Here is a 57,528-nt window from a genome sequence, read left to right on the forward strand (position 1 = left end):
TTAAAGTACATTCAATCTCTATACATTCGTGGGTGGGGAATAGGAATGCAGTAAAGGGCATGTCAGCTAGCTTGAGGGATATCCATTCGTGTAAAGGCTTTCTACATCGTGATATTAAGTAGTGTGTGGGCAATGGCTGCAATATCTCCTTTTGGCATCATAAATGGTTGGGGGACTACCCATTGAAACTAAGTTTTCCTTTGATTTATCATTTGATGACTAATCAAGAAGCCACTATTGCCGAGTTTTTTGTTCGCAGGGGTAGTAATGTTGAGTAGAATATTATTCTGCCTTATAATAGGGTTTCTGATTTGGTTTTCTCTCAATTTGCTGATCTTCACAGACTATTGAAAGATGTTTATATCCAGCATAATGCTTCTGATGAGGTAGTTTGGCAGATTGACAAAAATGAGATTTATTTAGTTAAATCTATGTATCATTTACTCTACCGTGATAGGGTGCGATGGTCTATGCCTGAAATAACTATCTTGTGGAAATGACCCATACCTATCAAAGTGCAAGGTTTTATTTGGTTGGCAGTTCAAAACAGAATTCTCATCGTTGAAAGCTGTACTGATAATGCCACTGGGGTGCGGACTGTGAATTTTGCAAAGATCTTTGCCCTTCTTTTTAGCCTTTGTTCTCTTGTGGAGAGGAATTTGGGGACTTCTTACATTATTGAAGGGAAATTTCTCAATTTTGTGAAAATGGTGCAAAGGAGAACAAAAACTTTCTTCAGAGTTCAAATCTTTTTTATTTCAGATTTTGGATCTTGTCTCTTCTTTTGTTCATGTGTATAGAGAGGCTAATGTCCTAGTTGATTCCCTGGCCAAAAGAAGTTCTACCCTATGTGAAGCCGTTATTTTGGATTATGTAATCTCGTTTTAGATTAATCTTTGAACTTAAAAAAAAATAAAAAAAATAAAAAATAAAAATAAATAAATAAATAAATAAATGGTTACAGTGTGATAACTCCTCCACTGTAAAGTTCAGCGTGATAACTCCTCCACTGTAAAGTTCAAATTAAACATGATTGGTGTGATATCTCCTCCACTCCTTGGTCGAGAGAGAGAGAGGGACATGGCTGCCTCTCAGAGCCCATCATCTCTCCTTTGCCCTACCACTTTTGATGGCGTCCTCGCTTCCTCTAAAACCCTAGTACGTTTTCCATTCATGAAAAACCCTAGAACTAGGGCCCTCTTTCTCTCCCCTCTCTCTGCATCTTCAAATGATTCTTCAGCTAGGCTGGAAGATGGTGCAGAGGTTCCAGACGTTGTAAAGCTCGCTCTTGAGAGAGCCAAGGCCTACAAAAAGTCCAAAGGAGGAAACCGTAATCCTAAATCCATCCCCAACTCGGTACTCAACGAGAAGCTTGATTCGAAACCAGTTGATTCCCTGGCCAAAAAAATTGAAAATGCGAGCTTAGAAGGTGATGCGCAAGTCCCAGATGCTGTTAAAATGGCGTTACAGAGAGCTGTTGAGTACCGGAAGGGAAAAAGGGAGAGAGGAAAAGGAGTTGAAGGCCCATCGAGTGTTTCAAAATCTGAGGCGGCAATGCCAGGTACTCAACACTTAAGGATTTTGTTTTTGTCCTCTGAATCCATGGATTTTTAGTTCATGTTCAGAACTTGAAGTGAGTTATGCACCATAATTTTAGGGTCTCAGGGACAAAGTTCCCTAGGTGGATTGAAGGAGAGAGATGAAGTAGAAGAGAAATCAGCTCTCAAGGATGATGCTGAATTCATGAGTGTTAAGAGGGGAATCCCCGAACAGGAAGGAACAATTTCTCGCATTGATTTTATGGGGCTCGATTTTTCAGATAAGAAGAACTACAGGGGCTTACCTCCCGGTTTGGTCCCAGTATCCGAACCATTTCCTGAAGGTGAGATCCCTGACGTGGAGATCATAGTTGGTGACACGTCAAAATTTGGAATGAAAACTGAAACAGTCGAGGAAGACAATAGTTCAGATTTGTACAAGCCAAAGGTTTCAACATGGGGAGTGTTTCCAAGGCCAAGTGACATATCAAAAACTGTGAGAAAGATATGATTTTGTGGTGATTTTTTCTATACATAGTTTACATTTTCTTGAAAATTATAACCTAGCTTAGATTTGGTATTTATAAAAGGATGGGAACCTGGGTTTAATGGTTGCTTGTTTTGGGTAAATGGTTTAATGGTTGCTTTGTTTGTTTGAAAATGTATGATATCATTTTTCTTACTCTGATTGATTGATTGATTGCTTTAGGTAAGTCCAATTTAACTAACAGAAAAATTACCGGAAGATTAGAAATTGAGATGAATAGGATACTCTTGAGAGTAAGAAACCTCAAAGAGGAGGAATTTGGAGAACACGTTCTTCTCTTTGAAATAAATGTCACCGCTTTCTTCCTTGATCACTGATTCAGCTAGTTCGATAAAATCCACTAGAAGTTGCGTGATGGGATGATTCTGAATTTCTAGCTAATAAAGCATTTAGTAATTTATCGCAAAATTTTATGATAATCTCCTCTTTGACTGGGAAAGATGGTTGGGTTTGGCAAATTCCCATCTTGGGTGCTTCTGTTCAGTTGCATGTAATCAAGAACCTCGAAAAGGACTAAATTAGGGAGAATCTGTTCCCATTGTGAACGGAAAAGAGTAGGCCTGCGCTTTTACAACCAAAGAAACTTTAATGTGTGATGGACTAAAAAAGAGCATTTTATAATTGATACTATGTGTGCTACCATGCACTGTACACTATAGTGTCATTTTCTTTCAGTGGTTTTCTTCATTTTTGGCTACAGTTCTGGTTGAGTTTATTATGCATCCCAAAACAAACAAATATTTTTTTTTGGGATTTAAAGGAAAAAAAAGAAAAATAGAACACATGAAGGAGTGTTGATGGTTCATACTTTTTAATAGTATTTGTGTGCAATACATCTACTTCTAATATGCACTAACGTCCTTTGCCAGGGTCATGAATCTTCCCTAAATAAATCTTAGGATATACTTCTACGATGCATTGATGTCCTTTCATGGGTTCATGAATCTTCCTAAATAAATCTTAAGCATCAAGCAACATTTACATCCCTATGTCTTAGGAACTCCTTGTTTGTTCCCGACCTACCTTGAAGGAGAAAACTTAGTAAGTGTTCATACTTCCGTACTTGTAACATAGTACATTTGTTGTCTTAACTTGTATTGACAATCTAGAAATGATGTTGGGAACACGTTATTGTCACTGCTTGTATCTCTCTTTAGGATGGATAACATTTTCCCCAACCAATTTTCCTCCTGTCGTTTCTATTGGCAATCTGTGCCTATGGCAATAAAGAAGAAGCAGCCCCTTCCACATATAAATGTAAAATGTTGGACATTGATGACTGCTGTCTCATCACCAAGGAGCAAGAAGCCGGATAGCAAATGTCCTTTTTGCCGTAATCAGTTAATTATTCTCCCAGTTCTAGCCTTTAGAGTACTTGGACATTTTGACAAATTAATGTGTCTTATTCAGTTGCATTGTTTTTCCTTTTTATTGCTTCAAACATCTAATAAGGTATTTAGCCAACTTACTGCTATATGCTTTATGGGCACCTTGTCAATGCCTGTGTCACACATTATTCTCATATTCTCAAGCAGAGTTAGAAGTCTCCAATTAAGACATGATTTGTTCAGAAAATCTGTGATTTTTTGAAATCCATTAAGAACTCTGAGTTTATCTAAAGATCCCCAAATAATTGTGTTTTTTTAATGGAACCAATAGAAATCCGTATTTTATCTTTTCTCAAAAGAACTTCTAAAAAGACTTTTTCCAATAACTTTATTGAAACTTCCAATCTCTTCATTGATTTTATATCTTTGAATTTTTGTTTTCAGAAAAGAATGTTGGAAGTGAGATTAAATTAAGAATCTTGATTGAGCAAAAAGTCCATAAAAAATTTTCACCAACAAATTCTCTTAAAAATTTACATATATAAAAACACGAGGAATGTATTCCTAGAAAAAAGAATCTCTTAAGACAACTATCTACTCAAAATAATAGGTAGAGTTATAGGAAGATTAACCCAATGAAATCTTTTTCTCTAAAGTCTAAACCAAGAGTATCATTACAAAGAGCAAGAGAGAGATTCAGTCATGACCAAAGATTTGGGCTGCTGGAAATTCGATATAAGGCTCGGATATTTGGGTCTGTTACATATGTTGTTCAGTACAAGTAAGCATTTTGTCGCGTTCTTTTTGTATACAGTTGGTTTAATTAAGTTCACCTTACTGAATTTTTGGACAATTTGGATGGACCACTGTTTCACATTTTGGGCTCTCTTGTTTTTGTTAGCTGCAATCCTATATTGAGAGTCTCTGTTTTTTCTTTTTAGTGCTTATAACGGCAATCCTATTACAGTTCTTGTTATTTGTTAATGTAAGTATTGTGTTTAGCATGGTTGGTGTTATTGCATCGTACCCTCACAATTAATCTATCATATGATTTGTGAATCGACAGCAGAGCAAACATTGCTGTTGTATTTAATGGAAATTTAAACAAAAAATTTGTCAAATATTACCATAAATGATTTCAGGTAAGGTCATAAAGTTATTATTCAATGACTCTAATGAATCCCTACAAATAACTGCAACTCATAATTTTATCTTATGTCATCTTTGCATATCTAATTTTTCACTCTGTTTGTTTAAGCCAAATCTGAAATATTCATGATTCTTTAACTTACCTTTGTTGATCCATATTTTTGACCTGATTTTTTATTTCTGACTTTTCGGAATAAAATCGATTTATTACTGAAATTTTGATTTACTGATAGATTATTACTTCTTGACTTGCTAACTATGTTCTCAAGGTTACTGAGATATTTACATTATTTGTTAGCCTGTATATTTTGTCTCTCTAGTTTAGTCCCTATGTTAAGCTATATATCCATGTTGTCTCTCCTGTTGTAGTTTGGTGGAGGCAGAGTAATCCGCCCTGGAGAGGTGCTTGAAACAAAAGAAGACAAGGCTGAGAAGCAAGCTCGAACTAGACAATTACTTGCTGCCTACAAGAATAAGATGGGTTTGAATGTCGATCCGAAGACAAAAGCTGAATGTGAAAAGGTACTTTGAGGGATTGCATGTTTGTTAGTCCTTCCGTACGAGTGAGCAGATGCACTGTGCCTGTGTGTGTGCTCCCGTGTATGCACGTGCACACGCATGCGTGTGTGCATGTGTGTGTGATCGTACTTATGTGCTTGATGGTGTAGTATCATCAATTTCTTGATCAAGTGTTTGTGATAGCTCATAACTCACAATGGATGTTATATATGGTATATATACAAATCATATATCCACCATTCAACAAATAGTTTCTTTTAACTTCATTATATATTTTCATGCATGAGATCTCTGTGGAATTCATGGTTACTTTATTTTAATTTTAGGTTTCTCTTTTTGCCTACTGTTGATGGTGATTTTCTGCTTCTCCAAATTGTTCTCATTCACCTTTATTTCTAGTGTCTTATTCAGAAAGGTTTTTGTCTAGCAATGGTCTAACTATATGCAAAAGAAAATCTGCATTCTGTGGCCATTGAGGGTTCCTTGTATTGGATTTAGTTTTAGAAATTTAGATTGGTATGTGACCATTTCCGTTGTGTATAGGGGTTCAGCTACAATCTTCCACCCTTCACACTAAAGGCACTCTTGATTATACGGGTCTCATGCTAGGATTCATCCATCTATTGAATACCCTGCCATGTATTCCTTTGATTGAGAGTGCGTTGATGATATTAAGCTGCTCCCTTTCTTCCATGGCAGGCTTTAAAGGATGGTGATTGCTTGATGGAACTTGGAAAACTTAAAGATGCACTATCATACTATGAGAAAGTAATGAAGAATCTAGTGTTTCAGGTGATCGTTTCATTTTGACACATGACATCAGCTTACCTTGATTAAAATAAGATTTTTTTTTTTTTTTTTTTAATTTCCCATAATTCTCCTATTTTCTGTTTCCAATAATTATGCCATCGAGTCTATGAATACAAATGCAATGTCAACCATCACTACCTTTAAATGTTTGCAAGTGTCTGCGATTAAATAGAGCATTTAACCAAACGTATTTCGTTTGGGGGTTTGTTGGATTTTGGATTCACCAACATGAACATGCACATGGGTTAATGTTAGAATATGTGTATGAATGCGCATGAATTTTTTTTTTTTTTGAGGATCTCCCACCCTTGCCCCCACATTCTTTGCCTGTGCTTCTGTCGGTGGGCCTTTTGCGTCTCCCCCTGCTGCCCCCGTTTCTGCCGGATCAACGGAAACTAGGTCAGCTATTGGATTGAAAGGAACAAGTGAGGATGCTAGAAGGTATACTAGGCGAGGTGTTGGCTCTAGGTCATCAATAGGTTCTGGTCCTGTCTTTGCCGCTCCTTCGACCTGCGTAGTATTCCATGGGCTTTCGAACTGCAATTATAGGATTTGGCTAAAGTGTAGGTGGTTTAGATTCAACTTCCAATGCTATTGTTCGCTAAGCAACCACCGTGGTTAACTTTATAAGTTTCTATATATAAAGTAAAGTATTACATCAGAGAACAAAAGACAGTGTCGGACAAGTTTTTTTTTGAAGAAGGTTAACTTTATATTGATAGAATAAAATGTTACAGCAAAAACCAGAAGTCAGCATCCCGCAAATTGGGTGCTCAGTAAACAAAAGTAATTTCAGAGAGAAGAAAGAGGGAGAAGAGGTAGAGGAGAAGTGAGACATAGAGAAGGGAATATATAGGGTGGCTTCATAATAGAGCCTGAAACAAATATAAGTATGAAATACAAAATCTTCAAAGTGCTGGACAGTCTTCTTAGTGAGCTTCGAGTCTTCCATCCTTACTGGCCTAGTTGCAAGAGACGAGTAGAGGCCATTGGTGAGCAGGGTCAGGAGAAGAGAGAAGAGATGTAGAATCGAGATGGTGAAAGATAGATATGAGAGAGAGTTAGAGGTAAAGGGAGAGCAGCAGAGAGAGAAAAAGAAGGTGAGACAAAAGAAGGGTTTAAAATCCTTTTTTTTTTAATGAAATAGGATGAAAAGGGGGACAAGGAATGAGAAAAGGGGAAAGAGAGTATAAAATAGGAGTGAGGCTTCATTATGGAGCTTGATCCATAGAGAAACGAAAATATGCATGCTGAATTTGGAGCTGTATTTTGAGTGAGCTTCAGTTCTCCCGTCCTTACTGGCCTTGAATGAAGAGGTAGAAGAGAGAGATGGGAGTTGGGGTAGGTTTAGAGTGGTTTGAAGAGAACGAGGATTGACTAAAGTGAGTTGGGCTCAGGCAAGAATAGAGAGGCATTGTGCCAGAGGGATGAGAAAGAGTTAGAAGAAAAGGGGGAGACGAAACAGAGGGTTTAGGGAGAGTGGCAGAGTTAAGAGAAAGAGACGGAGTTAGAGATAAAGGGGTGCAGCGAAGAGAATAGGTAAGAGACTATATCCTACAACGTAAACTTTCTAGGATATTCCCCCCCTTTTTCTTCTTTTTCCTTTGTATTTTCTTTTTTCTTTTTTTTTTCTTCTTTTTTTTTTTTCCATTTTTTCGTAAGAGGAGGGAAAGATAATAGATTAGAGAGAAGGGGTCTCAGAATAGGGGGTGCACCTGTGGCATTATGTGCTCCTTCCTTGGCTAATCTATTTGCCTCACTGTTGGCCTCACAAAGAATGTGCTTAAAAGTGACTTGAGGAGTGGAGCTGCATAAGGTGATTTGCTAAAGAATGTGGAAGATTCTCCAAGGCGGTTGTTGTTGGTGGCCTGCCTAATGGATTGAGTTGCTAGAGTCCTTTCTACAATTAGACCTTGGTATTGCGTCCAAAATTGAGGTACGAGCTTGAGGCCTTCCAAGAGGGCCTTTGCTTCAGTGAAAGTGGAATTCGAGATTCCATTGAAATATGTGAAAGATAAGGACATACTTGACGAATTTAGTGGGGTACCTCTTATTCCAAAAGGTCTCGGGTTACCAAGAGGAGAGCCATCAATATTTAGCTTGAGAAACCTAGTTCGTGGGGGAGACCACACTGCTCTAAGTCGAGAGGGTGGGATTGAGAGGTTTAGAAGTGATTTCTAAAGAGAGATCAAGGTTGTTATAGAGTCAAAAATCGGGTTTTGACATTTCGATATTCGTTTGAAGGTTCTAGAGTTCCTTTGTATCGAAACGCTTTAGAGGAGAGCAGCAATAGATAACTGCCAGAGCTTCCTAGTGTTTCAAAAAGCACTAGGTGGCTGTGGGGGTCCAGACTGCCCAGTGCCTAGACAGGCGCCCAGAACCTTGGCACCCCAGTAGAAAAAAAATGTTAGAATTTTGATATTCTAACCATAAATGAGGAGAATTTTGTTATTCTAACCACAAATATTAGAATTTTGATATTCTATCCATAATCCGTATTTGATATTTCCATGAATGAGAAGAATTTTGATAGTCCATAATCCATATTTTCATACAATGCTAAAGCCATACAAGCATATACTGATACACACAAAAGTTAGATAGTAGAAACTATAAACTAAAAATAAGAAAAAGAAAATATATAGAAATTCAAAAAATATACAGTCTGACATAATAGTCAGCACTCAGTAGTGAATACCGAGAGTCGAGCATCTTCAACTCTTAATTCTTCAGTCATCACTATCATCATCATCATCAGAAGGAGTAGGGTAAGCCTCATCATATGCATCAAATTTGAGGCCATCATCATCAGAGTCATCTCCTCCCTCTTCAACATAACGCTTGTCCTCCTCTGTTTCTTCTGAATCTGCCTCGTTCTTCTCTTCTTCTACCTCACTCTTACTCTGTGCAGATGGGGCCCTAGGAGTCTTGGCTGCTCTACCCTTTTCTATCTTTTTGTGCTTCCCTTAACTCAAATATTGTATAATCTCCTCCCTGGTAACCTCAAGAACATTTTTATACGGGACAAGATGCCCCTTAATGCCGGCAAGGTGTTTTTTGAACCGATAAATACCCCCATTAGTATTTGTTCCACAATAATTATAATTAATACGATTTTTGTCATTCGGGTTCAAGTTATGACCATACTTCCAACCCGGATCGCCACTTCTAGAAGAACATGGAGAAGATATTTTCATAGAACAAGACTCATTTTCATCCTTTTTTGGTTCTATTAAATTCAGAAATTGTCAAATAGCTTCAGGAACTTTTTACAAGAAGCAACATTACTTTTAATATCGGCAAGGTATTTCTTGAATCGGTTAATACCCCCATTGGTATCTTTTTCACAAAAATTATACCTATACAATTTTTATCGTTTGTTTTCGGGTTATGACCATACTTCCAACCCGGATCATTTCTTCTAGCAGATCCAAAAATGGACCTATTCAAATGACAAGGATTTTGTTCCTATTTCTGTTTTACAGAACTTATATATTGGTTACTCTCCCCTCTGATAGCCTTAGGAACATTTTTACAAGGGGCAACATTCCCCTTAATATCGACAAGATGTTTCTTAACTCGGTTTATGCCCCCTTTTTATATCTTTTCCATAATAATTGCATCTTATGCAATTTTTGTCGTTCGGATTTGGGTTATAACCATATTTTCGACCCAGATCTCCACCATGACTACATCCTGAAGAAGACATCTCAAAATAAAACAAGCAATCTAAACAATAAAAGTTTTGCACTTACTTTGATTGCTTGAACTCTAAACTTCCACTTTTGAGATGTTTCCTGGTGCTAAAATATTCAAAAACCTCTAATAGGATTAAAAAAACTCCAAAACTAAATCTAATAATGATGGGTGATGTTTGGATCTATTTCCCGTAACTTTGAGAAACACTTTGATCCAATGAAAATCACAAAATCTAGTTTTTTTGAGCTTTATCTCTCTCTAAAATAGGTTCTTGTGGGTTTAGGTTTCAAATGAACCTAAAACCAACCTTTAAAAGCTTTTTATTTTTTCGAAAAAACCCTTAAAAAAGTTCATTTCTGCCCCTGGGGGGGGCGCAGGCCCTAGGCAGCCGCCCAGGCCTTTTGGACCACCTAGGCGTTGGGCGGTCTGCTTTTTGAATCATTGGAGCTTCCTCCCATGTTTAGAAAAGGGTGGAGAAAGGAAAGCTGAGAAAAAGTTATCTAGAGAGGGGGGTTCACCCATTGCAATTCGAAGAGCTTAAGGATTGAAGACCACAGGAGGGAGGATACCTCACAGCGAATGAAAAGATGGGGAATGGTTTCTTCTTGGTGGAGGCAAAAGATGCAACAGTTATGTAAGGAAAGCCCCCTCTGCTGTAACTGGTCCAAGGTTAGATTTCTACCTTGAAGAAGCACCCAGATGATGGCTTGAATTTTATAAGGAATTGAGAAAAACCAAATTTTATTTAGAAGAGGGGCAGAGGCAAGATTAGGGAGCATAGAGGAGTATAAAGAGGAAACAATGAATGAGCTGGAGGGGTTTGGATACCAAATTATAGAGTCTTGATGGAGAAGTGAGCTAAAGAGAGGGGTAAGGATATGAAGGAGGGACCGTAAAGGTTGGTATTCTTAATATGTTAGATTTCTCCTAAAAATGGGTGTTCAAATCAAAGAAGATCCCCTAAACTCTCTGTACTCCGCAATCACCGCCTCTTAGTTAAGAGCCAGGAGAAAGAGAGAGGGGAAGACTTGCTTGAGAGGGGACTCACGTAACCAAAGATCGAGCCAAAATCTAATTCTTTGGCCATTGTCCAATCTATGCCTAACACAGTTGAGGAAGGCAGATTTGTTGGATGATATGCATTTCCAGGCTCTAGACGATTTGGGGGGAGATTCAGGACACCAATCGTCATTTCCATGTCCATTTTTGGCTTGGATGATGTGTTTCCAAAGGAGAGGGAGGGGGGAGGTAGAACACCACCACCATTTGCTTAGCAATGCAAGATTCATAGTTCCTAGCCTTTTAATACCTAACCCCCCAAAACGTTTGGGAGTGCAAACTTTATCCCAGGATATGAAATGAAATTTGTGGGTATCAGAGGACCCATACCACATCAGAGGACCCATACCACAAGAAATAATGCATTAACATTTCTAGAAGATTGAGAACAGAGATTGGAATTAGGAAGAGAGACAAAGAAAATGGGGATATTGGCTAGGGTGGCTTTAATAATAGTGATACATCCCCTTATGGAGAGGATCCACCTTTCTAACAGGCAAATTTCCACTTGAATTTCTCAATAAGGTTATCCCAGAGGTGTTTCCGGGGTTTGCCTAAGCAAAGAGGCAAACCAATGTAAGAGGATGGGAGAGTCTCAGTCTCACATCCCAAGTGTTGAGAAAGAGTGTCTAGATCAGAAAAGTCAACCAAGACACCCAACATCTTAGTCTTGGACATTTTGACTTTCATCTCAAATAAGAGTTCGAAAGTCCTAAGAAAGAGCCAGAGACTGCCAATTTGATTACGAAAAGCTTCGTAGAAGATTAGGGTGTCATCTACATAGAGGAGATGGGAGATGACAGGGCCTTGGGAGGAGGTCCTAATACCCCCCTATCATATTGTCTTGATAAGGATCTGCAGAAAAGCTCTCCAATGAGGGTGAAGAGAAAGGGTGAGAGGGGGTCGCCCTGCCTAAGACCCCTTGATGCAGGGAAGAAACCGACCGGAGTGCCGTTGAGAAGGATGGAGAAAGAATGGTTGGATATACAGGCTTGGATCCATTTCTAGAGTTGGAGCCGAATCCCATACTGGTTTGAACAAGGTCAAGGAGGTCCCAATCAACGAGGTTATAAGCCTTCTCCCAATCCAATTTAAAGATGAGGCCCTTCTGATCTAATAGGGATTTGGAATGGATCGTTCATGAGCCATGAGGGCCTCATCAAGGATTTGTCTGTTTGCGATGAAGGTTGACTGGGTAGGGGAAACTATAGAACTGAGGATTTCCTGAAGATGAGAGGCTAAGTCCTTAGCAAGGATTTTATAGGAAAAGTTTAAAAGACTTGTGGATCTGAAATCTCTCAGTTTGTGGGCTCCTTCAATTTTGGGGATCATAGCTTAAAAAGGTGCATTTGATGGCTGAATTGAGACGACCTCTATGGAAAAATTCTACAAATAAAGCTAGGAAGTCTAGGTCGATGATGTCTCAAAATTGCTGGATGATGGCAATGGGGAATCCATCAGGTTCGGGGCGATGATGTCCTAGAATTGCTAGAAGATGGCAATGGGGGAATCCATTTGGCTCAGGGGCCTTGTCTTTAGGAAGAGCACAGCCTTATGAATTCCATCTAATGTAAAAGGACTTTCCAGCCAAGCTCATTGACCAGGAGAAGGGACTGAAAAGAGAGGCTCCCCAAAGAGGGAGAGGGTTCTGGGGTTTTGAGAAAAGATTTTTGAAGTATCTTAAGAAGATACAATTGATATGGTTAGGTTGGTAGCAAGAGTGATTGCCAATAGAAACATGGGTGATTGCATTACTCCTATGCCTAGAGCTAGCCGTCTTATGGAAAAAGGCGGTGTTTCTTTCTCCAATGGAAAGCCATTTGATTATGAACCTCTGGTACAAGTAAGTTTCCTCTTTCTTTAAATTTTGGAAGAGATTGACTTTAGCAAAGGTCCTAACCTCGGATTCTTGGGTAGTGACAGGGCGAGATTCCTCCTAGGAGTCTATGGCGAGAATTGTTGTAGAAGGAGCATTAACTGCTCCCTAAAGTTGGTAGGGAGGGAGCGGCTACATTGCTTAATGGAAGCGTTTAGGATCTGAAATTTTTTAGACTCTGAATCCTGCCCATCCTAAAATTGAGGAGGACCAAGAGGATTTAAAGAGATGGAGGAAAGAAGGTTCTTCCCGTCATAAAAGCTCGAATCTGAAGGACCGTCATAAAAGCTCGAATCTGAAGGGCTTAGCCAGGCTTTGAATCAGGTTGGTGTTCAGGATAATGAATTTATGGTCAGAAGTTTCTTTAGGGAGAGCACAGGAGCAGGTCCCCAGAAAGATGGCCTCCCAAGACTAGGAAACTAAGAAACGATGAAGTTTGGTCATGATAGGGTTAGGGGATGTCGTTTGACCATGTAAAAGTTGCTCTTGAGAGAGGAATATCTATGAGGGGGATGCTGGTAATGAACTCTGAGAATGCAGACATGGAGGCTGTGAAACGAACTTCACTAGATTTTTCTTGGGAGTTTTTAACAATGTTGAAATCTCCTTCAAGGATCCAATGTAAATCACGAGGAGGAGCAATCGAAGAAAGCTCAAGCCAGAGATCCTGATGACGAATGTGACAATTGGGCCATAGATGAAACACAATTAAAAAAGGATAGACATAGAGAAATCTAAAATCTGGGAGGAAAGATCTTGGATGACTGTAGTGTTCCGAATAACTCATATGCCACCAGAGGCCCCTATAGAGTCTTTAGCTATCCAAGCACAGGGGTTCTGCCCCCAAGTTTCCCTAACCAAAGGAAGGCTAGGGCCATGCATCTTGGTTTCAAAAAGGAGGATGAGAGGGTTGTGGGAGGATACCAAAGAGTGACCGACATTACACTTTGCGTGGCTGTCGAGTTATGTTTCAACAAAGGACCTTCATTAGGGGAATTAAGGTGGCTGGAGGATTTGTAGTTGGATCTCCCTTTTTTTTGGACATAAAGAAAGGGCAAAGAGAAGGGAGGTGGGCTGGGTCGAGTTCTTGGGGGTGTTGTTGTTCACCCTCGGACGAAGGTTTGCATGTTCCCTATTACCTCTAAGGGTTTGGTTATGGGGGTCACCTGCAGTGTGCTCCAACGGCTTCCTTGAGACAATCCGTGAGCTCTGAGATGTTTCTGCCAAACATGATGCCATAGTATCAATCATCTCTGACAGGCTGAGTTCTCTCTCGATCCTGAGTAGTTCTCTTGAATCAACAAAAATGGAAGAGTGGACGTCTGAGTTGAAGTCATGAAAGGACTCAGGTGGGATTGCTCGGAGGGGGGGAGGGGGAGAGAGAGCAGGGGGGGGGGGGGGGGGGGGGGGTGGTTCATCTAGGTTTGGAGGAGGTTCTGGGGAAAAAAAGAAATTTAGGGGAGGGATGCAAGGGGGAAGACGACCTCTGGAGCTATGGGCAACATTGATAGCTAGATGCATTTATAGCAGAATTGGGACATGATTATCAAGGTTAGATTGAGTGATTCCAGTACCTGGGGGATTTGGAGTGGGACAACAAAAGAATTGGACAATATCAGAGTGGTAGGGGATGCTTCTAAAAAGACGAAAAGGGGAGGGGATGAAAGAGCACTTAGAGATGGTGAAGGGAATCCCGGGAATGAAATATAAGACGAGGGAGGGACAAGAGCTTGAGGGTGGAGGTGGCCAGTGAGATTGGGCGAGGGGATGTGGGTTCTCTGGGGTTGATAAGGGAGGGTTAAGGGTGAGGGGTTGCCAGCAGAGCCACCCAGGGTATAAGGGTCGTTGCTTTTATTGCCTTGGCATAAGTGTTGATAGGGGGCAAAAGGGGTGATTGCAAGGGATAGGGGATTGGTGAAGAGGTTGAGCCTAGCAGAAGAGAGGGGAGGCAGGAGAAGGGGAGAAGGAGAACGGGTTGGAGGGGAGGGATTGGAGTGGGTACATGGATAATGTGTTGAGAGGGGTGTGGGAGAAGAGGTCGGTTGAAGAGAAGGGGAATTGGGTGTTTAAGGGTTATCAATGTAGCAGGGGAATTGAAAGGCGCCATTGAGAGGTGGAGGGTCACAACTTGGGGAAGGAACCAGAGGGGGAGGCGAAGAGGTTTGGAGAGAGAAAGAAGAGGGGAGGGGCTCGAGGGATTAGCTGGGCCTGCCTCGAAAAAGAAAGAGGGATGAGGGGATTTAGCAGAGAGGCCACGTGTCATGGGGGAGATCAGAGGCTGGATTACTGCTGGTTATTAATGTCCCTCGAGTGCAGAGACTATGGCGGCTGAGAAGGAGAGGGAGGTACAACAACGTGGTGAAGATGGGGGCAGCAATTAGGCTAAGAAGGTTCTAGGCTGAGGCGAGAATTTATGAGGGGGATGGGTAGAGGATTATGTGGCGGCACACATGAGAATGTGTGCGCCTCGTGAACCGACGGGATGTTCTGTTCATTAATGGATGCTTTAATGAAGGGTGGAGATGGAGGGGATGGCACGTCACATGATGACGGCGACAGATCAAAAGGATTAAATGCAGGGAATTGCTGAGTACGAGGAAGGTTAGGTGTGGGTGACACGTTGGAGGGTCCCGAGTTCTGTGTCATGATGAGGCATGGAATGTTGAGGTGGATTACAGGGGAGAGGAGCAGAGCATATGGTAGACGGGAAGTTTGGTCATGAGAGCAATGAGGACCATCAGGATTGGAAGGCGCAAACTTAGGTGCAAACTTGAAAGTTTGCACCACAGTCCAACAATTGGAATCCTGGATTGAGACCCTTATGGGGTATGATAGGCTGTTACAGTGCACATGAAGAAGATCAGGAATGAGGTCCCGGTTCTCAGATGCAACCAAGATAATGAGATTTCCCACAGCAATTTCCTAAGGTTTTGAGAACTTGGTGCATTCATAGGTGAACTGGGATATCGTCTAAGAAAATCCCGAACTTACCTTTTCATTGAGCTTCATGTGATTCATCCCACCTCTTTAGGGATAAAAGTCCATCACGGAAGATGAGCTTGGACCCAAGTTTAACAGGAAGGGGTGAAATATGGTTCGGTAGAGAGATGATGTACAAACTGTTATGTAAAGGTTTGCAATTGACCTGGGGGGTGTTGAAAACTCTCTGGAGCCATTTGGCAAGGCCCTTAGTATCATTACGTTGGGGGGAGAAAGAGCCGATGAAGGAATTTCTCAGAGATAGAAGGCGATCTGAAATTTCAGAGGTTAGGGGGAGCCAGACCTGGGGGAGAGGGATAGAGTTTGGGGAAGAAGGGGAGGGGTTGGGCTGAGAAATGTGTTTAGAGAGGGCTGAAGGGGGGGGGGAAGATGCGAAACAACGCCTTGAGCGAAAGATTCCAAGGATTGTGGAGGTGGAGGAATGTTGAGGGTGGATGGAGAATGGGAGGCTGAGGTGTGGGGGGTAGAGGAGGATGACTCTGGGTATATGAACTCTCTGTATTGGCGATAGCTGCGATACAGGGGAGGGGAGTGGACACATGGGTGGTTAGGGAGGGGTAGGGGAGAAGGTGCAAGTGGCTACATTCCTGAGCCTTTTTTAGTTGTCCAGACCCTCGTTCATAGCATCCCACAAGTTTGGTGCTCAGTATACAAAATTTATAATTGATATGGGTTAGAAATACAGAGAATAGGGAGACAAAGGAGACGAGAGACAAGAAAGAAGTAGGGAATGACTCGAGAGAATCCGATCCTTATGCACAAAAATAAGTCCAAACCTTGAATAAGTTCTGTGTATGGTTCCGTCTCCAGGAAGAGCTGCGATCTTTTCATCTGAAGTAGCCTAGCTGCAAAAGGAAGAGAAGGGGGGGATAAAGCTAAGGGAGATGGGGAACTGGGTTAGATTTGGTAGGGTTGGGAGAGAGACAGAAGGGTGGTAGAGGCTAGAAGTAGGGGAGATAGTTGGAGGGTGATAGAAAAAAGGTGGAGAGGAAGAATGAGCATGAAGTTTTCATCTGTGGTGATATTAGTATGAATTTTTACCTTACCTTGACAATGTATGTCTTCTAAGTGCTGTATGCGACAATTTGATTTTTGTCTAATCTGACAAGTCCGTTATATGTAAATGCATCCGAAATGTTCTTAATGATTTCCGTACAGGGAAAGCCATATTCAATTCTCTATAGCTGTTCCCATGTCTTTCTGTCTTTTGTGGTATTTTGTTCATGAATTGTTTCTGATTCTGTTTGATTTTATAATATTTCATGCCTGAATTATTTTTCCAGTCTTGTATTTTGTAATATTTCATGCTTGAATTGTATTTCTGGTTCTGTTTCTTATGAGAGGCTTATGTTTCAGTTTTGCTTGGATGCCTGTGTACACATGTGAATGTTCATTGCATGGCCACAAGATTCTTTCTGATTATGCAAGGATGCAAATGATTTCACATTCTAAGGATTGGGAACCTAAATGGGCGATCTGCCATGGATCAGACTTTGGGCCCATAATTGCTCTTCTTGTATAAAACATTCTCATGCTATTTGTTACATTAGCAATTGCAAAAATGGCCGATACTTATCTTCTGAGATTGAGAAACTGGCATGAGAATGTTATCTATCGCTGACTTAACAAGAAGTTTATCTATTAAAGTTTGTATCTCACCATGTAGTGTTCCTTTTGATGATTTCCTCGTTAGACAATCTGTAGCTTGTTCCTCGGATACCAACAGGTTTTATTCTGTAGGTTTCATGACTTCTGTTTATCAGCTTTCTAATAGTCCATCTCGTGCTGCTTTTGTGGAATATTGTTTCTGCAGAGCGAACTCCATGGATTTGCCGCACTGCAGTGGTCGATATGTCAAGATTCATTAAGTAGGTACTGTTGCTATCTTTATCAAAATATAGTAGTTTTGTCCATGCTTCATTTTTGAGATTGAAAAGACATTACAGCAAATAAAGTGAAACTCTACTGTTTGCTGCCCTTTTATTGCATGTGGTTCACATGCCTATGTTTGTTTGGCTACACTTTAGTTTGTATGAAAGCAATAAAAGATTCACATACCTATGTGCATCTGGGATAATCTTTGTTTGGCATAGATATCTTAAGCAATTTCTATGTTGTCTGTGGATTTTTCATTGCTTTGCTTTGTATTGAAACCACTTTTCTTGACACTATTTGAAGGTAGGCTCTATTTTGATTGTTTAGAGCCTATGCTCTATACAAGCCACACCCATATAATATATATATTATTTTTTTTTTTTTGAGAAAGTTCACTATTACTGTATTACTTAATAATGGAGTATACAAACCGAGGTGACCTAGAGAATACATAGCCCCATAGGGTCCAGAAATGCTTTGCAATGGGAGAGTTATAGAGCAAAGAAGTGGGAAAAGGAAAAGGGTGGCCGCAAAAGTCTAAGGCCCCAACGAGGAGTTATAATAGGCCCCCTTCCTAGCCAATCAATCTGCATTAGAGTTGGCTTCTCTAAAAGTATGGTACCATGAGATGCTGAAGCCACGGGATAAGTGGGAAATCTCACTGAATATATTGTTTAGCTGCCACAGCCAAGAGGAGAGATGAGATTTTTCATGTGATAATGTTCTTAAAGTCTCCTTCCACCACCACGTCAGGACTCCAGGTGTAGTCAAACTTGTGAAGGCCGTCCAAGAGGGCGAGGGCCTTAGTAATAGAGGAGTCCACCATAACAATAGAGCAGAAGGATAACAACGTGCATCTGTCATTAGATCGAAAGAGACCACCAATTCTGGATGGTCAAGGGTTGCCAAGGGAGCAACCATCGAAGTTAATCTTAATGGATCCTGGTTCTGATGGCCTCCAAAACGAGGCCCATGAGATCCAAGGATAGGCTAGGCACAACAAATTCTGCCAGTTGCTATGGAAATGAGTAAAGGACAAGTTCCTTGAAGAGCCTGTGGTTAGTGGCCCAGAAGGCCACTAGATTCCTGACTTTCTCGGCCAGCACAGCGACTGTGGGATTCTCACCCCTGAAAATTTTGTGGTTCCTTTCTGTCCATAACACCTAGATAGTGGCTTAGATTGAGGCTTTCCAACATACTCTCCTTGCCTTGGGCTAAGGAGTGTGGAGAAAAGTCTGAAACAAATGGGGGATGGATCTAGGAATGTCCCAGTGCCACTCGAATAGGTGTAGTAGACAGGTCCATAAGGCTCTAGCGAAATTGAAATGGAGGAAAAGGTGGGATTGGACTCTTCAGCATCCATGCACATGGCGCATCTATTAGGGCATGGGAATTTTAGACCTCTTCTTTGAAGATGATCAACAGTCAACACTCTTTTGTGAAGCACAATCCAGCAAAACACCTGTATTCTACGTGGTAACAAGGGAAACCAGGTTTTGGAGGCGCTAGAATAAGGGTGGGGCTTGCAAGGTTGGGATTAAAGATGAAGTTCCAAAGGACACCGAGAATAATCCCAATGCTGCAGGAGCCCAAATGATCCTATCGTCTCCAGAGAGGGAGAAAAACAGGATGAAGAAGTTTAGCAATGCTCTAAAGTCATTGAGTTCATGATCATTGAAGGGTCTCCTGAAATTAGACGTTCAAGATCTTGACGACCTAAAACACCGAAATTTTCAACCACAGAGGACTGAGTATCTCGGGCTAAGAGAAAGAGGTTAGGAAACTGATCCCTAAGAGGGGTGTGGCAAATCCATGTATTAGTCCAAAACTTCACCCTATTCCCCCCCTCACGGTCGAAATCGAATGCGTTGGAGGCAGTGATTTAAAAAGTAAATCGCCCAGTGCCTGGGCAGCACCGCCTAGGCGGTCCAAAAGGCCTGGGTGAATTGCCCATTGCCCAAGTCTAGGAGGATATCCCTGGGCGCCTGCCTAGGTGCCCGGCCTAGGCGGCCGCCCAGGGGCGGAAATGCCCTCGTTGAGGGCATTATTTGGTCATTTTTTTAATACTAAAGGGACAAAATTTTGGGTTTTAGGTTCATTTGAAACTTAAAACCCATTAGAGCCTATTTTAGAGTGAGAAAAACCCCAAAAAACTAGTCTTTGGTGATTTCCATAGGATCGAAGGGTTTCTCAAAGTTATGAAAAATTGATCTAAGCGTCACCCATTGATATTAGATTTAGTTTTGGGTATTTTATAAATCTATTAGAGAGTGTTTTAGAAGATTTTGAGTCCTTAGAAACATCTTAGAGGTGAAAGTTTGAAGATCGAGCAATCAAAGTTAGTGATTTCTGTTTTTGATTTGGACTTGTGGTTATGGAGTATGGAGGAGTGTGTGCCATGTGGACTTGTGTACTATACATTTGATATGCCCTAAATCCATAATTCTTATGTGTTATACATTTATACTTATACTGATAGACTATAGAGACATTGTTCTTTCTACTGAGCCGCTCAGGCTCTGGGCGCCCGCCTAGGCCTAGGCGCTGGGCGACCTGGACCCCGCCGGCCGCCTAGCACTTTTTGAAACAATGGTTGGAGGAAAGTGGCATCGAAGGACAGACCTCCAAAAGCTAGAGATAAGCCCACTGGTTCTGCATTCAGGAGTCCGATGGTCATTGCTGTAGCAATATTTGTGCTTGATGATCTCCCTTCAAAGGTGGCATGGTTGGGTCACACCACTTGCCCAAAAGGGCATTATTGTGGGCTCTAAAGTTGCGAGCACCCAAGCCCTAAAGTTGCGAGCACCCAAGCCCCCCTGAGATTTAGGTAAACACAGTTTGGGCCATGATATGATATGAAACTTGTGTCCTTGTTTTCCAGACCAGAAAAACTCTCTCATCATTCACTGCAATCTCATGGCCACAGAGGCACGGATATGGAATAAAGAGATCTAAAACATGAGTGTTGGCTAGGGTGGCCTTAATTAGTGTGAGTCTTCCCACCTTGGATAGGAACCTGCCTTTCCAGCAGCAAATCTCTGATCGAATTTGTCGATTATGTGACTCCATTGCGAGAGTCGGGGAATGGCAAGGCAAAGGCGAAGTCCAAGGTAAGTTCTCAATAGAGCAGCCCATCTATCGGCGAGTAATTGGACTATAGATGGGTATGTGCAGACTCCCATTATTTTTCGATTTGGCTAGGTTGACATTAAAGCCAGTAGTCATTTCAAAACACTTAAGAAATAGCATAAGTGTATCAACATGTTGCACCGAGGAGTCGCAGAAGACGAGGGTGTCGTCCGTGTATTGCAAGTGGGAGATGTAAGGGCCTTGATTACTAGATTGGAATCCTCTCAAGAGGCCTGCTTGGTAGAGCCTCGAGATTGAGGTGTTGAAGACCTCAGCCATGATAGCGAACAAGAAATGCGGCAAAGGATCGCCTTGGCGGAGACCTCTACTAGTTGAGAAGAAGCTTTTAGGTGTCTCATTTATGGGCACTGAGAAGATAGGGTTAGAGATGCACCTTGTGATCCAATTTTTCCACTTTAGCCCAAAGGCCATCCTTTTAAGAGTTTCCTCAAGAACTGACCAATCTACGTGGTTGTAAGCTTTCTCCCAATCTAATTTTATGACAAGTCTTAGGGTCTTGGATGTGGTGTGAAAGTGGATGCACTCATGGGTGATTAGAGCCTCGTCCAGGATCTAGCGACCCTTGACAAAAGCTTCTTGGGTGGGGAAATGACTAAGCTTAAGACTGCCCTAAGGCTAGAGGCAAGGATTTTGGAGATAAGTTTATAGGACCGTAGATCTAGGATTCTAGGAGGCTCTTGGATTTTGAAGGACGCTTGCGATTCACTGTGGTCCAGTCCGTGCGGAGCCCTGTAGAACGCATGTGGTCCAGGCATAGATGCACCGTGGTCATCAACAAGGCAGGGTGATGGAGGAGATGCAGATGACCAAGACACCGAGACTCTGAAAAGAGGCTGTCAACTTCAAGCCAAAGGAGTTGGGGAATGAGGGCTTCAACCAAAAGCCAAACAGTGCCAAGAGGCAGAGAAGCGGCAGAATTCCAATGAGCCGAGATAAACTTTCTGCAAGCCTCTCCAATCTTCTGAAATGTGTTAATATTCCATGCCTGGAGAGGAATGTGGGACGCCAATAGCCAGACCTTCTGTGGTTTTGAAGCACCCATGTCATTCCAGCAAGAGAGAGAAAGGGCCACTCCATGGAAACAAGTGTTGTGGCTTCCTAGAGCTTTGAGCAAGGGTTCCTCTGAGGGGAAGGAGAATAGGAGATCCTCCGAGGACAGTTTCTGGCAGGAAAGTTCTGCGACGTCCTAAGTTTTTGCAGCCCACCTCTGAATCTCTTTAACATCATTTTGTTGGGGCTGGAAGGCAGCATGTCTACTGCCCATTGGGATAGAGAAAGGTGCAGAGAGAGGAGTAGGAGAAGAGGACTGAAGATTGGGGGCAACTGGGGAAGAGGAATGGGTCAGAGTACCAGACGCTAGATGCAGGGCCTTCTATGGTTGAAAATGGTGATGGGGGGCCTTTTTTGGTTGGAGGAGTTGACTGTAAGTTTTATAGATTGTGGGATAGGAAGAGGAGGAGTTCTTAGAAGGGAAGGAGTTGGAAGAGGGGAGGTGGTGAGGGGGAGGAGGGTGTTAAGGGTGGAGAGGAGGATTAGGCAGACGTGAAGGAGAGGTAAGAGCCACTTTTTTAAAATGTGTTCCAAATATAAAGCTCAAAGATCCCTCTTAACTCTGTTCTTTCCTTGTAATTGCATTTTTTTTTGTTTGTTTTTTGAAATAGTTTTTTTAATCTTTTGTTGTATTTGGCAATTTCATTAGTCCTTTGAGTGAATTATTTTTGTCATGGTATTAGTGTTTATTGGTATATAATCAGTGTTTTAAAAAATGGATCAGTGGGTGGATCGCTTACCCACCAATCCAGATCTAGACCAGCCAGACCAGTGATCCGGCCCAAAAGAATAAAAGAGAAAAATATAGTATGTACTATGTACTATTTATAGCTCTGATCATCGAGCAAGGATTCGGTGGTTATGGCGTGTTGCTGCTTTCCTAAGCAGTGGAGGTTTGATTTGTCCTACTTCTTAAGATTCTTTTTGGCTTTTGCTAACATTAAAATAAAAAAAAATGGTTAATAAAAAAAAAAATCTTGAGCATATAAAAAAAAAAAAATCTTGAGCTTATAAAAAAAAAAAAAAGGAAGCTTGAAGTACACAAATTTTTTAGAAGTGGAGTTCTATTAAACACTCAACCAAAGGTTAATAGCCTGTCAGCGCTAACCAACTAAGCCATTCAGCTTGGTTAATAAGATACTGCCTATTATTTGTTATATATTTAAGAACCTGCTGGTTCAGACAAGGAAACAGTGCGGTGCCTACTAATTCTTGATCAGGATCAGGTGATTCACGATTCGGATCACAATTTTTTTGGATGCTGGGTGTGATCATTTTTCAGTTGTAATCATTTGGCATGTTGGATCTAGTTAGCTTTATTTCATTTTATTGAGGATTCACCTCACTACTATTTAATTTTTTTGTGGTCCTCGAAATTGTTCATGTATGAATACCCAGAGAAATTATTTACATCAAGTTGCACCAAAGGCGCAGACTGAAGTTGACGTAAAGTCATGTTTGGGCAGGGGACAAAAGATAAAAGATCAAGGATCTAGTCCCACATGGAGGCCAGCTCTACTATTCCATAGATGTGCCACCGAATCTGCAACCCACTTGCCACCCTTGGTGCATGCTGTAAAATCCTGTACAATTACATGAAGCCCTCGTTTCCCCTGAATATTTTTGTTCCATGTGTGTTTCCTCTGTAAAGTGTCAGTTATTGTTATTTGTAATTGGGCGTTTGCCCCAAGGGTTATGAAGTTTTATATTTTGTGACCCGTAATGTGGGGCTCCTTTCGCGCTGGCTAAACCTGGGCATCAGCCAGCACAGGAGTTTCATTTGGAGTCTATTATGTGAAACCACAAACTCTGACCTCCATGATGGTTGTCTGTCAATATTTGCAGCCGAATTTGCGAATACCGCTACTATAGTATTACAGGAAGAAGAGGCCTACTACGTGTATGTATTTTGGCTTCTACATAAAATGTGGGCATGGAATCAGTGATTGATAGGCTTAACTTTCATTAGTTTGCTTGTGTACATCATTGTTTAGTAATAAAGTTTCCAATTATGATAAGATATTGAGGTTATTACTTGCATTATTTTAGTTACTGTTGCTTGTGTTGATTGCTTGCTTCCATCATTGTTTTATGGGTGTGGTTTCTATAAAGTTGCAGCCTTAAACAATCCAATTAAGGCGCACATCCAAAATTAAATTTATTATAACGTTTATTTTTGGCATAAAAAATTCTTAGAATTATCTGAAAATATAGTTTCGTATCTAATTATAAAATTTTAAACTCCAAAATGGTTAAAATTAAGTAGATCTACAAACATATGAAAATCTTGAAAATGGACGGTCTAGATAATGTGTTACAAGACGCAGTGCTTTTGAGACTCAAAATCTTTTCTTCTTCATATTCAATCATCTCGATGTCGAGATGATCAATTAGAAGGTTTTTCAACATTAAAACAACTTTTTCCGATGGATTTTTAAGGTGCATATGTAATTCTACATTTTAAGGTTGCAACCTTATATAAACTTTTTCCTTGTTTTATTAGTCTGATACAAGTTAAGAATGCAGTGTTTTCGCTTCAACATCAATTAAAATTGCATGGTAGAAAATGAGGAGTTGTCAATATGGATTTGAATTTTAGACCACCTTTTTTCTCGTATGTATCCCATGTTACAAAACTTGATCCATGAATGTTGCAGGTCGAAGGAGGCCCAAATAATGTATGAGAAGCTTCAGAACCACCCTAATGTGCAAGTGAGCAAGAAAGCAAGACAATTCATTTTTGGGTTCGAGGTAACAGGCATAACTCCTTTAGCATGTTCTAAGGGTTTCCTTTCTGCTGTTGCTTCTGAGCTCTGTTGAAAAAGTGGCTATACTGGTTTGCCTCTTTGGGTGATTACAGGCAATGGAAATGATGAAAATTAGTAGCTCCCCAATTTCTCCCAAGGCAACTGGTTACCAGAATTATTTTGAAGCATTTGTTGAAGATACGCCCACTTACTCAATTGCCGAAGAAGAAGATGGTGCATTGATACAGGCCATTATCCCCTACATTTGGCTTCTTTTTTCTCCAATAATCCTCCTTGCTGTAGCTATTGCTGCTAGAAAAGTTATCTAATTTACAGATCCATAACAAAAACCTGTGCGACATAAATGCCATCCCTATTATACGGTTACATCAAATGAATTAGTCCATGTCCTCTCTTGTAAGGTTTATCAATTCATTAATTTGTTCTTCCCCCGAGGGAACTTATCCGTGATTGATGAATCTGTGGCATAGGAGTCTGTCTTTTTTTATAGCATATTGAGTACAACTTGTAAAATATTCCAAATATCATGACTTTCTCATTTGAAGTTGATGAGATGGGTCATTTGGAGTCTGCATCATCAATGAGATGGGAGAAGCAGCACCTTGAATGCAACAATTCATTTGTAGCCATAACCATCGATGTTTCTGTCATGCTTGATGCTTAATCACCCAAAAGGCGAAAGAAAAATTAATTGGGCTCTCCATTCCTTCTAGGGTAAAGGGATCTTCCCCATTGAGCTACCAGAAAAAAGAAATATTTTTTTTCTATTTTCTCAAAGACAATTAATTTTGCCTTGAAGCACAAATATGGGTGAGCCATGTTACGTATTGTATTCTGGACAAAAATGTTTGCTCGTTCTCCTATAATAAATATACAAATGACCTGCGGGCCCTTGAAAAAGATGGATTATGAATGGAATGATATGCTTCACGATTTGGGGATTTTAAAATATATATATATAAATTAATTTTGCCTTGAAGCACGAATATGGGTGAGCCATGTTACGTATTGTATTCTGGACAAAAATGTTTGCTCGTTCTCCTATAATAAATATACAAATGACCTGCGGGCCCTTGGAAAAGATGGATTATGAATGGAATGATATGCTTCACGATTTGGGGATTTTAAAAAATATATATATATATAAATAAATGATTGTATAGGATCTTCATCTACTCATGTGTATAGGATCCCAAAGGATCACTATTAAATTTGGTACGGATCTATAACTCCTACACCTATATGATAATTTTTTAAAGATCCATGTTAACTTTAATAGTGATCTTTCGGGGTCTTACACATATGGGTGGGGGAAGGTCCTATAGGATCATTATTAATAGATATATATATAAAATCTTGGGTGAGCCCACTAGTTCACAGGAAAAAATGAGCCCAACGACCAAGATTGAATCTGGGCCGATCTGATGATCACAGATGTTCGGTAGTTTTTGAATTTTAACTTTTTTTTTTTACAAATCCAAATCACTGAAACTTTTAGGCCTATTTTTTTCTCATCAAGCTGCAATTAATAAAAACATAAAAAAAATAATTCGTGAAAAAATTTACCAAAATACCCTCGAAACCATTCGGGGGTATTTTTATCAATTTATTTGATGTAAAATATTTTTTTGATATTTTTTGACGATTCACCTATTTTTGATGTACACGTGCTATAAATTTCAAGTAATTTGGATTTGTAGAAAATAAAAAAAAATTCAAACACTATCGGACATCCGTGATAGTCAGATCGGCCTAGATTCAATCTGGGTTGTTGGACTCATTTTTTCCTGTGAGATAGTGGGCTTACCCTAGCATCTTATATATATATATATATATATATATATATATATATATATATATATATATATATTTCTATGAGACACTGGGCTCACAAGAAAAAATGGGCCCAACGGCCCAAATTGAATCTGGGCTGATCTGATAATCACGGATGTTTGGTAGTGTTTGAATTTGAATTTTTTTTTCCAAATCCAAATTACTTGAAATTTTAGCCGTGTGTTCTTATCATCAAGCCGTACTTAATAATAAAAAATAAAAATAATCCGTTAAAAAATTAACCAAAATACCTCCGAAACTTTAAGGGGGTATTTTGGATAAGTTTTTGATGTAAAATAATTTTTTGATATTTTTTGAAGATTCACCTATTTTTTATGAACATACATGTATTCAAACACTATCGGACATCCGTGATCGTTGGATCAGCCTAGATTCAATCTGGACCGTTGGGCTCATTTTTACTTGTGAGCCCATTGGCTCACATGATTATTTGTCATATATATATATATATATATATATATATATATATATATATATATATATATATATATATATCTGGGTGTGGTTTGTATAGAGCCAAGGCTCTAAACAATCAAATCAGAGCCCACCTTAAAATAATGTCGAGCAATATAATTTCAATATTGGAAATGTTTGTGATAGCTTTAAAATATATTTTCATCTTCAATTATAAAATTTAGAGCTTAAAAAATAGGGTAGATCGAGCAAATCTATAAAAACTTGAAAGTCGTGAAAATTGACCGTCCAAAAATGCATTGCAAGATGCACTATTTCCAAAATTTGAAACTCATTTTTTTCTCATGTCCATGCATCTTGATATCGAGATGATCAATTTGAGAATATTTGGGCATCAAAACAACCTCTTTTAGCGAAAGTTTTGAGGTGGGTTCTAATTTGATTGTTTAGAGCTTCAATTATATATATATATATATATATATATATATATATATATATATATAACTCGAAGTCCATATGTTTTTTGAAAGAAGTTTATATAAGGTTGCAACTTTATGTAGAACTACAGATGCACCTAAAAAATCCATCAAAAAATGTTATTTTAATGTTGAAAACTCTAATTGAGCATCTTGACATCGAGATGTATGATTATGAAAGAAAAAAAGATTTTGAGTCCCAGAAATAATGCATCTTACAACACATTATCGAGTCCATCTATTTTTAAAATTTTCATATGTTTACAGATCTACTTGATTTTAACTATTTTTGAAGTTTAAAAATTTATAATTAGATATTAAAATAGATTTTGAGATAATCCTAAGAATATTTTACATCAAAATTATATGTTATGATCAAATTTGAAGGTGCACCTTAATTGGATTGTTTAAGGTTGCAACCTTATGGAAACCACACCCATGTTTTTTTTTTTTATTCTCTTCTCGTTGTTTTTCAAATACATAATGTCTCTCTCAATCCTAGAAAGATGTGATTGTCTTTGTTTCCTACATATTTTGGTTCATACATTTTGTATTTTTGGGGCACTTGCTTGGCATTCTATTTAAGGATAGGGTTCCCTTTTATTCTTGTGATACATCTACCCTTTTTTCTTTTTTTTTTTGGGTAAGTCAGTGGGGGAGAAGGCCCCCTACCCTGTTTTTATTAATAAGATAGGAAAAATTCAATCATAGCATCTTACAACCTTACAATAGTGTAATTGTGCCACATCATGAAGTAGAGGGAGGTGAAGAAAGTCTGAACGCCTTGAGTGCCAAATGGTAGCCACTGCGAAAACTGTAGCTTTTTTAGTCAGCGCATAGGCTACCATATTGTCCTCGTGAAAAACATAGGGAATGGACCATAAATAGTTCTCAAGTCTGAACTTGCAGTTAGCATCTTTGGTGTGAAGTACCCACGGAGATTTGCAATTGCCTTGTATAACTTGAACCAGCAAGGAGGAATCGCTTTCAATTTGGAGAGGGAAGCAATTCATTTGAATAGCTAAATCAACACCTACTTCTAAACCACAGAATTTTGCCGAATTATTAGAAGTCGTGCCCAAGGGAATAGAGAAGGCAGCAATGAAGAACCATCATCCCTCTTAGTGACACCTCGGCATCCTGCTCTCCCTGGATTCCGAATTGAGGACCCATCTACATTTAACTTAAAATGATGTGGATATGGAAACGGCCATGCCACTGATTTGGTTAGCTTGATCCTTTGTTGTTATCACGTTAGCCGAAAGTTCTCAATGATTATCTTCTCAGAGATATGATAGGACCAAGCCTTAGCATCTGCCAAATCATAGACATGGGAAATAATCCTCAAGATCAATTACTCTCTCGAGAGTTTTCTTCCTTGAAACATGTGATAATTATGCTCCTCCTCCTCCCAAACCATCCAGATTGTTGTGAAGAAAAGAGGGAGCCAGATGTTACTGATGCCATCAGACTTGAATCTGAATGTTAACTATTGTCTTAACAAGGTTGCAATAGAACAACCCCGAATAAAATGTTTTCCACATCTCCATGCTATCGATCTTCAAATTCCATGTGAAAAAAAACACTCAAGCAACGTATGACATATATTGTCATCATTAGAAAGACAAAAAGGCGTACAGAGGCAAGGGTGATGCCCCTCTGCTGCATGAGAAAAGAGGTAGGAAGTCGATGATAAAGGCTCAGCCAGGAGAACCACTTAGCCCTGTGATGATACCTGAAAGACTATGTCCTGAAAATTGATAGAGAGGACTTACGATGGATATAAGTACATGCTTCTTGAATTGAAAATAATCCACTTGAAGAGTGAATTCATACCAAAAAGTCTGGTTGTGGCTTAAACGGGATTGTAGCATCCTTCACTTCCTTCCAAAGTCTAGTCCACCGATTCTCTGTTCTAAGCATATGTCCCATTTAAGTAGAAAGGGCGCGCTTGCTATACAAATATTCTAAAACCTTCGGCTTAGCAATACCTCCCAGGTCATTCTGAATATGAGAACCATAATCTTTTACAAGGGATCGCTCTAATAACCATGGGCTTGTCCAAAAATCAACTGTTGTACTATCCCCAGTGATCCACTGAACGTTGTGGCGCAAGAGAGACACCCAATCTGGATGCCCTTCCATGCATAGGAACAAATAGTTTTGTCCACATCCCAGATAGAATTATTTTTGAAATACCTATGCTTAAAGAATTTAGCTATAAGAGAGGAAGGGTTAGCCAAAATTCTCCATGCCAACTTCATCATTCCTGCATTATTGAATTCCACCACATCATGAAGCCCAAGTCCCCCATCTTCTATTGGCAGACAAACATTTTTCCATTTCACAAGATGAGTCCCCATCCCGTGAGTTGTACCAGCTTATAAAAAGTTCCACTGAAGCCTCTCTAACATGTTACATGTGCGCCTGGGTAATATAAATGCTAAGATCCAAAAAATGGCAGATGAGCTACGTACTGATTTCAACAGTTGTAACCGGCCTGCATAACAAAAAGATAAGGCCTGACAAGTTCAATATCTTTCCAATGAATTTCTCCTTCAGATTCTGGCAATTATAATGCTTTAGATTGCCTTGAAATAGAGGCAAACCCAAATATCTTACTGGAAGGGTTCCCTTGCCCAACGTCAATTCCCTCAAAATTGACATGCTTGACCGTCATGGAAGCTCCAAAGAAAAAGACTTCGTTTTTATTCACATTCAATTTTTTCCCTGTAGAATTTTCAAAAATAGAAAGATTAGAATTCATTTGTCTCACTACACCTAAAGAAACCTCACAAAAAATAACTGCATCATCAACATAGAATAAATGAGAAACTCCATAGTCATATCCAAAAGGAAAAGTCACAAGATGTGATCCTTGCAGCATTGCATGATCTAATTGACTGCCCATAAAGTCCATAACTAATGGGAAAATATATGGAGATATGGGGTCACCCTGTCGTAAGCCCCTCTTGCCTCTGAAATATCCCTTAGGAGAACCATTACGAAGCACTGAGAATGAAGGGGAAGTAATACAATGTCGAATCCACGATACAAAGAGATCTAGATCTGAGAAACCTAATTGCAACCGAGCAAGCACAAAGTCCCAAGATACCCTATCGTAGGCACTACTTAAGTTAAGCTAAAGACATATCTTAGGAATGGCTGAATTTCTATGCAATAGGGAAATGAGCTCATGAGCCATCAAAATATTATCAGTGATCAATTTCCCCTTCAAGAACACAACATGTTTGGGATCAATCAGAGCTCTCTCAATATATTAGAAATGAGTTTGCTAATGATTTTGTAGAGGATATTACACAAACCAATTGGTTTGAAATCCTTCATAACACTAGGGGTATTGACTTTCAGAATAAGACATATAAATATGTACTTAATTTATTTTAGGAATTTCTTTTTTTTTGAAAGAGTCATAAAATTTGTTTTTTCTTGTTGAAAAAGTCATAAAGAGCTAAAAAAAGATCTTTTTTAATCACATCCCAGCAACTGCAAAGCCATCAGGGCCTGGAGCACTCTCACTCTTCATTCCCCAAATACAAGCTTTGACCTCCTCTATTGACACATCCCTTATAAGTTCACTACGCTGATTTTCACTAAGTGTCGAAGGAGGAAGAAAGTGATAAGCCAAATTGAGATCAATGTTATTTTCCTGAGCCAGTAATTCTTCAGAGTAGTCAATCATATGATCGTAAATTGGTTCCTCATAAGACATAGAAAACCCCATTTTGATCCTTCAAGAGGGAAAACCTGTCATATCTTCTCCTAATGATGGTAAACAAGTGAAAAAAACTGGTATTTGAGTCTCCATCCTTCAATCAAGTTTGGTGTAATTTTTGTCTCCCACATACTCTCTTCATGAGAGCGTAGTTGTTGCAAGGTATTCGTACAAGTTTTCCCTTCCATCATAAGTTCCTCATTCGAAGGATCATGACTTAAGTCATCATGTAAAAGCAATAACTTTCTTCTGGTATTAGATATTTGATTCCTCGCATGCCCAAAAGAAAATCTTTTCCAATCCTTGAGATCTGTCCTTAATCTTTTGAGTTTTGACACAAAATGGAACATAGGCATACCCACCACTCCAACTTGGCATGATTCAGAGATAATATCCAGAAAACCAGGGGATAGAGGCAAAGGCAAGAAGTATTTGAAAGGTTTCGGTCCAACTGGAATTCAGGTTGACAGTGTATGATGTAACAAACAGTGCTCTGAATTACCCATAAGGAGTAATTCTACCTTGGACTCCTGGTAGGGTAAAATCCATTCCATATTAGCTAGGGCACGGTCAATGTGTTATTTGATACATCTTCTCCTAATTTGGCTATTAGACTAGGAAAACCACCCCCTTGCTGAACCTAAGTCAATTAATGCAAAATCAGCCAAAGCTTGTGCAAATTCATTGAAATCCGGTGGTAAAGAATGATAGTGGATACAAAGACTAAGCAAATTTTCAAGCCAAAATGGACACCTTCAACAAGCCACTTGCTAAAAAAAATTGAAGCTAAGTAAATAAGTTACAATCCTTTAAATAAAAATTACAACCATTTCTAACCTTGTATAACCACTGTAAATAAACTCAAATACCAACCCCTTATGGGGCAAGTACATATAAAGCAAGACTAGTTTATGAATTACACTTTCATCGCACCAATTACATAAACTATGTCCCAAAGCTTAAATACATCATGCAACTAATAAAAAAAAAAAAAAAAGGAATAAAATCAACTACACAGAGAATAAGAATGCCAAATTAAAATAGGGAAGCCATGTTTCGAACCCCTTGTGTCGAGGCCACGCAATCGGGCCCTATAAGGACTTAATTTTGTCAATTCGGATTGTACAAAAGTGGTTCATTCTCATAAGAATGTCTAATCCAAATGGGAAGCAATTACACACCTTAAAATCACTTCTTAATATCTCAACACACTAGTATTATCAACCAAAACAGAATGCAAAAGGTCTGAATCGAATCAGATAAAGAAGAAGAGAGTTATGACCAAACTACACACGGTGGTCCCTCGGATCATCAAAACAGTTTTGTATGGAAAGATTATGAACCCCCATAGCTATAAACGTGATGAAAATTTTTTGTAAATTGAGTGGCACTCTGAGACTAAATTATGTGATAGATTTTAAGCAAAGTAATCAATGGATACTATGCATGATCATGGATTCTCATGCTTATAGGCTATAACTCATGAAGGACCACACTATGAATAAGCATGGTAAAAAAGATGATCAAATGGGGATTCTAAGAGCAATGAAACTTTTCTAAATTCAAAACTCCAGCAACTATAGATGCCAAGAATATGATCTTATGAGAAAAGAAAATTCAATGGAGTTTACCTTGATAAATGCACACTATGGACTTAAGCATAAGAAAGGAGGACCACCATTAATGAAACTCTAAAAGGTCTCTCTCTTCAATTTTCTCTCACAAAACCTTAGAAGAAGGAGGGGAGCAACAATTTTCCAAAATGCTTCTAGAGTTGAGATAGTTAGGGTTTGAGATCTCATGATGTGTTTTTATAACATGGGTGTAACCTTGAACTCAATCGACACCCTTGATGCACTAATCGATAGGCACATGAAAGGCTAATGTACTTAGCCACCCATCTCCATCCAACCACTAGGATGAAGGGATGGTATTTCATACCATTATCACTCACCCTAACCCTAAGTTATGCCACTTTACCATTTTGTTATTGACTCATGTTTTTGTTCCAATTGTATCCAATATGGCATTACAAAAATACCCTAAGTTTTTTTTAATGATGCATTAGAGTAGATAACCACAAACGCTAAAGGGCAAAGAAGTAATTGATAAAGCTCACACATGTGGAGATATTCTACTTTATCAAAGCCAATTTAAAATTTCAAACCAATTAATTTAAAGATAATGTCCCCTTCACACGTGTGTAAAGATATTTTTCAACTCAAATTTGAAAATGTATTTTCTCTTTAATATCAAATAAATAAATTAATTAAACTTCACACATGTCATGCATGACCCATGTGTGAGTTAATTAAGACATGTGATAAAAAATGGGTCTTAATATATAACATTATATAACAAAATATAACAAGACATCATAACACAACCCCTTATAGAACAAGCAACCAAATACCAATCTAGTCCCCCACCTAGGGATCAGCACCCAACTGGACGATGATCCGAGAGTGAGGTATGGGGTGCCATGTGGCAGCCCTATAGCCACTCAGATGCCACATGCCACTACTAGGTCAGAACGAAAGTGGAATTTGAGTTAAACAATTTGAAAACCCTCATTTTGTTAGCAAATAAAAATCTAAAAAATTCTCTAAAATTCACAATAAATATTTAAAGTATTTTTTTAGCAATTATTAGGTTTTTTTCATTATTATAAAATCGAACAATAGGTACAGTGAGATCTCAGGCTAATAACTATAGGTATCGGAGTACTCCATTGGGCTAGTCCTGAATGATGTTCTGTCGAGTCTCAGATTGACCCAATAGACCTATGTCCTACAGTCTAAAGCAGAGACAAATAATTGGCCATATTAAAGCCTCTGAGCCAGAACTTTCGATCATTTGACTCTCAATGGATTACATGTATACCTCTGTGGGACATAATCTAACTCAATTAGAGGGGTCCCCTCAAAGCACAAGTGCACTGGCTCTTTAAACTCGGATAATGCATTTGGAAGAGTGGCTTGCCATACTAAATGAAAATGCACATGCCATGCAATGGTCTCGTGTCAGGATACAGACTTATGTCCCATAAGTCTTGACCATTCCATATAAGACGAATACTCAATAAGTACTCAAGTTCTATTTTTCTCGTTTGAATTCTCCAAGCCCTAGTCGATTGCAGCAAAACACGAGGCTAACCTATAAAATCCTGACTAAGAGGTGACCCTCACACCTCATTGAGAAATTGTTTTCTCAACATGTGAACTCTTGATGCCTCATGCGTACTTGATGGGCCATATTTCCAACAAAGAATTCATGCCCCCCATTTTTTTAGTGTTATCCAGAATCGTGTTGAAGTCACCGAGAACTAACCAATAATCCCTGGTAGCTATACAAGTATCTCTCATTTGATCCCAAAGAGCTGCCCTCTGGTCAACCACATTAAACGCATTTACACCCAAAACTGTTAAGGTGCATCCAATACATAAACGTGTTGCCTGAACAGTAATCATCTTATCACTGACATTCAACACTTTTACAAAACAAAAAAAAGAAAATACAAGAGTTCCATAACACCATAATACATGATTTACCCTCTACTTCATTGGCTGCTACATTGTTATAGAATCCAAGTTTTCGAGCCCAACTTCTAACCAATTCACTAGAAAGTTTGGTTTCCAAAAGAAACAGGACTCCAACATTATGCTTATTAACTAACTCAACAATGTCAGAGACCCAACCACGCCCCTCAAACCTCGAACATTCCAAGAGCTAATAGACATAAAATTATTGGGTAAAAGGTTTACCTATGGAGGAAGACTTTCCTCCACCCATTGGAACCACATCCTTCAAGGACCACTGATTTTTTATTAGAGCCTTCTTTGTACCCCAAAAAATTGGCGTTTAGGGGCCTCCCCACTACGAGACCTAGTACTTGACCGCAATGCCCTGCCAGCATCAACAACACATTGAGGGGCACCTTGGCCATGATACGAGCTGGATGTGGCCTCTGAGGTCTATGCGGCAGCAAACTGGGGCGACTTCCCTTTGGCAGTAATTTCAGTATCGCTCACACCCTCTGCTTGAGACCTCACACTAACAACAACGACCTCATAATCAGTAGCAGCGACTAACTTAGGGAGTCCTGGCACTTCCTCATCAGCAGCATATCAACCTCCACCTAATGTATATCATCAATAACTTCCTTAAGGTGCACATTCATATACGTATTTATGAGATCTAGGTGCAAGGCCAGGGCAGCACCACCAGCTGTTGATTTGCCAACTAAATAGAGATCCTCTTGTACCCTTTCACCAAGTCCCTTATGTGGGAGATGTTGAGGATTGATGTCTTGTATTACGAGGAAATAGATCTGCCAAGGTGGAGTAAAAAAGATGACTCTGGAGGGCCATTGATTCGATATATTAATATATATCTGTACAAGGGTATTCGATAATTTGTATCATCTATCTGAAACTCGAAATATATTGTTGCGATTGAAGGTTCATCTAGGGTTAAGGAAAAAACACAGAATGTTATGTAATTAGAGAGGCGTGAGGAAGAGAGCTTTTGTAAACCTATTCTCCATTGCCAGTAAAAAAGTTCTCATCTCCTGTAGGTGTAGGCACGTTGCAGAACCACGTATATCATTGCGTTGTGGTTGGTTGTCTCTTTCTTTTGTGTTTATTTCTTCTTTCTAATTTTCGTAGATTGCTTTTCGTTTCTACAGGAGATCCACAGATTCAAAGGCGCAATTTCATTAATTTCCTTGATCAGCTCCTTAGAAATAGAACGGAGAGATATTTCCACGGATCCATAAATGATAGGTTGTTCAAAATCAGCAGTAATTAAAGCATTGGAGTTATCATCTTCCATAGAAACAGAAGGAGCAACATAATTCGATTCTGTATCCTTATCAAGAACACAAAGATGTAGGGGGAATGACGCACCCTACCCTCGCGATATTGGAAATACCTACCATGTCCTCCTGCTGATGTGGCAACCTAGGATTGTCCACCAATCCAACAGTAGAAACGTCCGCACATCCGCAGAAGTTCCACCTAAGCTTTGGTTTGCAGCAGTCATGGCTACTGTCTATGTTGCAGCAATGACGACCTCATCCTCCATCAAGCTTATCAAGGCTTGGAAGGAGTTTGATTGAACTGCTTTAGCCTTTTTCTTGTAAACGAGTTGCCCTTAACCACATGCCAACCCTCCTCACCTGTTGGCAACTTTATCGGACCACCATTGATATCAGTTGGAGTTTTCACATGAATCGTTGATTGGCACAGATCAACTGATTGACCCATTCTTTTATAACTTGTGCAAGCAACATGAATAAACTCATACACAATTGGTTGTTTGTATTATTTACCTTTGATTTCTAATCACACCTCCTTTGTACGAGGTTTATTAAGATCAAGGGCCACACAGATACGTGGTTTAGCATGAGTTCGAAGCCTAATAGGTTTATCCATGAAGATCAGTTTACCGGCTGATTATGTAATATGGAAAAGTAACTCAGGCTCGCAGAAACCATGGGCAAATTCAGGAGTTTTATCCAAACTGGGATCGGTTGTCTTGCTTGTCCTTGAAGGCGTAACTGTCGGGTCCCACTCATGCAAGGCCAGGCATTTTTTATTTACTAACCATGGACCCCGGTTCAAGCCATCTCCATGTCCATCTTGCTCTCGAACCTAAAGTTTAGGAAGTCAACTTCAATAGAGAAAACCTTATGGTCTTTCTCTAATTGCCACATTCTCTTTAAGATATTTTTCATGTAGAAGCATTCTAGTTTCCTTCCGAGAAAATACTCTAAGAGACAATTCTCCCATCTAGCAACACGATCTTCAACAACCTCATTAGGAACTGTTTCAATATCATCAAAGTAAGAAACCATGCTCTGAATTCCCTTCTCTCCGAATAGGAGGTTAGATGATGTCCTTTTGTTCCAACAACTATTTTCTTTTGTCACAAAACTCACAGGTAGGTCTATGATCCGCATCCCTATTGCTTTCTGAAACAATCTCCGAAAGAAGATTCTTCACAGTCACAAATTTGAGATGCATCAAATTTTCATCCTTATCATCAGATCGAGCTATGGTTGAAAGATCCATGACTGCACGTTCCTAACGCATTTGAGACTTGATACCCATACAACCAATTTCCACACCATCATAGTCCGCATAACCCAAGGATACACCATCTTCAACCTCATGATCAGCAGCACGTTCAGAACACCTCGGGTTCGAACATTACCAGACATTCGTGATCTTCAGATCGGCCCAGATTCAATCTGGGCCGTTGGGCTCATTTCTTCCTGTGAGCTAGTGGGCTCACCCAAGCTTTTTCCTATATATATATATCTTCAGATCGGCCCAGATTCAATCTGGGCCGTTGGGCTCATTTCTTCCTGTGAGCTAGTGGGCTCACCCAAGCTTTTTCCTATATATATATATATATATATATATATATATATATATATATATATATATATATATATATATATATATATATAAAATCCCGGGTAAGGGGCTTTCCAGCCATGAGGGGATGACCCCTTGGCTGGTCTCCCAGCGTATAGCAACCCCTCTCAGTGGTCAACAACCAAATCGCACCTCTCTCTCCACACCTGCAACCATTCTTTTAAGCTGCACCTCTCTCTCCAAACCTGCAACCATTCTTTTAAGCTTTAAAAGTGATGTCTAACAATGATACATCTATCCATTGACTATAGCTTTTATCTATACATATATATATATATATATAGAAGATGCTAAGGTGAGCCCACTAGCTCACAAAATAGTATAAGCCCAATGGTTAAGATGAATCTGGGTTGATTTGACGGCCAAGAGTGTTTAAATTTTAATTTTTTTTCTACAAATCTAAATCATTTAAAATTTTAGATGAATATTCTTCTCATCAAGCTGCACCTAATAAAAATATAAAAAACATAATCTGAAAAATAAAAAATGACCAAAATACCTTTAAAAATTTATGAGGGTATTTTGGTCATTATTTTTCATGTAAAATATTTTTTTAATATTTTTCAAATATTCACTTATTTTTTATCAACACATCTCTAAAATTTAAAATGATTTGAATTTGTAGAAAAAAAACTAAAATTCAAACACTATCAGGCATCCGTGATCGTTAGATGGGCCCAGATTCAATCTGGGCCTTTGGACTCATTTTTCTTGTGAGCCCATTGGCTCACATAAGACTTTTATATATATATATATGTATATATATAACACCCTGGGTTATATATATAACACTCGGGGTCAAAGGGGCTTTCCAACCAAATCGCACCTCTTTCTCCAAACCTGCAACCATTATTTTAAGCTTTAAAAGTGGCCCTTTAACTATATATATATATATATATATATATATATATATATATATATATATAGGGATATTTTAGGGTTAACAACCCTCCAAATTACATAGGTTCAAGTTAGATACCCTTGTGAAGACCAAATGCAGAAGGTCATTTTGGACTTTTTACTTCCAAACTTAAAAAAAATAGAATTTTAAAATTTAAAGCTTTTCTCTCTCTTACACGCATTCTTATTCTTTTTCTCTCCTTGCTATCCACCTTCCTATTCTTTCTCTCACCTTGCTATGCCCCTTCCTATTATTTATCTCTTTTTTTCTCTTGATCCCATATGAGAGATTTTCAGTGATGGGGGAGGGAAAGGAGAGAGATAAAGAGAGAGAGAGAGAGGATGAAGGATAACAAGGAGAGAGAAAGAATAAGAAGGTAGGTGAGAGAGAGGAGCTTTAAATTTCAAGTAAAAAGTCAAAAATATTGTTCTACATCCTTTGGTCTTCAAGTAATATAGGGCATTAAAAGTAAAAATACGGTTCACAAGGATCTCTAACTTGAACCTATATAATTTAAGGGGTTGTTAACCCTAGAAAATCTCATATATATATATATATATATATATATATATATATATATATATATATATATATATATGAATGGATTCTGTCAGCTCATAAGCTAACTGCTATAATGTCGGCCAACGGCCCAGATTGAATCTAGGCCGATCTGACGGTCACAACATCATTTTGTATTTGAATTTTTATTTTTTTATAAATCTAAATCATCTGAAATTTTAGACGTTCATTCTTCTCATGAAGGCGCACCTAATAAAAATATAAGAAAATAATTTACAAAATATAAATTGATCAAAATACCCTTAAAAATTTTTGAGGGTATTTTGATTAATTTATATTTTATGACATAATGTTTTTATATTTTTATTAGATTATCCTATTTTTAAAAAATAGACGTTCAAAATTTCAAGTGATTTGGATTTGTAGAAAAAAAATGAAAATGAAATATGAAATGAGGTCGTGACTATTGGATCAGACTCATATTCAATCTGGGTCGTTGGCTGACAGTGTAGCTGTCAGCCCGTGGGTTGATAGGATCTTTTCCATATATATATATATATATATATATATATATATATATATATATATATATATGGGTGCGGTTTCTATAACGTTGCAACCTTCAATAATCCAATTAAGGTGCACCTCCAAATTTTATCATAACATGTAATTTTATTGTAAAAAATTCTTAGGATTATCTTAAAATCTATTTTCATATCTAATTAGAAGATTTTAAACTCCAAAAATAGTTAATATCAAGGAGATCTATAAAAATATGAAAATCTTAAAAATGGATGGCCTAGATAATGTGTTGCAAGATGCACTATTTTTTAGACTGAAAGTTTTTCTTTTTTTTACATTCATACATCTCAAAGTCGAGATGATCAAATGGAGGGGGATTTTCTCAACATTAAAGCAACATTTCCAATAGATTTTGAGGTGCATATGTAATTCTACATTTTAAGGTTGTAACCTTATATAAAATTTTTCCTATATATATATATAGAGGCAAAGTCTTTCTAACGCCTATAGGCGAAAATGAACAGTGATTTCTCTTATCCTCATCACCGTTCAAAGTTCATCGCACGATCGCGATTGTTTAGTAGTGTTTTTCTATTTTTTATTTTTTATTTATAAATCGGAATGACTTGAAATTTGGAGTGTGTGTACATCATAGTGAGATGTACTTAATAAAAATATAAAAAAAATAATTCGCAAAAAACTAATTGATCAAAATACCCTCGAAACTTTTTGGGGGTATTTTGGTCAATATTTTTCATGTAAAATATTTTTTTTGATATTTTTCATAGATTCACCTATATTTTATGAACACAGACACCCAATTTCAGGTAGAAAAAAAGGTAAAAATAAAACACTACCGAACAATTGTGACCTTACGATGCACTTTGGACGGTGATGAGGGTAGACGAAATCACTGTTCATTTTCTCCTATAGGCGTTTTGTAGTATCTTCCATATATATATATATATATATATATATATATATATATATATATATATATATATATATATATATATAGGGCAATGATTTCATGCAATCGTTGTGTATAGTAATATGATGTAACGACCTTAAAAAACGGTCTTATTGCCATTTGTTTGATTCAAATTTTGAACTATACACTCCTTTCAATCTAATGAACAATCACAAAAAAAAGAAAAAATTGAAAAGACAACTTAGAAAGTATTTTTTTAGCCCAATTAACATAGACCGTTCATTTTGGTGAGATACTTAGATCTAAGCCTTAGAAGGATTTTTTTCATTTCCAAATTTTTTGGATGACTTTATTATCATTAGATGAGCAATGTTAAAAAAGGAAAAAATGATTTTGAGTTTATAAAGGCTAAGATCTTGAAGTTCACAAAATAAAAGGTCTAGATTCGTTTTTGGAAGGGACTCATTTTGACCATATCTAGGGTTCAAATTGAACTTTTTTTTTGAGGGGATTGACTATTGAGAAGAAGAAAATTTGTGTGCAAAATTTGAGGTCTTACAAATACCATAAACATGGTTTTTTAGAAGTGTCATTGCATTATACTATGATACAACTGTTGCATTGGAATATATATATATATACTATTAGGCATCCGTGATTGTTAGATCGTCCCAGATTCAATCTACGCTATTGTAGAAAAAAAATTAAAATTCAAATACTATTAGGCATCCGTGATCATTAGATCGGCCTAGTTTCAATCTAGGCCCTTGGGCTCATTTTTTCTTGTGTGCCCATTGGCTCACATAAGCATTTTCCATATATATATATATATATATATATATATATATACATATATATATATATATAATCCTATATGACCCTCCCCGACCCATGTGTGTAAGACCTCAAAGGATCACCATTAAATTTGGCATAGATCTATAGAAAAGTCAAGTCCTACACTCACCACCCATGTGTGTAAAACCCCAAATGATCACCATTAAATTGGCACATATCTATAGAAAAGTCAAGTCCTACACCCATAAGATAACTTTTTTAGAGGTCCATGTCAAGTTTAATGGTAATCTTTTAGGATCCTACACATATGGGTGGGGGAGAGTCCTATAGGATCATTACACACACACTCACACACGCACACAAACCCACACACACACACACACACACACACACATATATTCAATATGGGCCGATCTGATGGTCGAGAGTGTTTGAATTTTAATTTTTTTTCTACAAATTAAAATCACTTGAAATTTTAGGTGAATATTCTTCTAATCAATACGCACCTAATAAAAATATAAAAGCAATAATCCGTAAATTAAAAATGACCAAAATACCCCCAAAAAATAACAGGGGTATTTTGTTCATTTCTTTTTATGCAAAATAGTTTTCAAATATTCACCTATTTTTTATCAATACACAACTAAAATTTTAAGTGATTTGGCTTTGTCGAAAAAAAAAATTAAAATTCAAATACTATTGGGCATCTATGATTGTTAGTTCGGCCCATATTCAATCTGGGCCATTGGGCTCAGTTTTTCTTGTGAGCCCATTGGCTCACAGAAGCTTTTTCCTGGATATATATATATATATAGCAATGACTTCATGCAATTGTTGTATAGTAATATGATGCAATAACCTTAAAAAACTATCTTATGGCCATTTGTTTGATCCAAATTTTGAAATGTCAACTTTTTTCATTCTAATGAACAATCACAAACAAATAAAAAATTGAAAACACAATCTAGAAAGTATTTTTTTAACCCAATTAACATAGGCCTTTCATTTTGGCAAGATGCTTAAATTTAGGCCTTAGAAAGATTTTTTCATTTCCAATTATTTTGTATGGCTTTATTATCATTAAATGAACAATGTTAAAAAAGAAAAAAGTGATTTTAAGTTTACAAAGGCTAATATCTTGAAATTCACAAAATGAATGGTCTAGATTCGTTTTTGGAGAGGATCATTTTGACCATATCTAGGGTTCAAATTGAACTTTTATTATTTTTTGAGATTGATTATTGAGATGAAGTGAGTGTGTACGCAAAATTTGGGGTCATACAAATACCACAAACATGGTTTTCTAGAAGTGTTGTTGCATTATATTATGATACAACTGTTGCATTGGATTATTGCTTATATATATATATATATATATATATATATATATATATATATATATGTGTGGAAAAAGATGGGATTAGCCCACTCGCTCATATGAATATATGAGCCCAACGGCCCAGATTGAATCTAGGTCGATCTGACGATCATAGATGTCCGGTAGTGCTTGAACTTTATTTATTCTTATACAAATCTAAATCAGTTGAAATTTTAGATTTGTGTTTTTCTCATCAAGGCGCGCACCAAATAATTATATAAAAAAATTATTCCCAAAAAAATAATGACCAAAATACCCCTCGAATCTTTTCAGGGGTTAATTTTGATCAATTTATTTCATGTAAAATATTGTTTTGATATTTTTCAAAGATTCACCTATTTTTTATAAACATACACCTAATTTCAAGTGATTTGAATTTGTAGAAAAAAAACTAAAATTCAAACACTACCAGACATCCGTGATCGTCAGATCGGCCCAAATTCAATCTAGGATGTTGGACTCATAAGTTCAAATGAGCTAGCTGGCTAATCTCATCTTTTCCACACACACACACACACACACACGCACACACACACACACACACATACACACACACATATATATATATATATATATATATATATATATATATATATATATATATATATATATATATATATATATATATATATATATATATATATATACAAACGCACCAGGATCGACAGTGAATTCTTTGGGCTATTGTTTATATTAAGTATGTGAATATTAGGCTATTATACTTTACTATTTCTTGTAAAATTCTATAATAATTTAGACAGAATAGAAGTATGAAAAGGAAGGGTATGACTGATATATCTATTACTAACCACTGTGTGTGGTTATGATTGCCTATTTTGATACTAAATACTATTTTGAATTGCATCAGATAACATCTTAGTTTAGTTCATAATACTTTATATCAAACTATAAGATCCTTTAATAGAGCTTTGTATAGATACAGAAATTTGTACAGAGTAGTACATCTGAAGAAAAACTGTAAAACCACAATTATACAAACTGTATACAAACTGTCAATGTTTACAGACAAACTGTAAAAACAAACTGTAACTACAAATTGTAAAAACAAACTTACTGTTTACATATGCAATAACTGGAAAAGAGTTTCCAGTGTTGAGGGCAATAGGAAGGGAGAGAGTGAAAATTACAATCACACATGCTAGGAATGTTTATACGAGGAGAAGATAGAACCTGGAATTTAAGGTAAAATATGTGACCTGGAAGTCATGAGCTATGAGGTCAGGATAACTGTTGCAGTAGATGTGGAGCAGGTAAAAGACAGAGGAGTAGATTCTGAGAGAGAGAAGAACCGAGGAGAAGGGAAGAGAAATTCTGAGAACGAGTAGAGGAGAAGGGAGGAAAATGTTGAGAAGGAGCTCCAGAGCGACCTGCCTCCTTTGAGGAAGAGGAACCCCTTATATAGGCGAGCGGAGATGCCTTCATTGCGAAGGAAGTGATAAAGGGTAAGGACAAGACAGAAAGCAAAAGAAGACTAGACGTAAATAAAGATGCTGTCAGAGGAAGAAAACAAAAACCAAAAAGAAAATTAAAAAGGCTTTTGTCTTTGTCAACAGAATTGGACAAAAGAGTATCAGGGAATAGTAAGTCTTTTGACACTACATGTTGCTACAGTGTTGGCAACTTTGTCCTTTATGTCGGTGGGCATAGTAATGGCATCCTGGAATAGTAATGGCTTGTCGTTTATGTTGGTGGAATGGCATCCTGGAACAGTAGTAGCTTATCGTATATGAGTGAGTCTTGTCGGCCACAATCTTGGCAGCAAAGGGTCATGGTCTTTGGCTGCATTTGTCTGGATCATATTCTTCTTCTTCGGGGTCCGTTTCTTTCAGGGGAAAGTATCTATTGGTATAAGCTGGTGATGACTGTACGGTCTCATCTGATGAGACCGGCTTTCTTCCTGCTTCTGCAAATATCTCCTTCATTTGTTGTTTAAGGGTTTCTTTGGAGGCATTAGGGTTTGTTTGCAACATATTTCTCAAGTATGTGGGGAAGTCAAAGGAAGTATTGCCAGTATTATGTCTACTTGGACTGGGGTTATATATAGGTTTTTGTGGAGGTATGCGTTTGGGAACTATGGTTGTGGGATCCATGTTGAATATATCCCACCATTTTACTGAGATGGTTTTTCCAAAGCGTGGAATATAGGTATGGTCAGTTGTATTATTGACAGAGATTGAGAATTCCCATTTCATAATCCATGGAAGTTGATACAGTGCAACAAAGTAAAGGTGATTGTCTGTATTATTATCACTATTATTGAATAGAACAAATTGTTCCTGCACTTTTTGGAAAGCAGGAGGTAAAATTGCAGTTGTTGATCCCCAAACTAAAAACCAATTTTTAAACCAATTGGGGAATCGTTCGAAAATTGGTAACCGAAATTGAATATACCAGCTATGAGTATTATTTGGATTTTGAGAATAAAACATTTAATGCCAGGCTTCTATGTACTCGGTATATTTATAATATTTGTACGAAAAATTAGGATTATGTAGTTTTTTTCCCTGAGCGGGATTGCAACCCCACTCCTCATAAGAAAGCAATTTCTTGATCTTTATTTTGGAATATGCAATTACTCTGGTATTTTGTTGGTAGTAATGGACAACAGAGATGGATCCTGTTTCCATGAGAATGGCTTCATAGTACTCACGAGTTTTTACTCCATTGGTTGGATTCAAATGATTTATAAGATATAATGGAGAAAGTTTGATGGGATCTATGCTAGTATGATGGTCATCTACTGTACTATCCATGAGATATGCTCTTTCAATAAATGGAGAACGAGGAACATTAGGCCTTTGGGTTGGCCTTGATTGAGCTGGAGTATAAGCTGGAGTGGATGTATTAGTGTCTGGATAAGTGATTTGGTGAATAGGTAAAATGGAAGGTGAAAGGGTAGCCAAAGGCGGATTATCACCTTCAAATGGTATTATTGTCAAAGGGCGTTTTTCATTGCGAGAGGAATTGCTACGATAGCCCATTAGAGTAGGTGGATTGGACAAAGTATTATTTTGATTAGCTGCAAAGAGCTGTTGTGCAAGTGATAGTGGTGTTTCGTCATTGGCGTCAGTGTTGCCCCCCTGTAAAAATTCACGGGTTAAAAAATCAGGAAGGGAATTATAAGAACCGTGAAGGTGTTCAATAGTAAAATCAAAGGCAGAAAGTATAGCCTGCCAGCGAGCAAATATTTGTTTGGAAACAAGGTTTTGAACATCTTTTTGCAGAATGTCCTTGGCAGCTTTGCAATCAGTTCGAATAAGAAACTGTTGATTAAGAATATCGCTTTGAAATTTTGTAACGCAATGGGCTATTGCAAGTAATTCTTTCTTTACCGTAGAATAGTTTTGTTGGGTTGGATTCCAAGCTTTAGAGGTATACCTGAATAGTTGTTCATGATCATCTACGCGTTGTTTGAGGATTCCTCCTAATCCCAACTCTGAAGCGTCGCATTCAATTATTTTGAAAGCAGTAGGATGAGGAAGAAAAAGGCAAAGAAGAGTTTTGACTTTCTTTTTAATTATTTGTACTGCCTTGGTATGAATATCCGTCTAAGGTGGTGGATTCTTTTTTAATCTATCATGTAAAGGTTTTGCGTCTATAGCAAGATTGTGATAAAAATCACTAACATAATTCAAACATCCTAAAAATCTTTGCAGTTCTTTTTTGTCCAATATTTGATCAAGAAATTTATGGGCAAATTGTATGGATTGATCTATAGGAATAATGGTACCATGATGAATATTGTGTCCTAAAAATCTAATAGTTATTTTAAATAGAGTAATTTTTCTAGCAGATACAATTAATCCAGCATGCTGTACAACATGTATAAAAGTATTAATATGTTTTATATGTTCATCTATGGATTCAAAAAAAATTAATACATCATCAATATAGATAATCATAAATAGATAATAAGCATTGAATACATCATTCATTATTTTCTGGAATTCGAATGGAGCATTTTTAAGTCCAAATGGCATTACATTCCGTTCGTATTGTCCAAATGGTACATTGAATGCTGTTTTATATTTATCTTGTTCTTTGATTTGAATTTGCCAGTATCCTGATTTCATATCAAATTTCGAAAATATATAAGCATTGGCTACTCGATCTAACCTTTTTATTGGGAATGGGATATCTTATCCATTGTAAAACTTTATTTAATGGCTTATAATTAATTACCAATCGTAGAACTCCTCGTTCCTTTTCAGCATTTTTGTTGACATAGAAAGTGGCACAACTCCATGGTGATGCGCTTGGTCTGATGAGCTTTTTTGCTTGAAATTCAGCAATTTCTTTTCTACACATATCTAATAGAGTAGTATTCATTTGTATTGGTCTTGCTTTCGTAGGGATTTGTCTTTCATCAAATCCAGGTTCATATGGTAGACTAATACTACGTTTTTTCCTTTCCCAAAAGGCATTGGGATGTTCACTGCAGATAGATGTTTCTATTTGGTGTTGAATTTGTTGAACCTTTTGTTGTATTAAAGGATTCTGTAATTGTTCTTCCACATATTTATATTTAATTTCTTGTTTTAACGTACAAAGAAAATTTTCTTTGTTTTGTAATTGACTTTTGACATTATTGATTTCTTTTAATTTTGGTTTATGAATAAAGTCAAAATGTATGGGTACATTTTGATAATTAGAAGATATTCCTGTATGACCTATAGATAGGGGATATAATAATGTAAGGAATGAGACTCTAAGAATAACAACTTGGTTTAGTCATTTTACCATGATAAATGGTGTTTGGATACATTGATGATTATTACAAACAGAGGCATTAGATAATTTATAATTTATAAAGAGTCTACTGCCATCTGCAGTATTTAAGATTTGAGTTGTCTTATCAAAATATTTAGTTGGTACTAATCCTTCATTGATACAATTAAGATCAGCTCCTGAATCTATTAAGGCTGATGTTTGAAATCGATAGTCTTCTGCGACTATGATAGTAACTTGAACAAATCATTTTTGAATCATAATTTTATCTAAAAGATTCATAGAAGAAGTTTGTTCTGTGATCAGAAGTGGTTTGGCTTCTGAGGTTTCTGGTATATCTCCTGGTGGGTCAGGACTATAAGTGGTGACTAGATGATTGAATTCTATTTTATCTGTATATGTATTTTGATTAGACAAATTTTGTAATTCTAATATTTTAATCCTATTTTTGAGCTGAGAAACTTCTTTCTTGACTTTATTGATTTCTTGTTTGAAGTATGAGATAGAAGGTTCTTTTTGTTTAGTGAAGTGTTGTTCACTAACTCTTTTCATAATAGAGGCAAAATTATATTCATCAGGTATATTACTAATAGGAGGTGTTTTTGCTAGATTTATAAATTTTGTAATCACAGATCTTTTTTCTTCTGGATCTGTAATTTTCTCTATGAGATCTAAAATTAAATTATCTTCTTGGGTAAGCATATGAAGATTATGTGAGGGGATGTGACAAGTGCACGTGGATTCTTCCATTGGATGAGATAAATCTGTATCAGTAGAAGAATCTGAAGAATCAGATGACTCTGTCCATATTAGGTTGTCATCTTGGATATTTCCTATGAGTGATGTGGCAGAATCTGTATTTGAAGATGATGAATCATAATTGATAATTTGATATAATTGTGATTTTACTGAAACATCTAATTGTAAAGCATCTATTTTCTTTTTTACTTTACATTGATGTTTATAGTGGCCAAGTTTTCCACATTTATAGCATACAGGTACTTTCTTTTTATTTTTATTAGGAGAAAACTTTTTTATAAATTTCTTATGTTTGGATTTCTTATATTGTTTATGTCCTTTATCTTTTTTATATTTTTCTTTATATTTTTTCTTTTTCTTATATAATTTTTCAGGTTTATTATGTTTTCTATTTAGATGATAACCAAATTGTTCACAAAAATCACCAAGTTCTTTACGCTTGGTAATTTGTTGTTTATCAAGTTGTCTTTTGAGTTTAAGATCAGTACATAAAGCTAATCCTTCAGCACATATTTCTGCTGATAATTCTAAAAGTGTATATGTAGAGTATATGATAACTCCATTATGTTTCTTTCTTAGTCTTTCTTTGACGTTTTCTGCAAATAGGTATGGTACACCAACAATAATTTTTTCTTTCCAATGGTCTAACTGACAATCTTCTCGTATAAGTAATCTTGAGAAAAATACATCCTTATACCATTTATAGTGAGATAATGTAGGACATCGAAGATTAGCCAGCAAGTCTTCTGATCTTGCTGCTAGTAAAGCTGTGCTTCCTACGAAATGCAGAGTAATGGTATATATCAAGGTGTTTACAGCATCAGTTTCAGTATAAATTATTGCTTGATTTTGTTCATTTCTGGCAGTCCATTGTCTTGTATTGGTAAGGATTCTATTCTTAGTTTCATCATTAACATAGAAATCCCACCAGCCTCTTAACCAGCCAGTAAATCCATTAACTATTGCTTTGGCAACCTCTTGATCTGGATTGCCTGCCATTTTATTTGCTGAAGCAAACATTGTCATATGTCTCATGACATCTAGTATTTTTAGTTCTGATAAACCATATATTGTCTAGTTGACAATTGATCTTCCTGAATAGGAAACAGCCTGTTGGATAGCATCCTCTTCTAGTTGTACATCAACAGGTGTAGGTCTCTTGTAGTATGGTAAAGCTGTAATTGGTTTTCATGTTTTACCGTATGCGATTCTATTTAAATCAGTAGGTGAAGTATCCATAAAAGCAGATTCTTGGTTTTGTATGGTATCTTCTATAATTGGTTCCTCTTCTTGGAGCATTAAAGTCTCATGCTCAAAAGTCTTTATTTTTCCTTTATCTGAAGATTCTGGAATATTAGATAGAGGTACCGAACTACTGGGTATTGGCATAGGAGTGCTTAATTTTGGGAACGGAATGCCCTTGATATCTAATTGGGTTAATTTAGATATTAATTGGTCCATTAGTGTTTTATTATCTTCTCCTATATGGAATTTTGTTTTATTAAGTTCTGGAGGTGGCTTAAATAAAACAGCTTTAGGCATAGGAGGGGTTACTCCCTTGGGTTGAGGAGTAACCAATCTTTCTATCCTTTCTGCTTGTTTTCCTAACGATTGCATGTATAAGTTGATATAATTATTTTGCTCAATAATATGTGGTATTAATTCATGCTTCTTTATCATATCCTTAGGTACAACCTTATAAGGTGTGGTAATAATTTCATATAGGGATTGAGGTGGTTCTCCTTTTACTGGTGGAGTATTGACACCTTTGAGTATAATACTTTTGACACGAGGATGGGTACTAGAAGTAGTAGTTCCATTTGTACTTACATAAATTTTTTCTTCAATTGTTTAAATAGTATTAAATTGAGGAAATTGAGGAATGTGAATGTTATATTGAGTACATATTTCATGAAACCATATAAAAAATCCTTTTGTTATATATATATATATATATATATATATATATATATATATATATATATATATATATATATATATATATATATACGGTATGCCGATTCGTGTACCGATACAGTAAACACCGAACGGCCCAGATAGAATCTGGGCCGATCTGATGATCACAAATGTCCGGTAGTATTTTCTATTCCATTTTTTTTGTACAAATCGGAATTATCTGAAATTTAGAACGTGTATTCATAAAAAATAGGCGAATCTATGAAACATATCAAAAAAATATTTTACATGAAACAAATTGACCAAAATACCTTTGAAAACATTTCAAGGGTATTTTGGCCAACTAATTTTTAGTAAATTATTGTTTTTATATTTCAGGGGTATTTTGGCCAATTAATTTTTTACAATTTCATATCGTTCTGATTTGTAGAAAAAGAATTAAAATTCAAATACTCTCGGACAACCGTGACCGTCAGATCGACCCAGATTCGATCTGAGCCATTGGACATTTACTGTAGTGGTACACGCATGAGCGTACAAGAACCTTTTCCTATATATATATATATATATATATATATATATATATATATATATATATATATGAGTCTAGGACCCCAAAGGATCACCATTAAAGTTCGCACGGATCTTTGGAAAAGTTATCACATGGGTGTGGGAGGGTCCTATAGTTTCATTTCTCTCTCTCTCTATATATATATATATATATATATATATATATATATATATATATATATATATATATATATATATATATATATATGGAAGATGCTATGGTGAGCTCATTAGCTCACAGGAAAAAATGAACCCAACGGCCCAGATTGAATTTGGGCCGATTTGACGATCATGGATGTCTGGTAGTATTTGAATTTTTATTTTTTTTTCTAGATAGTCAAATCACTTAAAAAGTTGGAGAGTGTGTACATAAAAAATAGGTGAATCTTTGAAACATATCAAAAACATATTTTACATGAAATAAATTGACCAAAATACCCCTGAAAGATTTCAGGGGTATTTTGGTCAATATGCTTTTCAAGAATTATTTGTTTTATATTTTTATTAAGTGCGGCTTGATGAGAAAAACATACGCCTAAAATTTTAAGTCTTTTGGATTTGTAAAAAAAGTTAAATTCAAACACTATTAGACATCCGTGTTTGTCAGATAGACCCAGATTCAATCTAGCCCGTTCGTTGGGCTTATACTATTCCATGAGCTAGTGGGTTCACCCAAGATTTTTCCATATATATATATATATATATATATGAAAATGTCTTCCCAACGCCTATAGACAAAAATGAACAGTGATTTTGCCTACCTTCATCACCTTCAAAGTTCATCGCACGGTCACGATTGTCCGGTAGAAAATTTCTTCCCAATGCCTATAGACAAAAATAAACAGTGATTTTGCCTACCCTCATTACCTCCAAAGTTCATCGCACGGTCACGATTGTCCGGTAGTATTTTATTTTCCATTTTTTTAAAAAAATTTAAATGATCTAAAATTTAGATAGTGTGTACATCTTAGTGAGGTTCACCTAATAAAAATATAAAACAAATAATTCGAAAAAATAAAATTGACCAAAATACCCCTGAAAATTTCGAGGGTATTTTGATCAATTTATTTCATATAAAATAATTTTTTGATATTTTTCATAGATTAACCTATTTTTTATGAACATAATCTCAAAATTTTAAATTATTCTGATTTGTAGAAAAAAAATTGAAAAATAAAATACTACCAAAAAGTTGTGACCGTGCGATGAATTTAAGGCGGTGATGAGGGTGAGCGAAATCACTGTTCATTTTTGCGTAGAGGCATTTTGTAGTATCTTCATATATATATATATATATATATATATATATATATATATAGGGGGAATGATTTCATGCAACGGTTGTGTAGTAATATAATACAACCACACTTCTAGAAAAACCATATTTAATACATTTGTATGATCCCAAATTTTGCACACATACTCCCTTCATCCCAATAATCATTACCAAAAAAATAAAATTCAATTTGCGCCCTAGATATAGTCAAAATGAGCGTCGTCCAACAATGAATCTCGACCATCTATGTAGTGAATTTCAAGATCTAGACTATTACAAATTAAAAATAAATTTTTTACTTTTTAGCATTGTTAATCTAATGATACTAAAGCAATCTAAAAATTTTGGAAAGAAAAAAATCCTTCTAAGGCTCTGATCTAAGCATCGTATTAAAATGGACGGCCTACATTAGTTGTGCTCAAAAAACATATTTTGGGGTGTATTTTAATATTTTAATTTTTTTTCTTTGTGATTGTTCATTAGATTGAAAACAACGTATATATAGAAATTGGCATTGAACAAATGGTTTAACATGGCTTTTGAAAGTTGTTGCATTATATTATTATACAACCGTCGCATGATCTAATGCAACGGTTGTATCATAGTATAATGCAACAACACTTCTAGAAAAGCATGCTTGTGGTATTTATATGGCCCAAATTTTGCAGACACAGTCTCTTCATCTCAATAATCAATCCACCAAAAAAAAAAGAGTTCAATTTGACCCTTAGATATGGTCAAACTGATTCCCCTTCAACAACAAATCTAGACCATTCATTTGGTGAATTTCTAGATTTTAGCCTTTATAAACTCAAAATCAATTTTTTTTTTTTTTTTAACATTGTTCATCTAATGATGACAAAGTCATCTAAAAAAGTTATAAAAGAAAAAATCCTTCTAAGACCTAGATCTAGATATCTTATCAAAATGGACGACCTATATTAATTGGGCTAAAAAAAAACTTTCTATGTTGCGTTTTCAAATTTTTATTCTTTATGATTGTTGCATTATATTAATATACAACTGTTGCTTGAAATCACTGCCATATATATATATATATGGAAGATGCTAGGGTGAGCCCACTAGCTCTTAGGAAAAAATGAGCCCAACGGCCCAAATTGAATCTGGGCCGATCTGACGACCATGGATGTCTGGTAGTATTTGAATTTTAATTATTTTTCTTTCTACAATTTTAAATAGCTTGAAATTTGGAGCGTGTGTACATCAAGAATAGGTGAATCTTCCTAAAATATCAAAAAAATATTTTACATGAAATAAATTGACCAAAATACCCCAAAAACGTTTCGGGGGTATTTTGATCAAATTTGTTTCGTGAATTATTTTTTTATATTTTTACTAGGTGCGAATCGATGAGAAGAACACATGCCTAAAATTTCAAGTGATTTGAATTTATATAAATAAAATAAAATTAAAATACTACCAAACATCCGTGTTCGTCAGATCGGCCCATATTCAATCTGAGCTGTTGGGCTTATACTATTCCATGAGTTAGTGGGCTCACACAAGCTTTTACCTATATATATATATATATATATATATATATATATATATATATATATGAAAAAATCTTCCCAACGCCTATAGTTGAAAATGAACATTGATTTCGCCTATCCTCATCACCGTCTAAAATTCATTACACAGTCACAATTATCCGGTAGTATTTTATTTTTCATATTTTTTTTATGAATAAGAATGATCTGAAATTTAGAGCGTATATACATCTTAGTAAGTACACCTAATAAAAATATAAAAAATAAATAATTCGTAAAAAATAAATTGATCAAAATATCCCCAAAATGTTTTGGGGGTATTTTGGTCAATATTTTTCATTTATAATATTGTTTTGATATTTTGTTTAGATTGATCTATTTTTTATGAACACATTCTCCAAATTTCAGATCATTCATATTTATAGAAAAGAATGAAAAATAAAAACTACCGAATAATCGTGACCTTGCGATTAACTTTGGATGGTGATGAGGGTAGGTGAAATCACTGTTCATTTTCACCTATAGGCGTTTTGTAGTATCTTCCTCTATCTATATATATATATATATATATATATATATATATATATATATATATATATATATATATATATATATATATATATGTGTGTGTGTGTGTGTGTGTGTGTGTGTGTGTGTGTGTGTGTGTGGAAAGCTTTCTATGTTTCCCTTGCAACATAGAAGTTCTATGTTCCCCGTTATCCAAAAGTCCATTTTTTAATGGAGGGCTAAGATTGCCCCAATCACAATATCACGTCTCCATACTGTTTTATTTTTAATTTTTTTTTCTATAAACTATTTTGATACCAAATTTTGGACGTCCATTCTTATATTAAACTCGCACTAACGAAAAATAAAATAAAAAATATTTTCAATAAAATAAAATAACCAAAAGACCCCTGAAAGTTTCAAGAGGTATTTTGGTCATTATTTTTTATCGAAAAATTATTATTATTATTTTTTATAGGTATGCCCCAATGAGAAGATGGTACATACCAAATTTCATATAAAAAAATATTATATTAAAAAAATTAAAAATAAAATACTTTGAGACGTCGGATCTAAGACCAAACGGTAAATGGCTCTCTTGATAAAAAATGGACAGCTGGATGGTAAGGGAATATAGAACTTCTATGTTGTAAGGGGAATATAGAAAGCTACCCCGACAGATCACCATGGAATCGAATTCAAATCTTAAGGTAAGTTTTAAATGTTACCAGCAATAAGGGATCTCTCTCTCCCTTCAATCTCACTCTCCACGTAGGATTTACTTTTTTCCCTCTATCCCCTTCATTCGCACTCCCTCTTCCACAAGGAGAAAACCGCCCCCCTCTCTCTCTCTTCCTCCTCCCCTCTCTCGCCTCCATATTTCATGGCAATAAAGAGAGAGCTCAGACTTCGGACTATAAGAAAAATGAAAGAGGCCATATTTTATGGCATCATAGAGAGAGAGCTCGGACTTCGGCTACAATTTATGCAAAATCCCAACAACTCTCTTCTCTGAATTATCACAGATTCAAATCACAAGGCTTCATATGGATATATTGGGAAGCTTATGCAATTCATCAACCCAATCTTTGATTTTTTGTTTTAATCGAAATCTTTTTGAGGAGTAGAGAGATAAGACAATCACTCACCTTCTATGTAACTCCTTATCACATAGATTTTTGCTAAATAAAAGATATGGGTACCTCTACTGCTTCATAATTCAAGCTAGACCATGTTACCCATCTTCCATATTGTAGAGAGAAAAAGCCCTATTAGAATTAATCTCTAAAACCTTCAAATAATCCTTAGTAGACCCAAATACCACCTCATACTTTCGATTATTTGTAAAGGAAGCCTTTTCTTGGGTATTCCTAATTCATAGTTGGGTTTTGTTGGGTACTCCTAATTCGCATATCTTTTTTGAAATGCAGGAGATTGGGATGCAAAAATCTGATTCTTTTATGATAGTCTTCCAGAACGAATATTGCTTTGAGGTTATAGATTTTATCCAATACAGGAGGAGTCTAAATACCGGTCTTTTTTCCATTTCATTTTGACATTGACATAGGAGAACCTCTGCGTATAACAATGGTGGGGGTTGCTTTGTGAGAGGTTCTATGGGAGAGGAAAGTGAGGATTTACAGGTCAGGAATGGTGTATTTTGATTTTCCACATTAGATATTAGGGTTTTTCGCATATCTAATTTTAGAGAGAAAGAGAAGACAGACTATTTTTAGAGAGAGAAGAGAGGGTGGGAGTTTTAAGAGAGAGAGACGTTAACCCCTCAATCTCACCTTGAGATTTGATCTAAAGGCTTAGATTAGGGGTCCTATGCCACTTAGTATGGCAGGGTCTCACAAGGTCATTTTCTATATATATATATATATGAAAAATATTTATATAAGGTTGCAACTTTAAAATGTAGAATTATAGATGCACCTCAAAAATCTATCGGAGAGGTTGTTTTAATGTTGAAAAGCCCTCTAATTGATCATTTCGACATTGAGATGTATGAATATGAAAAAAAAAAAAGTTTTTGAATCCCAAAAATAGTTCTTATTGCAACACATTATCTAGACTGTCCATGTTCAAGATTTTCATATGTTCATAGATCTACTTGATTTTAACCATTTTTGGAGTTTTAAATTTTCTAATTAGGTATGAAAATAGATTTTAAGATAATCCTAAAAAAATTTTACAACAAAATTATATGTTATGATAAAATTTGAAGGTGCGCCTTATATATATATATATATATATATATATATATATATATATATATATATATATATATATATATATATATATATATATATATATATATATATATATATATATATATATATGTGTGTGTGTGTGTGTGTCTGTGTGTGTGTGTGTGTGTGTGTGTGTGTGTGTGTGTGTGTGAGATTAGCCTACTAGATCATATGAACATATGCCCACAGGTTCAGATTCAATCTGGGTCGATCTGTCGATCATGAATGTCTCGTAGTATTTGCATTTTAAGTTTTTTTCTGCAAACCCAAATCACTTGAAATTTTAGGTGTGTGTTTTTCTTATCAAGGCACATCCAATAAAAATATAAAAATAATTATCCGTAAATAAAATGACCAAAATACCCCTTAAATATTTTCGAGGGTATTTTGATCAATTTATTTCATGTAAAATATTTGTTTGATATTTTTTAAATATTCATCTATTTTTTATGAATACACATCTAGAATTTCAAGTGATTTAAATTTATAGGAAAAAAACTACAATTCAAATACTACTGAACATCTGTGCGTCAGATCGGCCCAGAATCAATCTGGGACGTTGGGCTCATATGTTCATATGAGCTAGTGGGCCAATCTGAAGTGCCATTTCAATATACTATAATACAACCGTTGCATTGGATCATTGCTCAGACACACACACACACACACACACATACATACATACATACATACATACATACATATATATATATATGGAAGCCACTACGCAATGCCTTTGGGCAAAAATCAATAGTGCTTTCGGCCAAAGGCTCAGTGCCGTGCAATTTGTTTGGACGGCATGGAATAAAAGACTGCAACGGGCTTACTATATTCGTTGCGATACCGCAACAGACATAGCATATCCATAGCAGTATTTCTTTCACGTAAAAAACACAAGAAACCGCCACAACTCCTGTAGATCCGTAGCGGTTTTTAAGGCCAAATCGTCGTGGCAGGGCGAAACACTATTCAATTTTGCTTATCATCATTTTTAAGAGTTTTTCATATATATATATATATATATAGATATATATATATATATATATATATATATATATATATATATATATGAGAAAAAACTAACAATAGCTGGACAGCTATAATGAATAGTAATATAGGTGGAATCCTAGCATTCAGACTGCATCGAGTGGTTTAAAGTACATATCATTATTTTAATTTTAATTTTTTTCTACAAATCCGATTAAAACAAAATTTTGGGTGTATATACTTAACACTATTGTGCACCATATAAAAATATAAAAACATTATTTTCAATAATTTAAAATGACCAAATTACCCCCATCATTTTTCAGGGGTATTTTGTCATTTATATTTTGGGAAATATTTTTTATATATTTTTAATTGCGCGCTCTATTTTTTAGTACCTACATCTAAAATTTCATTATGATCCAATGTTTAAGAAGAAATATTAAAATTCATAGAGTGATATGCATTTTAAACTACATAATGAAGATCTGACAGCTAGAATTCTACGTATATTACTTTTCATTATTGTTGTCCAGCTATTATTAGCTTTTTCCTATATATATATATATATATATATATATATATATATATATATATATATATAAGGTTGCAACCTTAAAATATAGAATTAAAGGTGCACCTCAAAAATCCTTCGAAAAA

At 36.6% G+C, this 57,528-nt stretch overlaps 1 protein-coding gene across 1 annotated transcript; it reads left to right on the top strand.

Annotated features, from left to right (window-relative positions):
* The first annotated feature begins 1,029 nt into the window (after positions 1 to 1,029).
* Positions 1,030 to 24,997, top strand: LOC18439180 (cytochrome C oxidase subunit). The gene is made up of 9 exons (XM_011626925.3): positions 1,030 to 1,561; positions 1,658 to 2,034; positions 4,932 to 5,084; positions 5,781 to 5,873; positions 17,339 to 17,397; positions 23,067 to 23,185; positions 23,446 to 23,500; positions 24,258 to 24,351; positions 24,461 to 24,997. The coding sequence occupies exons 1-9, from the start codon at positions 1,030 to 1,032 to the stop codon at positions 24,674 to 24,676; spliced, it is 1,698 nt and encodes a 565-aa protein (XP_011625227.3). The 3' UTR covers positions 24,677 to 24,997.
* Positions 24,998 to 57,528: the final 32,531 nt, after the last annotated feature.

This window comes from Amborella trichopoda, chromosome 2, assembly GCF_054954075.1.
Source record: "Amborella trichopoda isolate Santa Cruz 75 chromosome 2, AtrichopodaSantaCruz75HAP2 v2.0, whole genome shotgun sequence".
NCBI lineage: Eukaryota > Viridiplantae > Streptophyta > Magnoliopsida > Amborellales > Amborellaceae > Amborella > Amborella trichopoda.

Coding starts and splice junctions, on each gene's coding strand:
- LOC18439180 (XM_011626925.3), top strand. CDS start 1,030: ATGATTGGTGTGATATCTCCTCCACTCCTTGGTCGAGAGAGAGAGAGG. Junction 23,501..24,257: donor GAAGAAGAGGCCTACTACGT/GTATGTATTTTG, acceptor TGAATGTTGCAG/GTCGAAGGAGGCCCAAATAA. Junction 24,352..24,460: donor AATTCATTTTTGGGTTCGAG/GTAACAGGCATA, acceptor GGGTGATTACAG/GCAATGGAAATGATGAAAAT.